General features: G+C 45.3%; 2 protein-coding genes across 2 annotated transcripts in view; one reads left to right on the plus strand and one right to left on the minus strand.

Annotated features, from left to right (window-relative positions):
• The first annotated feature begins 9782 nt into the window (after positions 1-9782).
• On the plus strand, positions 9783-26296 carry LOC121545600 (fibroblast growth factor 5-like). Its single transcript, XM_041856268.2, has 3 exons — positions 9783-10032; positions 16558-16661; positions 25925-26296. Exons 1-3 carry the CDS (start codon positions 9783-9785, stop codon positions 26294-26296), a joined length of 726 nt encoding a protein of 241 aa, XP_041712202.2.
• Positions 26297-55856: 29560 nt separating this feature from the next.
• Positions 55857-72089, minus strand: part of LOC121584279 (extracellular matrix organizing protein FRAS1-like) — a 272736-nt gene continuing 256503 nt past the window's right edge. Inside the window, exons 57-66 of the mRNA XM_045225959.1 lie at positions 71732-71892; positions 70455-70669; positions 68400-68550; positions 67244-67414; positions 66935-67094; positions 66438-66554; positions 61756-61982; positions 58637-58842; positions 57146-57292; positions 55857-56537 (exon numbers count right to left, since the gene is read on the minus strand). Of these exons, the coding sequence (XP_045081894.1) occupies positions 55857-56537; positions 57146-57292; positions 58637-58842; positions 61756-61982; positions 66438-66554; positions 66935-67094; positions 67244-67414; positions 68400-68550; positions 70455-70669; positions 71732-71892 (2236 nt within the window). The remainder of the gene's footprint in view (positions 56538-57145; positions 57293-58636; positions 58843-61755; positions 61983-66437; positions 66555-66934; positions 67095-67243; positions 67415-68399; positions 68551-70454; positions 70670-71731; positions 71893-72089) is intronic.

The raw sequence follows: 72089 nt of genomic DNA on the forward strand, positions 1-72089 counted from the left end.
AAATCTAACCCTAACCGTAACCCTTATCCAAACCCCTAGCCCTAACCTAAATCCTTACCCAAACCCTTATTCTAAAATCTAACCCTAACCGTAACCCTTATCCAAACCCTAGCCCTAACCTAAATCCTTACCCAAACCCTTATTCTAAAATCTAACCCTAACCGTAACCCTTATCCTAACCCTAGCCCTAACCTAAATTCTTACCCAAACCCTTATTCTAAAATCTAACCCTAACCTTAGTAACCAGTTGCTTATCAACAGATAGTGTGTTGATAGCAATGTCAGACCATCTACAGGACTATTTGGACTATCCAAATAAAGTGTGACCACTTAGGCTACACATCTCCATGTACTGCATGTATAGATATGTAATGTCTGTGCACCGAACCTTGGCTACAGTTCACAGTGATTTAATGTCTATTCTATTCTATTCTCTTTTAATGATATCCTATTCCACCACAGACAAACCACTCATCTACATGTATAGTAGCCTATAGGCTGAATGTGGATGTTGTCATGAGCCCTCTCACTCCACCGGGTTACCACCTTAATTGGTTTCCACTATCTTCCACTCTGCTCACCTCCCTCTCTCTACTCAGCCTAACTAGCTCCACCTGTCCCTGCTCTGCTCGGCTCTAATTACTCTGCCAGCTGCGCTGCATTACCCACTAACCTCTCCCAGTATTTAAGGCCCTGTCTTTCAGCTCTCCGGTGTCAGATCGTCTGCAAAGCTCACACCCGGAACCTGTTTGCTCGCGCTTCTGGCTCACCCCTGGTTTTGTGACCCCGGACCTGCCTGTTTATTGGATACTCTTCTGCCTTAGGAGATCCAGACCTGCTTCTGCCATTACGACTCCTGACTACTCTTCAATCCCGGTAACTCTGACCAGCCTTCTGCCTTGCTACTACGTATTTTGGATTCCCTTGAACTGTACTGCTGCCTGGTTTCATTCCGCCCTGTTGTGTCTGTGTCTCCCCCCAGGACTTCTGGACCACCCACCACCGGCTTCATAGGACGCATCGCTGCCACTGGGGGGCACAGACCCAGCGCATTGGACGGGATCCCTGTTACCCCTGGAGCCTTCATTCACTCCCTACTTCCCTTTTCCCTTAAGTTTAATAAACTTTCTGGTGTGACGCAATTGTGGTCCTCTGGTCGTCTGTCTGAATCGTGACAGTACGATCTGACCATTATGGACTCAGCGCACACTTTCCCGACATGGAAACCGATGAGCATGAGCAGCAGTTCCAGCAGCAGCAACAACAACTCGCCATGCTCATTCAACTCCTCACCAACCTTACCCCAGCCAGTCTGCCCACCAGCCCAGCCCCCGAGTTACCTGCCCCCGGTCATTGCAGCCGCTGCTCCGAACCCAAGATTGGAAACCCCGAGCGGTTCAACGGCGATTCAACCCAGGTCCGGCCATTCCTGACTAGCTGCCGACTTCAGTTCTCCTTGCAGCCAAGGACCTTCGCCACGGAGGGGGCTAAAGTTGGGTATGCCATCACTCACCTGACGGGCCGAGCTCGACTCTGGGGAACAGCAGAGTTCGAACGTCAAACCCCCGCATGTGCAACCTTCGACCTGTTTGCTGAGGAGATGCTGAAGGTGTTTGACCTGGATTCACCCACCGCAGAGGCGTCTCGTGAACTGTTCAGTATTCGACAAGGCAGACGTACAGTCGCAGACCATTCCATCGACTTCGAACCCTGGCTAGACGAAGTTCTTGGAACACACCACCGTTGGTGGACGCGTTCTTCCATAGTTTGGCTGACTATATCAAGGACGAGTTGGTCTCCCATGAACTGCCTTCCACTCTTGATGAAGCCATCGCACTGACTGTCAGGATCGACAGAAGGATACAGACCCGTCGTCGTGAGAGGGGGCGCCAAGGTCCACCTACTACCGGCATTCGGAGAGATCCGACTGGGCTCCTGTCATCTACTGCCACTCACCCAGGTCAGCTTGATCAGTCTGAGCCTATGGAGATTGGGCGAGCCTCCCCTCACTCCTGCAGAGCGCCAGCGCCGCTTCACCTCAAACCTCTGCCTCTATTGTGGAGGTGATGGACATCGTGTGGTAACCTGCCCTTTAAAGGGCCGAAGCTCACCGGGCGTAGGGGGAGTCCGGTCGAGTTCAATGACCATCCAGTCCTCCGACCGCAAACCCCTGCTGCAAGTTCACCTCCGCCTCTCTGACTCAACTCACACCCTGGCTGCTCTGGTGGATTCTGGCGCCGAAGCCAACATAATGGACGTCAAGCTGGCACGCCAACTGGGACTGGAGAACCTCCGTTTGACACCTCCTATTCCTGCCCGGGCACTGGACGGACACTTACTCGGATCGGTCACTCATGTCACGGCCCCGGTCTCGATGGGTCTGTCCGGAAACCATCAAGAAACTATCCAGTTTCACCTGCTCCCCTCTCCAGGCCAACCCCTCATCCTGGGTTACCCATGGCTCCGCCCGGCACAACCCTCAGCTCGACTGGGTGACCGGGGTGATCAGGGAGTGGGGAGAGGACTGCCACCGAACCTGCCTGCTTGCTGCCGCACTACCCCTCGGCCAGTACCTACTAACTCCGCTCCGGACCTCTCCAATGTCCCAGAATGCTACCATGGTCTCAGAGAGGTGTTTAACAAAGCAAGAGCCACATCTCTGCCCCCTCACCGACCGTACGACTGTGCCATCGACCTCCTCCCTGGAACAGCTCCTCCAAGGGGGTCGTCTTTATTCGTTGTCTGCTCCCGAAAGAAAGTCCATGGAGGACTACATCAATGGCTCTCTGTCCGCAGGATTAATCCGTTCATCTTCATCTCCTGCTGGTGCTGGCTTCTTCTTTGTGGGGAAGAAGGACGGATCTCTTCGCCCCTGCATCGACTACAGGGGACTCAACGACATCACAGTGAAAACCGTTACCCTCTGCCTCTGCTCACCTCTGCTTTTGAGTTGCTCCAGGGAGCCACTGTTTTTACCAAGTTGGATCTCAGAAACGCTTACCACCTAGTGCGGATCCGGGAGGGAGATGAATGGAAAACCGCATTCAATACACCAACAGGCCACTACGAGTATCTGGTTATGCCTTTTGGCCTCACCAATGCTCCTGCTGTGTTCCAGGCTCTAGTGAATGATGTACTGCGGGACATGTTAAACAAGTTTGTCTTCGTTTACCTGGATGACATCTTAATTTACTCCAGAAACCTGTCTGAACACACCCGCCATGTCCAGCAAGTCCTTCATCGTCTTCTGGAGAATTCCCTCTACGCCAAGGCAGAGAAATGTGAGTTTCACGTCAAGACAGTGGCCTTCCTGGGGTACATAGTGGCAGAAGGAAGTATCCAAATGGATCCTGCCAAAGTATCAGCAGTCACTTCGGTGGCCAGTTCCGGAGAACAGAAAGAAGCTGCAACAGTTTCTGGGGTTTGCTAACTTCTATAGGAAGTTTATCCGGAACTACAGTACCGTTGCTGCCCCTCTCACTGCTCTAACCAGCACCAAGCAACCCTTCACCTGGACCCCAGCAGCCGACAAAGCCTTCAGTACCCTCAAGGTGAGGTTCACCTCCGCTCCCATCCTCCAGATGCCTGATGTGGACCGGCAATTCATTGTGGAGGTGGACGCCTCGGATGTGGGAGTTGGTGCTGTGATTTCTCAGTGGGCTGCGGAGGATAGGAAGCTCCATCCCTGTGCCTTTTTCTCACGTCGGTTGTCCCCCTCTGAGTGCAATTACGACATAGGGAACCGTGAGCTGCTGGCTGTGAAGCTTGCCTTGGAGGAGTGGCGTCACTGGCTGGAGGGGTCCACCATTCCATTTCTCGTTTGGACCGATCATAAGAACTTGGAGTACATCCGCACGGCCAAACGGTTGAACTCCAGGCAGTCCCGCTGGGCCCTGTTCTTCACCAGGTTTAATTTCACTCTGTCATACCGGCCTGGATCACGCAACACCAAGCCAGACGCCCTCTCCCGTCAATTCCAGAAGGATGACACCCCCTCCAAGGACCCTGTGTCGATTCTGCCAAGTCCCTGCATCGTTGCAGCTCTGACCTGGGCTGTTGAGGAACAGGTGCTGGAGGCTCTCCGTAACCAGCCAGGTCCCAGCACTTGCCCAGCTGACCGCCTTTTTGTCCCCGAAGACCTGAGGTCCCAGGTCATTCAGTGGGGACATGACTCCCGCCTAGCTTGTCACCCTGGCTCCACCCGCACTTACAACCTGCTCGCCCAGAGGTTCTGGTGGCCCTCTCTGAGGAAGGATGTACGGGAATTCGTCCAAGCCTGCCCCATCTGCAACCAACACAAGTCGTCCTGCCAGCCCCCAGCCGGATTGCTGCAGCCCCTGCCTGTGCCCAGACGTCCCTGGTCTCACATCGCCCTTGACTTTGTCACGGGGCTGCCCCCTTCAGGTGGCATGACCGTCATTCTCACCATCGTTGACCGTTTCAGCAAGATGGCACACTTCATTCCCCTCCCCAAGCTCCCAACCGCCAAGGAGACCGCCCAGGTGGTCCTGGAACACGTCTTCCGGATCCACGGACTGCCAAGGGATGTTGTTTCTGACCGTGGTCCACAATTCTCCTCCGCTTTTTGGAAGGAGTTCTGTCACCTGCTGGGAGCCACAGTCAGTCTGACTTCCGGATTCCATCCCCAATCCAATGGGCAGTCAGAGCGGGCTAATCAGGAGCTCGAGAAGGCACTGCGATGCATGACTTCACGCAACCCCCACTCCTGGTCACAGCAATTGACATGGGTGGAGTACGCACACAATTCTCTGACCTGCTCTGCCATCGGTATGTCCCCTTTCCAATGTGTTTATGGATACCAGCCTCCTCTTTTGCCAGCCAGGAGGAGGAGGTTACTTGCCCATCTGCACTTGCTTTTGCCCGTCGATGTCGCCGCACCTGGTCACAAGCCCGAGCCACACTCCTCAGGTCCGTTGCCAGCTACACTACCGGGGCCAACCGTCGGAGAATTCCTGCTCCCACCTACCATGTTGGTCAAAGGGTGTGGTTGTCATCGAAGAACCTGCCACTCAGGGTGGAGTCGCAGAAGCTGGCACCTCGGTTCATTGGCCCATTCCCTATCATAAGAGTGATTAGCCCAACTGCTGTCCGGCTCCAACTGCCTAATTCCCTGAGGGTGCACCCCACTTTCCATGTGTCTAAGATTAAGCCCATCCATGAGAGTCCGCTGGTCCCTGCTGCGCCTGGTCCTCCTCCTCCACGGCTCGTCGATGGTGGTCTGGTTTACACCGTCCGCCGCCTGCTTCGGTCCAGACGGAGGGGTAGGGGTCTCCCAGTACCTCATTGACTGGGAGGGCTATGGACCTGAGGAAAGGACCTGGGTGCCAGCTAGTCGGATTGTGGATAGGACTCTCATCACCGCTTTCCACCAACGGCATCCTGATCAACCTGCAATCCGTAGGGGCCGCCCCAGAGGGGTCCCTAACCGTCCGGCCCGCTCGGCTTCCTGTCCTGTGCCTGATCCTGTCTCGGGACCTGTCCCATCTCCCGACCACGGCCCTCCGGCTTCCTCCGAGGATGAGGACGTTCACTCGGACCGTTCGGAGGAGTTCTAGCCCTCCTCCGGCTCCCCTCCTCCCGCCCGGCGTGGTGTTGCTCTTGGGACTTCTGGGGCCGTCCCTTGGGGGGGTTCTGTCATGAGCCCTCTCACTCCACCGGGTTACCACCTTAATTGGTTTCCACTATCTTCCACTCTGCTCACCTCCTCTCTCTACTCAGCCTAACTAGCTCCACCTGTCCCTGCTCTGCTCGGCTCTAATTACTCTGCCAGCTGCGCTGCATTACCCACTAACCTCTCCCAGTATTTAAGGCCCTGTCTTTCAGCTCTCCGGTGTCAGATCGTCTGCAAAGCTCACACCCGGAACCTGTTTGCTCGCGCTTCTGGCTCACCCTGGTTTTGTGACCCCGGACCTGCCTGTTTATTGGATACTCTTCTGCCTTAGGAGATCCAGACCTGCTTCTGCCATTACGACTCCTGACTACTCTTCAATCCCGGTAACTCTGACCAGCCTTCTGCCTTGCTACTACGTATTTTGGATTCCCTTGAACTGTACTGCTGCCTGGTTTCATTCCGCCCTGTTGTGTCTGTGTCTCCCCCCAGGACTTCTGGACCACCCACCACCGGCTTCATAGGACGATCGCTGCCACTGGGGGGGCACAGACCCAGCGCATTGGACGGGATCCCTGTTACCCCTGGAGCCTTCATTCACTCCCTACTTCCCTTTTCCCTTAAGTTTAATAAACTTTCTGGTGTGACGCAATTGTGGTCCTCTGGTCGTCTGTCTGAATCGTGACAGATGTATTTACATCTATAGTAGTGTTCACTCCCCTGGACTTTGTCCACATGTTGTTGTGTTACAGCCTGAATTTCAAATGGATTACATTGAGAATTTTTGTCACTGGCCTACACACAATACCCCATCGTGTAAAAGTGGAATTATGTTTTGCTAAATGTTTACAAATTAAAAGCTGAAATGTCTTGAGTCAGAAAGTATTCAATCCCTTTGTTATGAAAATACTAAATACATTAAGGAGTACAAATGTGCTTAAAAAGTCACATGAATAAGTTGCATGGACTCATTATTTGTGCAATAATAGAGTTTAACATGTTTTTGTTATGACTACCTCATCTCTGTACCCCACACATACAATTATCTGTAAGGTCCCTCAGTCGAGCAGTGAATTTCAAACGCAGATTCAACCACAAAGACCAGGGAGGTCTTCAATGCCTCACAAAGAAGGACACCTATTGGTAGATGGCTAAAAAATAAAAAAAGCAGACATTGAATATCCCTTTGAGTATGGTGAAGTTATTCATTACACTTTGGATGGTGTATCAATACAGCCAGTCACTACAAAGATGTGTCCTTCCTAACTCAGTTGCCGGAGAGGAAGGAAACGTCTCAGGGATTTCACTATGAGGCCAATGGTGACTTTAAAACAGTTACAACATGTAATGGCTGTGATAGGAGAAAACTGAGGATGGATTAACAACATTGTAGTTACTCCACAATACTAACCTAATTGACAGAGTGAAAAGAAGGAAGCCTGTACAGAATTAAAATATTCCAAAACATGCATCATTTATGTCCTGAATACAAAGTGTTATCATTGGGGCAAATCCAATACAACACATTACTGAGTACCATTCTCCATATTTTCAAGCATAGTGGTGGCTGCATCATGTTATGGGTATGCTTGTAATCGTTAAGGACTGGGGAGTTTTCAGGATAAAAAATAAATGGAATGGAGCTAAGCACAGGCAAAATCCTAGAGGAAAACCTTGTTCAGTCTGCTTTCCAACAGACACTGGGAGACAAATCCACTTTTCAGCAGGACAATAACCTAAAACACAAGGCCAAATCTACACTGGAGTTTCTTATCAAGAAGACAGTGAATGTTCCTGAGTGGCCGAGTTACAGTTTTAACTTAAACCTACTTGAAAATCTCTGGAAAGACCTGAAAATTGATGTCTAGCAATGATCAACAACCAATTTGACAGAGATTGAAGAATTCTGAAAAGAACAATGAGCAAATGTTTTATAATCCAGGTGTGGAAAGCTCTGAGAGATTTACCCAGAAACACTCACTGCTGTAATCACTGCCAAAGGTGATTCTATAAAGTATTGATTCAGGGGTGTGAATACTTATGTAAATTATTTATTTTTTTACTTTGTCATTATGGGGTATTGTGTGTAGATGGGTGAGAAAAAACAAATATTTAATCCATTTTGAATTCAGGCTGTAACACAACATGTGGAATAAGTCAAGGGGTTTGAATACTTTCTGAAAGCACTGTATTTTTTTCTGTGCCCTGACTGAGCCTTGACTGCAGTTCCTAGTGATTCACTACATGCAGTTCCTAGTGATTCACTACATGCAGTTCCTAGTGAGTCTTTTCCCATGTGATGCAGACACCATAACAAAGCAGGAGTGGATTCCCACTGAGACAGGAGCACATGGATGCAGCATGGAATATCATCCTCCTCTGGAGAGGAGGCAACTGGTTTGGACAACAACAATGTCTGCTTGTAGGAGACCATGACTGAGAATTAGGCTAATCAAATCACACTAAAACAATAGCAGGTTGGGGCTACTTTCTTAAGAGTATTGTAAAATAGGACTGTTATTTTTATGAATACATTAACCCTTACCTACACATTTACTTATTTACTTTCAAAAATCTCTCATAATATGCTCCTAGCAGTATTTCTAGAGAAAAACAATTGGCATTAGAATTAATAGTTCATTATCAATATCTCACCAAAATGTACCTTGGATTCAGAAGCTCTACTCTATTGTATTTCCTCATAACCACATGGACAGAACAACACTCATGTCGGTAAATAGACTACATAAGGTAAATAAATAAGCTATGTTGGGCTAAGCAGTGCGTGAGGCTGCCTGCGCTGCATGTGCGATGTTAAAACTGTGAAACGTCACCTGAGGAACTGTAGGGCTGTAGGCCTATCTATTTTAAACCCCAATGTCCCTCACATACACACGCAGTTCTTCAGGTCTCACCACAAAGTTTTCCCACAGCAACTCTCAGATTTCGACAGAAGACTGTCAAGGGATCTCTCTCTCTCTCTCTCGCTCTCGCTCTCGCTCTCTAGTTCAGTTATTCATTATTGGTCTGCTGTGCTGCAGATCTATTAAAACATGCCTCCTCGTGCGTAAAATGCTGAGTCCTGGCACTGAGGAAAATGTGCACTGTCAATTTCATCCTCTTTTATTTGCCTAATCGTTGCTGTTGGCAGAGCAGATCGATATTGAGCAGGACTGGTGTTTGAGAGAGAAAATCCGGATGAGAGAAAGAGCGTCCTTCAGAAGTCAGGCATGCATTGAGCAGTGAGATCATTGTGTTGGTTATAAATATCTCGGTGTGTGCCAGGCCAGCAGAAACAATCCAGCACTCCAGCAAGCAGCTACAACACCAACCTGGTCTCAGAGCATTTGGTATTATTCTGTATGTAAATCCGGGAGACTCCATTTAGTACATGTTGAGTTTCATATGGTATGTATTAATTTGTGGATGTCCATCATGTGTTACAAATTACAATTCGTACAATATGTTACGAATTTTCAGAATGTACAATATCTTACGAATTTGCTAAACATGTGGTATGTTACAATTTCCAATTTCTTGTGGCTAATGTTAGCTAGGTTGCTAACGCTAATGTTAGCTAGCTCTAGGGTTTAGGGTTATGGGTTAAGGTTAGGGTTAAGGTTAAGAGTTAGGTTAAAGGGTTAAGGTTAGGGATAGGGGAAGGGTTATCTAAAAGGGTTAAATGTAGTGTTATGGGAAGGGTTAGCTAACATGCTAAGTAGTTGCAAAGTAGCTAAAAAGTAGTAAGTAGTTGCAACGTTGCTAATTAGCTAAAATGCTAAAGTTGTCCCTGACTTCACATAACACTCCGATTCACCCGACCAACCACCCTCCATTCGTTTTTGCCTCAAGCTAACTTCTGTCTTATGTAACCATACCAAACATAACATATCATACTCATTTGATTGTCACGGATTTACCTTTACTAGGTTACATCTAGTCTATGAGACCAGTCTGACAACAAACACTGCTTCGCTGCACCTCCGAACAAGCGCTGCTGGAACTGGATGTGTTGTGTGCGGCGTGCGCACGGTTCCTCGTGCACTGGCATGGTACACTAGAGAGCTCAAGAACCACAACAACAAAATGATAGAAGGAGAAGAAGTGGCCTAGCAGAGCCAGAGGACAGACAGAGTTTCCTTTTTTTGGAAGAATGAATGTTCCTCTCTCCCATTTTGCCTTCGCTCTGCAGTTGATTTGCGCCGCTGTGGTTGCCGTCTCTGCCGCTGTAGTCACTGGATCCGTTGGATACGTCTCCTTGGAGGACCAACTTCTGGAAGAAGGTACTATCAGTGGTTCAGGACGCAGGACTTGCAGGCTTTACTGTCGGGTTGGCATTGGTTTCCATCTCCAGATCCACACTGACGGAAGAGTCAACGGCAGTCATGAACCTAATCAGTTGAGTAAGTTATTAAACCATTCTGCTATGGCCAGGCCTCTCAAGTGGGATTATGTTAATTATCCATAAAGTGCGAGTGGATAGAGAGAAGGTAATGCTGAAATGGAAGACTATTGCTTACTGATTCAATTGATGTGTTTCCAACATGAATGTGTGATACATTATTGCATGAAGTTGCCTATGAACTATAATGTTTATTACTATGTATCCTGAAAAAGGTGTTCATTCATATTTTGATTAGCCACTTCAACCTTAATTGTGGTATATTTAAGCAATAATGCAGGAGGAGGTGTGGTATATGGCCAATATACCACGGCTAAGGGCTGTTCTTATGCAGGACGCAACACGGAGTGCCTGGATACAGCCCTTAGCCGTGGTATATTGGCCAAATATCACAAACCCCCGAGGTGCCTTATTGCTATTATAAACTGGTTACCAACGTAATTAGAGCAGTAAAAATAAATGTTTTGTTATACCCGTGGTATACGGTCTGATACACCACGGCTGTCAGCCAATCAGCATTCAGGGCTCGACCCACCCAGTTTTTAATTACATACTGTATGTTTAACCATTACATGTTTTAGGAATAACAAATCACCACACAGCTGTGGAAGGATTGTGTCATGTCAAGCTTAAATAAATATGCTAAATAATACATACATAATTTATGAATAGGGTTCAGATTCGTAGCATATCTAGCTACCCCTGCCATTCCTACACCTATCCTTAGCCTCAGGTTACTGGTTTCCCGGAGAAGCTGTTGACTGGAGCACGGACTGGGCCTGTATTCATAAAGCGTCTCACAGAAGGAGAGCTGATCTAGGATCCGTTTGCCTTTCAGATCACAATGAATGCAATTATATGAACGGGGTGGACCTCATCCTAGATCAGCACTCCGACTGCGAAACGCTTTGTGAATACGGGCTCTGGCCATCGGTCAGAAATGGCTTGTTTGTGACTCTTTGGGACATTGCCCAGGTCTGTCTGTGTAACAGGTGCAGCAGAAGAGACCAGGATGTTTTGGATTGGACATCAGTATGATTGTCATCACAACAACGGAATGTGCAACATGGTTGGATGGTTGTCATTGGCTCTGTGTATTACGAAGTTGGGACATGCTAGTTTCCTAATTCCTCCTTCTGTTTCCTCAGTCTAAAAGTGTTTTGGATTCATAAAAAACGAAATTAAATTAAATATTTTTTGTTATTGCCAAAAAATGTAGCTAGTCAAATAATCTTACTCTGGATGATTATGTAATTGATGGAAAGAGTCTTGTAATCTCAAAATGCAATTTTGTATCCAGATCTAATATTAAGAAGAAGAAGAAGAAGAAGAAGATCTTATAGGCTAAGTATTATATACTATTTTGACAAGACACATTTCAAAGTCGCCTAGAGTAATTCTAGAGTACTACTTATTTAAGATCAAAACAGCAACTCTATTAATGCAGTAACAGGAATCTGAAAAGTGTCTATGTGTCTCCAGCCAACAGATACAGTACATATAAATCAGGATCTGACCTTTGGGAGATTCCACCACCCCAGATATCTACTAACTCTCATTTACTTAGTAAGCAGTTTAAAGCTGACCATGAACATATTGTAATGCACTTTCTCTCTTTCATTTCATGATCTGCTTTAGAAGACATGTCATATTACAGTACATGGAAACATAGCCGTTCTTAAAGCTACAGTCTGCCATCTGGGAATCTGTTCAGTGGTCATTGAAAGTCTTAAATTCTCTCCATTAAAAACGTAAATAATATAACGTATAAATGCCTCATGAGCTTAGCACAACTATCTTACCCTATCATAACCCACAATATAAGGTTAAATATTTCTGGCCCCATCCTTCAGCTCTACCAAAACAAGTGGCGGGTGAATACCAGAACAGAGTGAATACCAGAATGTAGCATTATGTGTCTACTGTTCTAACAGAGAGATGGGGTGTCCGTGACTGAGCACTTGACAATCGAGTCTCATATTATCATAATTAATTGGATTTCATATTGATTTCACAAAGATATCAACTTTTTAGTTTTGTAATGTGGTCTACGCCATTAACATCAATGCATGATTAACAAGTTCTTGAGTTTTGTGTTTGTCTCAAGTTTGATACTGAAACAGGCAAGCAGGTGTTCTTATTTCTGTTTGTCCAAGAAAATACTCAGTAACACATACAATGGTAATACATTGTTATTACTATAGTGTATTACTGTTACCAAACAGGTATAAGATCAACTTAATGGAAAGTGTTACTGAGATTTGAGTTATGATTATTAAGAACATTAGGTTGCTGGTTACATCAGTGTAGTAACATGGCTGTAGTTACTGAGGTAACGTCAGTGTAGTAACGTGGCTGTGGTTACCGAGGTAACATCAGTGTAGTAACGTGGCTGTAGTTACTGAGGTAACATCAGTGTAGTAACGTGGCTGTAGTTACCGAGGTAACGTCAGTGTAGTAACGTGGCTGTAGTTACCGAGGTAACGTCAGTGTAGTAACGTGGCTGTAGTTACCGAGGTAACGTCAGTGTAGTAACGTGGCTGTAGTTACCGAGGTAACATCAGTGTAGTAACGTGGCTGTAGTTACTGAGGTAACGTCAGTGTAGTAACGTGGCTGTAGTTACCGAGGTAACATCAGTGTAGTAACGTGGCTGTAATTACTGAGGTAACATCAGTGTAGTAACGTGGCTGTAATTACTGAGGTAACATCAGTGTAGTAACGTGGCTGTAGTTACTGAGGTAACGTCAGTGTAGTAACGTGGCTGTAATTACTGAGGTAACATCAGTGTAGTAACGTGGCTGTAGAGTTGAGTATTTTTTTGTTATTACACAAGTTGAATGAGTAATAGTCCCTATAAATAACTAGATCATAACTAAAATCTAAATCCTTTTAGAGGGACCAAGGTGTAAACTTTAAATATCAACGAATTGGCGAGGGCACTGGAACAGTCTGCAGCACCCGGCCTCACCCTAATAGAATCTGAAGTCAAATGTCTACTGTTTGCTGATGATCTGGTGCTACTGTCACCAACCAAGGAGGGCCTACAGCAGCACCTAGATCTTCTGCACAGATTCTGTCAGACCTGGGCCCTGACAGTAAATCTCAGGAAGACAAAAATAATGGTGTTCCAAAAAAGGTCCAGTTGCCAGGACCACAAATACAAATTCCATCTAGACACCGTTGCCCTAGAGCACACAAAAAACTATACATACCTCAGCCTAAACATCAGCGCCACAGGTAACTTCCACAAAGCTGTGAACGATCTGAGAGACAAGGCAAGAAGGGCCTTCTAAGCCATCAAAAGGAACATAACATTTGACATACCAATTAGGATCTGGCTAAAAATACTTGAATCAGTTATAGAACCCATTGCCCTTTATTGTTGTGAGGTCTGGGGTCCGCTCACCAACCAAGAATTCACAAAATGGGACAAACACCAAATTGAGACTCTGCATGCAGAATTCTGCAAAAATATCTTCAGTGTACAATGAAAAACACCAAATAATGCATGCAGACAGAATTAGGCCGATACCCGCTAATTATCAAAATCCAGAAAATACCTGTTAAATTCTATAACCACTTAAAAGGAAGCGATTCCCAAACCTTCCATAACAAAAAAAATTAGCAGTACGAAGCCTGAACAATATATTTGACCTATCAGCTAACATATCAAATCAAAATAATTCTAGCAGAAAACCTAACAATGAGAAATGGTTTGATGAAGAATGCAAAAACCCAAGAAAGAAATTGAGAAACCTGTCCAACCAAAAACACAGAGAGACCCAGAAAACGAGAACCTACGTCTTCACTATGGTGAAACACTAAAACAGTACAGAAATACACTAAGAAAAAAGAAGGAACAGCGTGTCAGAAAACAGCTCAATGTGATCGAAGAATCCATAGAATCAAATCACTTCTGGGAAAATGTTTGTTACAGTATTTTACTGTATTGCCTTTTTTCTTACTTTAGTTAATTTTTTATTAAAAAAAAAATCTGGTTAAAGGCTTATAAGTATTTCACAGTAAGGTCTACACCTGTTGTATTCGGTGCATGTGACACATACAATTTGATTTGATTTGAAATTGGAACACGCTAAACAAACAACACGAAGAGCTATCAACAATCAGCTATTAAACAACACAAAGAGCTATCAACAATCAGCTATTAAACAACACAAAGAGCTATCAACAATCAGCTATTAAACAACACAAAGAGCTATCAACAATCAGCTATTAAACAACACAAAGAGCTATCAACAATCAGCTATTAAACAACACAAAGAGCTATCAACAATCAGCTATTAAACAACACAAAGAGCTATCAACAATCAGCTATTAAACAACACAAAGAGCTATCAACAATCAGCTATTAAACAACACACAGAGCTATCAACAATCAGCTATTAAACAACACAAAGAGCTATCAACAATCAGCTATTAAACAACACAAAGAGCTATCAACAATCAGCTATTAAACAACACAAAGAGCTATCAACAATCAGCTATTAAACAACACAAAGAGCTATCAACAATCAGCTATTAAACAACACAAAGAGCTATCAACAATCAGCTATTAAACAACACAAAGAGCTATCAACAATCAGCTATTAAACAACACAAAGAGCTATCAACAATCAGCTATTAAACAACACAAAGAGCTATCAACAATCAGCTATTAAACAACACAAAGAGCTATCAACATGGAGATGTATGGATTAACCACTTCTCCAACCTTTTCGGCCATATAACAAAGAACCAAGAGCAAACACATATGCATGATCAATTGCAAAACTTATAATCAGCTATTAAAGACTACCAGAACCCACTGGATTCTCCAATTATATTGGATGAGCAGAAAATAAAAAATAAACTCCAACCCCAAAAAAGCCTGTGGTGTTGATGGTGTTGATGGTATAACTAAATTAAATGATAAAATATACAGACCACAAATTCAAATGTCTCTTCAACATCATCCTTAGCTCTTCTTCGCATCTTCACCAATATTTGGAACCAAGGTTTGATCACCCCAATCCACAAAAGTGAAGACAAATTTGTCCCCAATAATTACAGTGGACAGTAACCTCAGAAAAATCCTCTGCTGTATCATCAAAAGAAGACTCCAACATTTCCACAGTGAAAACAATGTCCTGTGCAAATGTCAAATTTGCTTCTTACAAAAATACCGTACGACAGACCACGTATAAACCCTCTTATTGACAAACAAATAAAACAACACAAAAGCAAAGTCTTCTCATACGTTGTTAGCTTTTGACTCAATTTGGCATGAGGATCTGCTATACAAATTGATGGAAAGCGATGTTGGGGGGGTTAAAATTGGCAATATAAACACAGATTTCTTTCTTCATGGCCGTGGGGTGAAACAGGGATGCAGCTTAAGCCCCACCCTCTTCAACATACACTGAGTGTACAAAACCTCAGGAACTCTTTCCATGACAGACTGACCAGGTGAAAGCTATGATCCCTTAATGATGTCACTTGTTAAATCCACTTCAATCAGTGTAGACGAAGGGGAGGAGACAGGTTACAGAATGATTTTTAAGCCTTGAGACAATTGAGACATGGATTGTGTATGTGTGCCATTCAGAGGGTGAATGGGCAAGACAAAAATATTTAAGTGCCTTTGAATGGGGTATGGTAGTAGGTGCCATGCACACTAGTTTGAGTGTCAATAACTGCAAAGCTGCTGGGTTTTTCATGGTCAACAATTTCCTGTGTGTATCAAGAATGGTCCACCATCCAAAGGACATCCAGCCAACTTGACACAACTGTGGGAAGCATTGGAGACAAAATGGGCCAGCATCCCTGTGGAATCCAAGTCCATGCCCTGACGAATTGAGACTGTTCTGAGGGCAAAAGGGGGTGCAACTCAATATTAGGAAGGTGTTCCTAATGTTTTGTACACTCAGTGTATATATCAAGGAATTGGTGAGGGCACTAGAACAGTCTGCACCTTTATGATGCAATGTTTACTGTACATTTTTTTAAATGTTTTTTTGTTGATGATGTTTTTTGTTTCTTCTCACATTTGTTTATTGTTTATTTCACTTGCTTTGGCAATGTAAACATATGTTCCCCATGCCAATAAAGCCCCTTGAATTGAATTGAGAACGAGAGAGAGAGGGATAGAGGCGAGAGAGAGAGAGAGAGAGAGAGAGAGAGAGAAAGAGAGAGAGAGAGACAGAGAGAGAGAGGCAGAGAGAGAGAGAGAGAGAGAGAGAGAGAGAGAGCGAGAGAGAGAGAAAGAGAGAGATAGAGGCAGAGAGAGAGACAGAGAGAGAGGCAGAGAGAGAGAGAGAGAGAGAGAGAGAAAGAGAGAGAGAGAGAGAGAGAGGCAGAGAGAGAGACAGAGAGAGAGAGAGAGAGGGGGGGGGGAGAGAGACAGAGAGAGACAGAGAGTGACATAGAGAGACACAGAAAGAACGAAACAAAGAGAGGAACCCTAGAAAATCCAAGAAATAGCATATTGATGTATTGTTGTGATGATGATTCTGTTTCTATTCTCAGGTGTCCTTGAGCTCTTTGCGGTTTCTCAGGGGGTCATCGGTATCCGAGGAGTCTACAGCAACAGATTTCTAGCCATGAACAAGAGAGGAAGGCTGCATGCCGTCGTAAGTATCCCAATAAGTACCCTATTTATTATATAGTGCACTACTTTTGCCCAGGGCCCATAGGGTGCCATTTATGGTGTCATTTTGCAGAAACTACATTGTTTCTTTTCATGAAATGAATTTGTCCTGAACACTAAAAGAGATGAAAGCCATGGTACGACCCCAGATCTGTTTGTGCTGTGTTGCCAATGGGACCAGGCTAGAAAGTCATGGCACAGACAACAAATGTGAACCATCTTGAGAATTGCTGATTTACTTTCCTTTTTTTTTTACCATGAATTGCTTCAAATGACTTTAAATCTGCACCCAGCAGTCAGTCAGCTAGCCAGCCAGCCAACCAGCCAGGCGGGCAGCCAGGCGGGCAGCTACACTGCTGTTTGTAAGCTGGCCAGCCAGTCATCTAGCTCTGCTGACAGTCATCCGTAGGGAGCCTGGGCTTGGCCTGGCTGGGTAGATAGATACAAGCCTCTTCCTGTTAGCATGTGTTAACGGGCAGTCCAGATTAGTCCAATCTGGGAAGGCCGATAATATATCTAGAGAGAGAAAGAGAGAGAAAGATACAGCGACAGAGAGACAGACAGGCAGACAGAGCGAGCGAGTGAACGAGACAGAGAGGGAGAGAAAGAGTGAGTGAACTGGACAGAGAGAGAGGGAAAGAGTGAGTGAACTGGACAGAGAGAGAGGGAAAGAGTGAGTGAACGAGACAGAGAGGGAGAGAAAGAGTGAGTGAACTAGACAGAGAGAGAGGGAAAGAGTGAGTGAACTGGACAGAGAGAGAGGGAAAGAGTGAGTGAACGAGACAGAGAGAGAGGGAAAGAGTGAGTGAACTGGACAGAGAGAGGGAAAGAGTGAGTGAACGAGACAGAGAGAGAGGGAAAGAGTGAGTGAACTAGACAGAGAGAGAGGGAAAGAGTGAGTGAACTAGACAGAGAGGGAGAGAAAGAGTGAGTGAACTGGACAGAGAGAGGGAAAGAGTGAGTGAACGAGACAGAGAGAGAGGGAAAGAGTGAGTGAACTGGACAGAGAGAGAGGGAAAGAGTGAGTGAACTGGACAGAGAGAGGGAAAGAGTGAGTGAATGAGACAGAGAGGGAGAGAAAGAGTGAGTGAACTAGACAGAGAGAGAGGGAAAGAGTGAGTGAACTGGACAGAGAGAGGGAAAGAGTGAGTGAACGAGACAGAGAGGGAGAGAAAGAGTGAGTGAACTAGACAGAGAGAGAGGGAAAGAGTGAGTGAACTGGACAGAGAGAGGGAAAGAGTGAGTGAACGAGACAGAGAGGGAGAGAAAGAGTGAGTGAACTAGACAGAGAGAGAGGGAAAGAGTGAGTGAACTGGACAGAGAGAGAGGGAAAGAGTGAGTGAACTGGACAGAGAGAGAGGGAAAGAGTGAGTGAACGAGACAGAGAGGGAGAGAAAGAGTGAGTGAACTAGACAGAGAGAGAGGGAAAGAGTGAGTGAACTGGACAGAGAGAGAGGGAAAGAGTGAGTGAACGAGACAGAGAGGGAGAGAAAGAGTGAGTGAACTAGACAGAGAGAGGGAAAGAGTGAGTGAACGAGACAGAGAGAGAGGGAAAGAGTGAGTGAACTGGACAGAGAGAGGGAAAGAGTGAGTGAACTAGACAGAGAGGGAGAGAAAGAGTGAGTGAACTAGACAGAGAGAGAGGGAAAGAGTGAGTGAACTGGACAGAGAGAGAGGGAAAGAGTGAGTGAACTGGACAGAGAGAGGGAAAGAGTGAGTGAACGAGACAGAGAGGGAGAGAAAGAGTGAGTGAACTAGACAGAGAGAGAGAGAAAGAGTGAGTGAACTGGACAGAGAGAGGGAAAGAGTGAGTGAACGAGACAGAGAGAGCGAGAGCGAGAGCGAGAGCGAGAGCGAGAGCGAGAAACAAAGGGATAAATGTGAAGAAGTCCTGTAAGCCGCTGCAGACACAGTGGACAATTAGAGTTTGTCCAGCTGAATAGGATCCATCAGTGGTGAATTAGTCTGGATTCTCCTCGCTCGCTGCGCACACACACACACACACACACACACACACACACACACACACACACACACACACACACACACACACACACACACACACACACACACACACACACACACACACACACACACACACACACACACACACACACACACACACCTGAGACGCCCAGCCCTGTGTGTGTGTGTGTGTGTGTGTGTGTGTGTGTGTGTGTGTGTGTGTGTGTGTGTGTGTGTGTGTGTGTGTGTGTGCAGCGAGCGAGGAGAATCCAGACTAATTCACCACTGATGGATCCTATTCAGCTGGACTAGCTCTAATTGTCCACTGTGTCTGCAGCGGCTTATAGGACTCTTCTTCACAACAGAAAGACGAGCCCCCAGACCACAGAAAGACGAGCCCCTCGACCACAGAAAGACGAGTCCCCCGACCACAGACAGACGAGCCCCCCCACGATATGCCCAGCCCTGTGTGTCTCGTCTGTCTGTGGTCGGGGGGCTCGTCTGTCTGTGGTCGGGGGGCTCGTCTGTCTGTGGTTGGGGGAGCTCGTCTGTCTGTGGTCGGGGGCTCGTCTGTCTGTGGTCGGGGGCTCGTCTGTCTGTGGTCGGGGGGCTCGTCTGTCTGTGGTTGGGGGGCTCGTCTGTCTGTGGTCGGGGGGCTCGTCTGTCTGTGGTCGGGGGGCTCGTCTGTCTGTGGTTGGGGGGCTCGTCTGTCTGTGGTCGGGGGGCTCGTCTGTCTGTGGTTGGGGGGCTCGTCTGTCTGTGGTCGGGGGGCTCGGGTTCCACACACTGTCTTTATCCGTCTGTCATATTTAGTGGCAATTGATTGTCTGTAATAATGGGCAAGTAGACAGATGTGTTTTATCTACCAAGCCAGCGATTACAAACAACATCTCTTCTAAGGTCAAAGGGTCACCTGGATTTATTGAACAAACGTTGGGGGGAGGGAGGGAGGGAGGGAGAGCATGAGAGAAAGAGAGAATAAAAGGAACCATACCATACAGGTTATTAGATCTGGTGGGAGCTCTGCCGAACCATACCATACAGGTTATTAGATCTGGTGGGAGCTCTGCCGAACCATACCATACAGGTTATTAGATCTGGTGGGAGCTCTGCCGAACCATACCAAACAGGTTATTAGATCTGGTGGGAGCTCTGCCGAACCATACCATACAGGTTATTAGATCTGGTGGGAGCTCTGCCGAACCATACCATACAGGTTATTAGATCTGGTGGGAGCTCTGCCGAACCATACCATACAGGTTATTAGATCTGGTGGGAGCTCTGCCGAACCATACCATACAGATTATTAGTTCTGGTGGGAGCTCTGCCTATAAACAAATGAACAATAAAATACGGAAGACCCAGTATTAAGTAAAACAAAGAGATGTTCTTGGTTGACACTCCCACAGTAGTATAGGCCCGTAGTGCAGATTTACAGTAGTGTACTTGAGGAATAGGCCCGTAGTGCAGATTTACAGTAGTGTACTTGAGGCATAGGCCCGTAGTGCAGATTTACAGTAGTGTACTTGAGGAATAGGCCCGTAGTGCAGATTTACAGTAGTGGACTTGAGGAATAGGCCTGTAGTGCAGATTTACAGTAGTGTACTTGAGGCAAAGGCCCGTAGTGCAGATTTACAGTAGTGTACTTGAGGAATAGGCCCGTAGTGCAGATTTACAGTAGTGGACTTGAGGAATGGGCCCGTAGTGCAGATTTGTAGTAGTGGACTTGAGGCATAGGCCCGTAGTGCAGATTTACAGTAATGGACTTGAGGAATGGGCACGTAGTGCAGATTTACAGTAGTGGACTTGAGGAATGGGCCCGTAGTGCAGATTTACAGTAGTGTACTTGAGGAATGGGCCCGTAGTGCAGATTTGCAGTAGTGGACTTGAGGAATAGGCCCGTAGTGCAGATTTACAATAGTGGACTTGAGGAATGGGCCCGTAGTGCAGATTTACAGTAGTGGACTTGAGGAATGGGCCCATAGTGCAGATTTGCAGTAGTGCACTTGAGGAATGGGCCCGTAGTGCAGATTTACAGTAGTGGACTTGAGGAATAGGCCCGTAGTGCAAATTTACAGTAGTGGACATGAGGAATAGGCCAGTAGTGCAGATTTACAGTAGTGGACTTGAGGAATAGGCCCGTAGTGCAGGTTTACAGTAGTGTACTTGAGGAATAGGCCCGTAGTGCAGATTTACAGTAGTGTACTTGAGGAATAGGCCCGTAGTGCAGATTTACAGTAGTGGACTTGAGGAATAGGCCCGTAGTGCAGATTTACAGTAGTGGACTTGAGGAATAGGCCCGTAGTGCAGATTTACAGTAGTGTACTTGAGGCAAAGGCCCATAGTGCAGATTTACAGTAGTGTACTTGAGGAATAGGCCCTTAGTGCAGATATACAGTAGTGGACTTGAGGAATGGGCGCGTAGTGCAGATTTGCAGTAGTGGACTTGAGGCATAGGCCCGTAGTGCAGATTTACAGTAGTGTACTTGAGGCAATGGCCCGTAGTGCAGATTTACAGTAGTGTACTTGAGGAATAGGCCCGTAATGCAGATTTGCAGTAGTGGACTTGAGGAATAGGCCCGTAGTGCAGATTTACAATAGTGGACTTGAGGAATGGGCCCGTAGTGCAGATTTACAGTAGTGGACTTGAGGAATGGGCCCATAGTGCAGATTTGCAGTAGTGCACTTGAGGAATGGGCCCGTAGTGCAGATTTACAGTAGTGGACTTGAGGAATAGGCCCATAGTGCAGGTTTACAGTAGTGGACTTGAGGAATAGGCCCGTAGTGCAAATTTACAGTAGTGGACATGAGGAATAGGCCAGTAGTGCATATTTACAGTAGTGGACTTGAGGAATAGGCCCGTAGTGCAGGTTTACAGTAGTGGACTTGAGGAATAGGCCCGTAGTGCAAATTTACAGTAGTGGACATGAGGAATAGGCCAGTAGTGCATATTTACAGTAGTGGACTTGAGGAATAGGCCCGTAGTGCAGGTTTACAGTAGTGGACTTGAGGAATAGGCCCGTAGTGCACATTTACAGTAGTGGACTTGAGGAATAGGCCCGTAGTGCAGATTTACATTAGTGGACATGAGGAATAGGCCCGTAGTGCAGATTTACAGTAGTGGACATAAGGAATAGGCCCGTAGTGCAGATTTACAGTAGTGTACTTGAGGAATAGGCCCGTAGTGCAGATTTACTTTAGTGCACTTGAGGTATAGGCCCGTAGTGCAGATTTACAGTAGTGTACTTGAGGAATAGGCCCGTAGTGCAGATTTACAGTAGTGGACTTGAGGAATGGGCCCGTAGTGCAGATTTACAGTAGTGGACTTGAGGAATGGGCCCGTAGTGCAGATTTACAGTAGTGGACTTGAGGAATAGGCCCGTAGTGCAGGTTTACAGTAGTGGACTTGAGGAATGGGCACGTAGTGCAGGTTTACAGTAGTGGACTTGAGGAATGGGCCTTGGCTATCGCTAAGAGTCCTAGAGGAGTCGCGTCAAGGCCAACCATAACCACCCATAACAAGACAGAATACTGGGATGATGTCTGAATCCTGAATAATTTATGTCTATGTTAAACCGTCAGGAACAAAAACACTATGCCTAAGGACTAACCCAAAACCAAATAATATGGGTGCCACAAAGTAAATCATTCAAGTAATATCTAAATCCTACTAGCTCCAGTGCTCACTCCCTCCGCTAGTCAAAGAACACACACAGACAAAACACACACACAACACACACACACACACACAACACAACAAACACACACACACACACAACACAACACACACCCACCAGTCATTCTCCCACCAGCTACAAGCTACGACAGCAATTCTTGGCCTCGTCTTCTTAAATTACGCTCGCCTCCACACTTCAACACACATTCAAGGTTTGGACAAGCTAATCCGATGCCCAGGTGTCAACGGGCCTGTCAAATTCCCAGTGACGTGGTGTTGCTCCTTCCATCCGTCTGCTTCTATTCGTCTGCTTCCATCCGTCTGCTTCCATCCGTCTGCTTCCATCCGTCTGCTTCCATCCGTCTGCTTCTATCCATCTGCTTCTCATCCGTCTGCTTCTATCCGTCTGCTTCTCATCCGTCTGCTTCTATCCGTCTGCTTCTCATCCGTCTGCTTCTATCCGTCTGCTTCTATCCGTCTGCTTCTCATCCATGCTTGCTTCGTCGCTGGTTCTGTTAGATTGGTAGCTAGCAGGCTGTGGCTGTTGTAGTAATGTGTGGTGTCGGAGTGTGGAGCTGGAGCTGGTAGCAAGTGCAGGAGGAGTGAGAGAAAAAGGTGCGTCCATCCCTCGTTATAAAGGGACCCAAGCAGGTGGGCCCGTTCAGGTAGTCCGAGGCAACCTAACATGAGTTGGGCTCACCCACAAAAAGGGGCGGGTTAATAGCATGAGATTGACACATCATATACAAATCACAGTAACCCCCTTTTGCCACATATGAACATTTCGTCAACTCTTTGATCAATGCTTAAGTGATAACTAAACAGACTAAAAGGCTCAGATGAGCTGTTCAACCTGAGTATGTACAGCCTCACATAGTACTGCACAAGTGCTGTAGGATCATGGGAGACGGCTGTTTTAAAGAGTGTAACCAATCGTTCAGGCCGCTCGCAGGTTGGACAGCTGTCCAAGCATTATGATTTTACACAATAAAACCTCCATCTGCTTCCAGTCATTAAACTGAACTCAAACCAGAAACAGAGACAGGATAGAAGGATAGAACCATGGAATCCTTTAAACCATAAACAGAGACAGGACAGAAAGAAGTCGACCAAAACAATGTAATTGCCATGGAAACGCGTGGGGGAAAGTTCCCTATTCTCCTTAATGCCCGCATTTAGGCAATGGTTTAAATCTGTATATCACACTATGTTGAGGTGTCACGTTCGTTGAATGACGGGTCAGACCAAGGCGCAGCGTGATATACGTACATGTTTATTTTAACTATTAAACACACGACAAAACAACAAAGGAAACGAAACGTGAAGTCCAAGGTAGAACACACACACACACACACACACACACACACACACACACACACACACACACACACACACACACACACACACACACACACACACACACACACACACACACACACACACACACACACACACACACACACACACACACACACACACACACACACACACACACACACACACAACAAGGAACAATATCCCACAACCACCTAGTGCCAATAGGCTGCCTAAGTATGATCCCCAATCAGAGACAACGAGCTACAGCTGCCTCTGGTTGGGAACCACACCGGCCAACATAGATCTATACATAATAGATCGAAACCTAGAAAACACACAACAAAGAATATACACACCCTGACTCAACATTTAAGCGTCCCCTGAGTCAGGGCGTGACATGAGGTAAACATCGGAGTATAATGCTTGTATGGATGTCAACCCCAACACATGTTCATGTCATCATTACCAATCAACAACATTACAGTTAAAAAACGACTTTAACTACCACCACCGATTTCTGTGTGCTAGCTATGCTAACCAGCTTATTTGAATGGGAGTTAGCATTTTGCAGTTACTTCTTCTAAATCTGAAAACTTCTACATGTCGGACTGAAGTAGCCACATTGTGGGCCTGTTCCAATGCATAAATCATGACAGATTTGACAAATATACACTTTGTTCGATCAGATTTGTTAAATGTGCGCCAATCTGGTCAATGGAACGTCTGCGTTTCATTGACTCCTTTACCGCATCTATAGAAGGATAGAACTATGGAATCCTTTTGGTGCTACTCATAATATCTCAACATTCTACAAGCACTAAATATTCTAAGAATGTAATAATATATGGCATTTAGTAGACACTTTTATCCAAAGCTTTTTAAGCATTTAGTAGACACTTTTATCCAAAGCTTTTTAAGCATTTAGTAGACACTTTTATCCAAAGCTTTTTAAGCATTTAGTAGACACTTTTATCCAAAGCTTTTTAAGCATTTAGTAGACACTTTTATCCAAAGCTATTTAAACAGTGATTGCATAAATTTTTTTGTGTGAATGTGACCCCAGCGGAATTAAAATCTACAAACCTGGAATCACAAGTGCCACACTCTTAACAACTGAGCCACACAGGACCATTTTGAAAGAGGAATTAAGTCCTTGTTGTAAGGCTTGTGGTACTGTGGAGCTACATTATCTGTCAACTAGCTGTGCACAACTGCTACAGTGTCGCCTTTCAGTGTGTTGGGAGAATTTACTGTACTGTCAGGCTAAAACTGTTGAAGTCACCTACCCACAACCATCGAGGGCTTTCCCATACAATTGTCTAATTATTACTCACAACAACAATACCCGGAGGATGCTGGGGAATATAGAACAACTTATAAAGTTGATGGTCTTCATCTGTTGTTATGGTGGATCATCTTGTGAGTGACATGTTTACAGAGTGGCTGTAATGGCACCGTGTTCTGCAGTGTTGTTGTTTCAGAACCAACAGAACAGGGTAAGGGCTGTAAAAGGCATTGTAGCATACATGTTCTACTGCACCTGTGGGCATCCTGGGGTAGTACATGTTGTAGTTTCCCACCAAAGGTATTTTTAGGGTTAGTTAGGAAGCCACAAGACAGACATCTTGTGTTGTGAATTTTTTGGATTTTAGTTGAGGAATGGGTTTAGTCTCAATCCTGAATGAGCAAAGTCATTCATTCAGATCACATTTACTCGGGGCGGCAGGTGGCTCAGTGGTTAAGAGCGCTGTGCCAGTAACCGAAAGGTCGCTGGTTCTAATCCCCGAGCCGACTAGGTGAAAAATCTGTCGATGTGCCCTTGAGCAACGCACTTAACCCTAATTGCTCATGTAAGTCGCTCTGGGTAAGAGCGTCTGCTAAATGATTAAAATGTAATGTAATGCATGTATCATGATGATTTTCTGGAATCTTAGAAGTCGCTGTTCCTTTTTTAACAAATATCTTGTGTGTTCTGCATGCACGTTGAGGAATGGGTTGGGTCTCTATACTGAAGGAGTGTAGTCATTAAATCAGTTTACATGTTGGTTCTATAATGAGTATTGGGGCAGTACAAAGAAGTCCGTCCCCCCCGTTGTGCCAATACTCATTATAGAACCAAACAGGCTTCTTTGCTTGCTGAATAGGTTTACAGAGATAATCAAGAAAGTTTCTATGTCAGGTCATTAATGACACTTCTTTCTCTTCCTGCTCTGTAACATTATGTTGAGTAACATACTTAACAGTACCATTTTGCTCTCTGTAACATCGTTTTATTTTACGTTCTCGAGGAGCGGTTCACGGACGACTGTAGGTTCCGGGAGCGTTTCCAGGAGAACAGTTACAACACGTACGCCTCGGTGTTGCACCGGAACCACCGGACGGGACGGGACTGGTACGTGGCCCTGAACAAGAGAGGCAAATCCAAGATGGGCTCCAGCCCCAGGGTCAAATCACAGCACGTTTCCACGCACTTCCTCCCCAGGCTCAATGTGCACCACCTGCAGAGCGTTCGAGGCTTCGCCATCACCAACAGGAGCAAAGAGAGGAGGAACAGCCTTCCACCACAACCGGCACTCGCCAAACCGCCCTCACAGCCAAATGCAGGGACAAGGAAGAGGGTGCAGACTGTCAAGTACTGGCCCAAGTTTCGGTTTGGATAGACTGCGGAGTAATGGGGGAGGAAGTAGTGCAAACTGTATGTGCATTGATTGGGTGGCCACATAAACATGGACATGACATCTGTTGCCCTCGAATAATTGCTGAACTTTTACTTTTCTGTTATTTCGAAAGCATTCCAGTTGTCATAAAGTAGCGAGTTCAAAACCAAAGGGCTATAAAATGCAATCGATAAGCTTTGTGATTGTAAAGCTATGATGGTTACAATGGTTGGGGTTGGAAATGCTTCCGAAGGGGGTCCCTTCGGCCAACTAAAAACACAATGTGAGATAACTAGTTCATATATGGTTTGAAACACAACATGAGCTACATTACATGACCAAAAGTATGTGGACACCTGCTCGTCGAACATCTCAATCCAAAATCATAGAGTCGCCGTTCCAATTCATCCTAAAGGTGTTCGATGGGGTTGAGGTCAGGGCTCTGTGCAGGCCAATCAAGTTCTTCCACACCGATCTCGACAAACCATTTCTGTATGGACCTGGCTTTGTGCATGGGGGCATTGTCATGCTGAAACAGGAAAGGGCCTTCCCCAAACTGTTGCCAGAAAGTTGGAAGCACAGAATCGTCTAGAATGTCATTTTATGCTGTGGCGTTATGATTTACCGTCACTGGAACTAAAGGGCCTAGCCCGAACCATGAAAAACAGCCCCAGACCATTATTCCTCCTCCACCAAACTTTACAGTTGGCACTATGTATTCGGGCAGGTAGCGTTCTCCTGGCATCCGCCAAACATGATTCATCACTCCAGAAAAAGCGTTTCCACTGCTCCAGAGTCCAATGGCGGCAAGCTTTACACCACTTCAGCCGACGCTTGGCATTGCGCATGGTGATCTTAGGCTTGTGAGTGGCTGCTTGGCCATGGAAACCCATTACATGAAGCTCCCGACGAACAGTTATTGTGCTGACATTGCTTCCAGAGGCAGTTTGGAACTCGGTAGTGAGTGTTGCAACCGAGGACAGAGAATCTTTATGTGCTTCAGCACTCGGCGGTCCGTTCTGTGAGCTTGTGTGGCCTACCACTTTGCGGCTGAGCTGTTGTTGCTCCTAGACGTTTCCACATTACAATAACAGCACTTACAGTTGACCGGGGCAGCTCTAGCAGGGCAGAAACTTGACAAACTGACTTGTTGGAAAGGTGGCATCCTATGACGGTGCCACGTTGAAAGTCACTGAGCTCTTCATTAAGGCCATTCTATTGCCAATGTTTGTCTGTGGAGATTGCATGGCTTTGTGCTCTATTTTACACACCTGTCAGCAACGGATGTGGCTGAAATAGCCAAATCCACTAATTTGAAGGGGTGTCCACATACTTTTGTATATATCATGTAACTAGTTCACATGGTTAGAAACACAACGTGACAACTAACTAGTTGATCTCTAACAGCTGGGGGGGTCAAGGAGTAAACTGTCCATCACAACTATCGTAGATTATAGTAGCCGTCTGTCACTAGAGAACAATCCCCAGCCGTGACCCTGTGGCCTGGAATGTGTTCCCAGGAGGACAGTTCTATGGGGTAAAGATGCCTGGATGGACCGACAGGCCGTGTTTCGGAGAAGGCTCAAGCCATAGGTGTATCAGATGGCACGAAGGCAGACAGCCGCAGTCTGTGTGGCCTAGAAGGAAAACACTGCCGAGAAGGAGGGATGCTAGTTGATGATTGGCTGGGTTCAAATCTGGGTCACCTGTGTGCCACCAAAATTGTGTTTTCTTTCTTTAGCCTGAGCTAAAGCCTAGGCATTGAATGAATGAAACAATATTCTTCTACATCACATTTCATGAAGCGTTTTAATTTATTTTCATGTGAATTCATAATAAATAATTACCGGCACTTTAGGCATTATGACCTCAGAGAGGGGCGGTCTCCCTGTGTTTTGTTCTTAACTTCTCTTTTTAAAATTATTTTACATTTTGTCTTTACTGGTGTACGAGAGGACATTGTCAATCTTCTTCAGATAAGTCCCAAAGGGAGATTTTTCTGTCATTTTTTATCCATGAAATATAAACAAATAATATGTAATGTGACAAAAGGTAAATCTATTGTTTGCTATGCAATGTGACTAAAGGTAAATCTATTGGTTGCTATGCAATGTGACTAAAGGTACATCTATTGGTTGCTATGTAATGTGACTAAAGGTCAATCTATTGGTTGCTATGAAATGTGACTAAAGGTCAATCTATTGGTTGCTATGCAATGTGACTAAAGGTAAATCTATTGGTTGCTATGTAATGTGACTAAAGGTAAATCTATTGGTTGCTATGTAATGTGACTAAAGGTCAATCTATTGGTTGCTATGTAATGTGACTAAAGGTCAATCTATTGGTTGCTATGCAATGTGACTAAAGGTAAATCTATTGGTTGCTATGTAATGTGACTAAAGGTCAATCTATTGGTTGCTATGTAATGTGACTAAAGGTCAATCTATTGGTTGCTATGAAATGTGACTAAAGGTCAATCTATTGGTTGCTATGTGTATTTACATAGCTAAATTTTACTAGCAGTATTTATGAAACAAGGGATATACATTGAGAGTCGATCATGTTCATTAAGGGGGCCAATTCTGACTTAGGAAATCTCTGCCTTTCCTACCCGCTTCTCAGTAGTTGGTATTTAGACTTACCTTATGCAGGTGCGTAACTGGCTTTGCAGGCTTGGTTCCCTTGCCTGCGCTGAATACATTTAATTAAACCACTGAAAACCCTCCCACTTGCTGGCCAACAGATTTTCTTGTGGAGTTTTCATTCAATAGGGTTTTCAGTACATTTATCTTAAGCCATCCCTTTAAATACGGTACACCTTTAATTAGAATTTTGTCGGCAGACTCACTAGAATACATAGATAGAACGGGCTCAGAATATAAGGATCAATGGTAGATTTAAAAATACTCTGATCTTGCAGATTATTTAGGCACATTTTAGGGTTGAAAGTCTTCATATTCAAGTTCATTCCATGAAATATTGAAAGGTGGGAAAAAAAAAGTGTACAATATGGGTTGAACAATAGTCCTATAAATCTGTCCTAATCCTCACTAATCATAGAACAACCAGTCGTTGTGAACCGTGCGCCAGGCTCCAGGTTTAACCTGCTGGTCTGAGTTCCACAATGATTCAAAATAGGCTTCATGTCCCAAATGACTGCACAATGTCAGCCTAGTGTGACCCACCGACGCCAGAGACCCCCCCAGGAACAACGACACGGAGGAAAGAAAGGTCAACGGAATAAATACCAAATGTAAACTACATATTGAAGAAAACTAACGCTAAAGTGACAATTACAAATGGATGTGGGTATTACCTGATGGTGGCTCATGATAGTGGCCAATGTTTAACATGATACAAGTGTTTTAAGTAAAACGGAGAAAAGCCCGGGCATATAACTACAACATTCTAAAGCGCATAGCTTGAGTCTCCAAATTTCATCCACGCAAATTATGAGGGCACACAATTACGATTCTGAATAACGGTACAGCTCTTTATAGGCTACTTCACTGTGGAAAAAGGGGCCACAATACAGGATATGTCATGTTGATGTGAATTTTCAGTTTGCTTCCATATGACTGGTTTCACATTCGTCTCCAGGGATCATAAGAAAAAAAAAGATCTAAAAACAATTGCTATGTGTATTTACAATCCCCTTCTCCAAACAGATTATTCACTTCCCTAGCGCTTATCAATAGCTCTCATTCATTTATAAATTACATTGCATGGGGAATGCTGTTATTTCTATCAACAACAAAAAAAAGGAGATGCTTTTCCCACTTGGAACCAGTTGGTTCGCTCGACCTTATTCATGGTTTCCTCGCGCGTAAAAGCGGTAGAATGAGAGAATTAAGTCAAGGTCAGATTACGGCATATCTGTAGACACACCTCCACCACACCATAATTTATTTGAACTCCGCCCCAAACTAAATAGCGGGGCGAATAGCATGCTCAAGGTCAAAAAAAGGGAATTACGTTAACTCCCTATGCAAATATATTTGTACATGACATGTTTTATATATATGATGTATGGTACCGTATTGAAGAGTATTGAAGTGTATTGAACTGTATTGTACTGTATTTAAGTGTATTGTACTCTATTGTACTGTATTGTATTGAACTGTATTAAAGTGTGTGTGAGTGTATTGAAGTGTACTGTTTTGAAGTGTGTGTGTGTGTGAGTGTATTGTACTGTATTGAAGTGTGTGTGTGTGTGTGTGTGGAAATATGGCATACATATTAGGAAGACGTCAGATTTGAGACAAAACTTCATATGAGTTGAATGTGTTGTTCTGAATGATGATCAAAATAAATATAGTAAAATCCTTTACAAATCAATGCCTCAGTACTATGTAGGTAATGATTGGCTACCTAACAGAAGCCAGGTGTGGCTGGCAGCACAGTACGGTATCATACAGTACTGCCAATGTTCTCCAGCTGGAGTATATAGTCAAATCTCTGCTTTGAGTGATGCTCAGCTTCTTGCAGAATTGGATTAGCATCCCCAGTGCAACTCACCATCATGGTTCTAGCCCCCTTTGTTCCTCATTGTGAGACAGGAAACAGTTTGTCCAACACTAACGAGGAGGTCCAATCAACGCAGAAACCACAGCTGGCCTCGGCCATTCTCCTGCATCCTCTTCAGGGTGGGCCAATTAGCATCTGAACAGACAGGTGTAATCAGATCATTGAAAACATGCGTTAGTATCTAATCACAAACATCAAAACTGGGTTTTCAGGTTGGAATCCCAAGTCCGACTGAGTGTGTGTTTTTTCTCGGGGAAGGCTTAGCTTGTCTCTCCCTACTGACCACTGACCTAATAGTTTATAGCCCGGTCTCCCTACTGACCACTGACCTAATAGTTTATAGCCCGGGAAATGTGAACTGATACAGTCATCAAGTCACAAGACACGCAGAGTATTGACTATGGAAGACACAGAGTATTGACTATGGAAGACACAGAGTATTGACTATGGAAGACACAGAGTATTGACTATGGAAGACACAGAGTATTGACTATGGAAGACACAGAGTATTGACTATGGAAGACACAGAGTATTGACTATGGAAGACACAGAGTATTGACTATGGAAGACACAGAGTATTGACTATGGAAGACACAGAGTATTGACTATGGAAGACACAGGGTATTGACTATGGAAGACACAGAATATTGACTATGGAAGACACAGAGTATTGACTATAAAATACACAAAGTATTGACTATAAAAGATAGTATGAATGTATCCTTTCCTCAATGTAAATTCTGCGGCATTCTCAAGCACCCTGCCAGCATATACAGTATAAATATATCAAACTATATACCCATTCCTACATCTCTCCATCTGAGCTGGGACTTTCCGCAGAAGATGAGTGCCATGTACGTGCCTTAATGTGTTTGGACCCCAGGAAGATAATAGCCAAGGCAGCAGCTAATGGGGATCCATAATATATACAAATTCAAATCACCAAGGATATATTCTTAGAATTTCTTCTTCTGAGAAGCCCCAATCGGTCTGTTCTCTCTCCCAGCTATCTCAATCAGTGAAGCAGTGCTAATCTATTCTAAGTGGTATGCATGTTCAATCATCTGCTTCCCCGTTCAAAAGAGGATTGCAATTATGTTTAACAACATAATGCCAAACACACACACACGCCAACATTCACAACAATAACAATATGGAGGCTTAACAAGATGATTTATGTCACATTTGCATGTATTACGAGACACATTAATTTGATGCATTTAAGTTCCTATTAAAGAATAAAAGACAGGGAAGTGATGTACCGATGGGAAGGCTTTATCAGTAGTTATACTCTAAAAAGTAAAGGTTCCTGGAGGATCCTTTTGGGGTTCTTCAAATTGAAACTGGGGGAACCCCTATAAGTTCTTCGAAGAACCCCTTTTAATGGATCCTCAAAAAACCCTTTGAAGAACCTTTTTGGGGTTAATTTTCAAACTACCCCCCCTCCCTATTATTATTAATAATATGCTTAACAATAACAACAATACCACAATATTTTAGTGGTCAGTGTTTATTATGATTTGAGTGGCAAAGCAGAATATAAAAAATCCAAATATGAGGTAAACTCCCAGCAGAGCCCCAAGTCCAATGGATATATCCTCTGGCATGTTGATGTTAATGTGTTGATGTTCTCCATATCCATAGTCAGAATGATTTTGCAGTGCATGGTGATCGAACAGGTTTCCTGTTATATTCATCAGAGGTGTAGGGAGGGTGAAGTCTGTGAATCCCAAAAATAGTAATTATACAGATGTTTAACAAAACATGCACATGACAGTATTCATACCTTGGTTTTTGTGGTAAATGTGAATTTAAAAAACATTTTTGATAATGGTTTTCATAAACATACCTTGTCCATAATGTAGAGGCCTATGGGATATTCATTGAAGAGGTAAGGGAGGAGGATGGTAAATCTGATCTGCATAACATACCAAGTCCCAATTGACATACCTTTGTATGCCAAACCAACAAGCTGTTCTGTTTTAAACAACAATTCAACTAAAGACAACTCTCACTCTTATAGAATTCACTGTGCAGAACAGCCACTGCGACCCAGCTGCATATTACGGGGTCGATTACATCATAATGAGCATACATTCTGGAATTGGTAAGACTTTGGAAGTGCAAAATGTAGTTTATGCATATGTTAAACTTGTTTCAGTTAGGGCAATGCCCAAGATAATAATTGTTCTGATTTCCACTAGCTGTGAATTGATTGTCATATTCCTAAAAGCAGGTTGGTAGTAACGCATTATTTTTTATACGTTTTTGTTTTTGTGAGGGTTTTACCCCCAACACCACCTTAAATCATCTGTCAACAGAAAAAAAGCTTACAAGAGGTATAGTGTTTTGTAAACAGCTTGAACAAGAACAACAGAAGTTACGCATTCACAATTCATGCTCTTAATAATGAAGGGTGGTGGAGGTTAAAAAACACATGAGGCTAACTCTAGATAGAAAAGGGGTTAGGTGTGCGTGACTGGCTAACAGCACAACCATTAAACACATTCAGAGGGGTTAGGTGACTGGCTAACAGCACAACCATTAAACACATTCAGAGTCATTCGTGGTCCTCTGTAGCTCAGCTGGTAGAGCACAGCGCTTGTAACGCCAAGGTAGTGGGTTCGATCCCCGGGACCACCCACATGCAAAAATGTATGCACGCATGACTATAAGTCGCTTAGGATAAAAGCGTCTGCTAAATGGCACATTATTATATAACATGTGGGAAAATTCAGCAAAATGACAAAGAGAGCCAAGAGTCACAGTGCTGTGTACCAATCTCATGAGAGCGGAAGAAAGATTCATTCTATTGAATTGTTTTTGGGTGAACGGTTTTGACATGTGGCAGCTTTTGGCTACAGTGTTTTCAGAAAGTATTCACACCACTTGACTTCTTCCACATTTTGTTTTTGTTACAGCCTGAATTTAAAATGGATTAAATTTGGATTTTGTGTCACTGATCTACACACAATACCCCATAATGTCAAAGTGGACTTATGTTTTTTCGTAATTGTACAAATTAATGAAAAGCGGAAATGTCTTGAGTCAATAAGTATTCAAACCCTTTATTATGGCAAGCCTAAATAACTTCAGGAGTAAAAATGTGCTTAACAAGTCACATAATAAGTTGCATGGACTCTGTGTGCAATAATAGTGTTTAACATGATTTTTGAATGAGTACCTCATCTCTGTACCCCACACATACAATTATCTGTAAGGTCCCTCAGTCGAGCAGTGAATTTCAAGCACAGATTCAACCACAAAGACCAGGGAGGTTTTTCAATGCTTCACAAAGAAGGGCACCTATTGGTAGATGGCTAAAAATAAAAAAAGCAGACATTGAGTATCCCTTTGAGCATGGTGAAGTTATTCATTACACTTTGGATGGTGTATCAATACACCCAGTCACTACAAAGATACAGGAGTCCTTCCTAACTCAGTTGACGGAGAGAAGGGAAACCATGAGGCCAATGGTGACTTTAAAACAGTTACAGAGTTTAGTGGCTGTGATGGGAGAAAACTGAGGATGAATCAGTTCCTCCACAATACTAACCTAATTAACAGAGTGGAAAGAAGGAAGCCTGTACAGAATACACAAATATTACAAAACATGCAATAAGGCTCTAAAGTAATACTGCAAAAAATGTGGCAAAGAAATGAACTTTTTGTCCTGAATACAGGCCATTATGTCTGGGGCAAATCCAATACAACACATCACTGAGTACCACTCTTCATATCTTTAGGCATGGTGATGGCTGCATCATGTTATGGGTATGCTTGTCATCGTTAAGGACTGGGGAGTTTTTTAGGATAAAAAATAAACGGCATGGAGCTAAGCACTGGCACAATCCTAGAGGAAAACCTGGTTCAGTCTGCTTTCCACCAGACACTGGGAGACAAATCCACAGCAGGACAATAACCTAAAATGCAAGGCCAATTATACACTGGAGTTACTTACCAAGACGACATTGAATGTCCCCGAGTGGCCTAGTTACAATTTTGACTTAAAATCGGCTTTAAAATCTATGGCAAGAAAATGTCTGTCTAGCAATGATCAACAATGAACTTGACAAAGCTTGAAGAATTTTGTAAATAATAAAATTGGCAAATATTGTACAATCCAGGTTTGCAAAGCTCTTAAAGACTTACCCAGAAAGACTCACAACTGTAATCGCCAATGGTGATTCTAACATGTATTGACTCAGGGGGTTAAATAATTATCAGAATATATGAGTATTTTATTTACCATTAATAAAATATATGTTAGAATTTGTATTTAATTTTGTGTAGATCGTTGACAAAATACAATTAAATCCATTTAAATCCCACTTTGTAAAACAAGAAAATGTGGAAAAAGTCAAGGGGTGTGAATACTTTCGGAAGGCACTGTATATGTTTCATGATATCCCCATGAATTCTTACATTAAGTTTGCTGATTCTGAGTTCTCTACTGTCCTGGTCACAGTTACCCTGTTAGTTGACTGACAGTTTTATCAGGGCCCTTTTATGAGGAGGCCTCTCCTGAGTGAATGAGGACCTCTAGTGGGGAATCTATAAAATTGTATGTGAAGAGTAAATTGAACAGTCTGCTTTACATTTTAGTCATTTAGCAGACGCTCTTATCCAGAGCGACTTACAGTTAGTGAATACATTTTTTTTTTTACACTGGCCCCCTGTGGGAATCGAACCCACAACCCTGGCATTGCAAACGCCATGCTCTATCAACTGAGCTACATCCCTGCCGGCCATTCCCTCCCCTACCCTGGACGACGCTGGGCCAATTGTGCGCCGCCCATGAGTCTCCCGGTCGCAGCCGGCTGCGACAGTTGAGGCTATGCAGTGTTTGATTACAATTACATGTTTTACAAACCATGGAGTAAAACAAGTTTATATTTTGGATTCTGACGGGGTCCGACAGCTGAACTAAGCTCAGGGGGCATTTCTAAGTTATATTCTTCAAGAATCAATGGGTATATAATTAATTGTCTAAAAGTTGTTGTAGAAATTACATGATTGCCCCTTCAACTGTAGCCTGCCAAAGATCTCTGTGCCTTTAAAATACACATTACAGAACATGTTGGAAATAGTCTTGTATTTACTACAGCATGGCATTCATAAATGTTTTGTTATTGATATAAAATTCTAATAATTTCATGAAAATACCACCACAGCACACATGGGTTACATCATTTGGTTTATCAAACACAAGGAAACAGAGAGTAGTGCTGTTTTTTTCTTCTTCATTCATTGTCTCCACAGAGGGTTTCAGAGCCTTCTCATAATCCCTGTGAGTATTAGGACTAGAGAGAATATTTAACACAGTTAAATCACACAAATTCCACCACACAGCACTGATTTCCAATGATTCACAATCACAACAGCTATTTTCTAAGCCCTTCACTTTGAAAAGTTACAAGATTAAGACCTTTGGTAGAAAACAGATTGTGGTTGTGTTCATTAGGGCACGCAAAGGAAAATGTTTTGCAACGGAAAATGGCAATAAGTGTTTCTTATTGGACAAGTCCAGGTAGTTTGGTGCCTAATGAACACGACCCAGTACTGTATATTGAAATGGTAGACAGAGGGAGCTAACCCAGTGAAAAGTTGTAGTGTGTAGTATTAGTAGGGTATACATATATACAGTGGGGAAAAAAGTATTTAGTCAGCCACCAATTGTGCAAGTTCTCCCACTTAAAAAGATGAGAGAGGCCTGTAATTTTCATCATAGGTACACGTCAACTCTGACAGACAAATTGAGAAAAAAGAATCCAGAAAATCACATTGTAGGATTTTTTATGAATTTATTAGCAAATTATGGTGGAAAATAAGTATTTGGTCACCTACAAACAAGCAAGATTTCTGGCTCTCACAGACCTGTAACTTCTTCTTTAAGAGGCTCCTCTTTCCTCCACTCGTTACCTGTATTAATGGCACCTGTTTGAACTTGTTATCAGTATAAAAGACACCTGTCCACAACCTCAAACAGTCACACTCCAAACTCCACTATGGCCAAGACCAAAGAGCTGTCAAAGGACACCAGAAACCAAATTGTAGACCTGCACCAGGCTGGGAAGACTGAATCTGCAATAGGTAAGCAGCTTGGTTTGAAGAAATCAACTGTGGGAACAATTATTAGGAAATGGAAGACATACAAAACCACTGATAATCTCCCTCGATCTGGGGCTCCATGCAAGATCTCACCCCGTGGGGTCAAAATGATCACAAGAACCACACAGGGGGACCTAGTGAATGACATGCAGAGAGCTGGGACCAAAGTAACAAAGCCTACCATCAGTAACACACTACACCGCCAGGGACTCAAATCCTGCAGTGACAGACGTGTCCCCCTGCTTAAGCCAGTACATGTCCAGGCCCGTCTGAAGTTTGCTAGAGTGCATTTGGATGATCCAGAAGAGGATTGGGAGAATGTCATATGGTCAGATGAAACCAAAATATAACTTTTTGGTAAAAACTCAACTCGTCATGTTTGGAGGACAAAGAATGCTGAGTTGCATCCAAAGAACACCATACCTACTGTGAAGCATGGGGGTGGAAACATCATGCTTTGGGGCTGTTTTTCTGCAAAGGGACCAGGACGACTGATCCGTGTAAAGGAAAGAATGAATGGGGCCATGTATCATGAGATTTTGAGTGAAAACCTCCTTCCATCAGCAAGGGCATTGAAGATGAAACGTGGCTGGGTCTTTCAGCATGACAATGATCCCAAACACACCGCCCGGGCAACGAAGGAGTGGCTTCGTAAGAAGCATTTCAAGGTCCTGGAGTGGCCTAGCCAGTCTCCAGATCTCAACCCCATAGAACATCTTTGGAGGGAGTTGAAAGTCCGTGTTGCCCAGCGACAGCCCCAAAACATCACTGCTCTAGAGGAGATCTGCATGGAGGAATGGGCCAAAATACCAGCAACAGTGTGTGAAAACCTGGTGAAGCCTTACAGAAAACGTTTGACCTGTGTCATTGCCAACAAAGGGTATATAACAAAGTATTGAGAAACTTTTGTAATTGACCAAATACTTATTTTCCACCATAATTTGCAAATAAATTCATAAAAAATCCTACAATGTGATTTTCTGGATTATTTTTTTCTCATTTTGTCTGTCATAGTTGACGTGTACCTATGATGAAAAATACAGGCCTCTCTCATCTTTTTAAGTGGGAGAACTTGCACAATTGGTGGCTGACTAAATACTTTTTTTCCCCACTGTATCTCTTCTGGCGTAACAGTCGTAATCGTCCCCATCCACAGATCTCCTTCAGACAGTCTCTGTGACTGTCACAGACGTATCTGAATGCAAGAAGAGCAACTCCACCTTTCTGTCAGGCTAAATAATGTTCAGGTATGGCTCCTTGGCTTTCCAGACCAGTGTGTAAAAGATCGAAGAGACAATGGCCACCTTTCTGTCACACACACCAGATAACACAACCACAAAAAACCCAGCTCCAAGTCATATACACGGCGAGAGGTTTTGACAGTGACCATAGGAGTTGGCAAGACAGCGGCAACATATTTGGGAGCGGGCTAGATAAACTGCATTCTGAGAGGAAAAGGCACCCCACGCACTTCTGACTGTAATGCAGTTCACCGTTGAAAACGTTATTAGAGTGTAGTCAGCTTTTCATTTAACTGAGTACAGTGCCTGCTCATGAGTAAGCATGTCAGGACTTAGACCTCACAGGATACATAACTGTTAGTTATGAGCAGTAGCAGAGTTGTAGCCAAGATCCATTTACGTTTTCTCTTATGATTATATTATTCAGACCAATCATGGGAAATAGCAGTAGAATATACACTGGTGTACAAACATTCACAAGGCCGCAGGGCCAGACGGATTACCAGGACGTGTACTCCGAGCATGTGCTGACCAACTGGCAAGGGTCTTCACTGACATTTTCAACATGTCCCTGACTGAGTCTGTAATACCAACATGTTTCAAGCAGACCACCATAGTCCCCGTGCCCAAGGACTCTAAGATAACCTGCCTAAATGACTACCGACCCGTAGCACTGACGTCTGTAGCCATGAAGTGCTTTGAAAGGCTGGTCATGGCTCACATCAACACCATTATCCCAGAAACCCTAGACCCACTCCAATTTGCATACCGCCCCAACAGATCCACAGATGATGCAATCTCTATTGCACTCCACACTGCCCTTTCCCACCTGGACAAGAGGAACACCTACGTGAGAATGCTATTCATTGACTACAGCTCAGCATTCAACACCATAGTGCCCTCAAAGCTCATCACTAAGATAAGGATCCTGGGACTAAACACCTCCCTCTGCAACTGGATCCTGGACTTCCTGACGGGCCGCCCCCAGGTGGTAAGGGTAGGTAACAACACATCTGCCACACTGATCCTCAACACGGGGGCCCCTCAGGGGTGCGTGCTCAGTCCCCTCCTGTACTCCCTGTTCACCCATGACTGCATGGCCAGGCACGACTCCAACACCATCATTAAGTTTGCCGACGACACAACAGTGGTAGGCCTGATCACCGACAACGATGAGACAGCCTATAGGGAGGAGGTCAGAGACCTGGCCGTGTGGTGCCAGGATAACAACCTCTCCCTCAACGTGACCAAGACAAAGGAGATGATTGTGGACTACAGGAACAAAAAAAAAGGACTGAGCACGCCCCCATTCTCATCGACGGGGCTGTAGTGGAACAGGTTGAGAGCTTCAAGTTCCTTGGTGTCAACATCACCAACGAACTATCATGGTCCAAACACACCAAGACAGTCGTGAAGAGGGTACGACAAAGCCTATTCCCCCTCAGGAAACTGAAAAGATTTGGCATGGGTCCTCAGATCCTCAAAATATTCTACAGCTGCACCATCGAGAGCATCCTGACTGGTTGCATCACCGCCTGGTATGGCAACTGCTTTGCCTCCGACCGCAAGGCACTACAGAGGGTAGTGCGTACGGCCCAGTATATCACTGGAGTCAAGCTTCCTGCCATCCAGGACCTCTATACCAGGCGGTGTCAGAGGAAGGCCCTCAAAATTGTCAAAGACTCCAGCCACCCTAGTCATAGACTGTTCTCTCTGCTACCGCACGGCAAGCGGTACCGGAGTGCCAAATCTAGGTCCAAAAGACTTCTCAACAGCTTCTACCCCCAAGCCATAAGTCTCCTGAACAGCTAATCATGGCTACCCGGACTATTTGCTCTTTTCACGCTGCTGCTACTCTGTTCATTATTGATGCATAGTCACTTTAACTTTACCCACATGTACATATTATCTCAACTACCTCAACTAGCCGGTACCCCGCACATTGACTCTGCACCGGTACCCCCCTGTATATATAGCCTCCCTACTGTTATTTTATTTTACTTCTGCTCTTTTTTTCTCAACACTTTTTTTGTTGTTGTTTTATTTTACTTTTTTATTAAAAAATAAATGCACTGTTGGTTAAGGGCTGTAAGTCAGCATTTCACTGTAATGTCTGCACCTGTTGTATTCGGCGCATGTGACCAATACAATTTGATTTGATTTGACTTGAAAACATTAGGAACATGACATGGACTGACAAGGTGAATCCAGATAAACTGCAACGCTGCTGGGTTTTTCACGCTCAACAGTTTCCCGTGTGTATCAAGAATGGTCCAACACCCAAAGGACATCCAGCCAACTTGACACAACTGTGAGAAGCGCTGGAGTCAACATTGGCCAGCATCCCTGTGGAAGCTTTCGACACCTTGTAGAGTCGAAATTGAGGCTGTTCCGAGCACAAAAAGGGGTACAACTCAATATTAGGAAGGTGTTCCTAATTTTTTGTGTACTCAATTTGGTACATTGAGGTTAGTTACAAATAGATCCATTTAATTTATTTTTGACGATCTTATATCAATTCTATGACTCCAAGTATCGATTCTCTAAAAAACACTTTTATTCCCATGACTGATCAAAACTAATGTTCTCATGTTCTCTTGTTTGGAACATAAAATCGCAAAAGAAAAATGTCAGTATCGAATCGCAATACATATTGTATCTAAGTAGCATGATAATATCGTATTGTCCCTGGCATTTCCCAGCCCTACACCTTTCATATCTGTAACAGGCAATTCATATCTGTCTCCCCTCCTTGTTTCACATCTCTGACTGAGAAACTGCAAAATACTAAAGGAAATTCAACAGTGGAACCATGGAATCATGACAATTTCCTAACATACAGCGATTTGTGTGCTCATTGTTGTCACGATCGTCGTATACAGAGGAGGACCAAGGCGCAGCGTTGCAGGCAAACATACTCTTTATTAGAGACACTAACAAAAAACAACAAAACGATAAATGCCAGTTCACGGTCTAACACAACAGACTAGAAACAAGATCCCACAACATTTGTGGGCAAATAGCCTTTATAAATATGGCTCCCAATCAGAGACAACCAGCCACAGCTGACACTCGTTGCCTCTGATTGGGAACCACTCTGGCCAACACAGAAATACAACCTATAGAATATCCACACCCTGGCTCAACATATAGAGTCCCAGAGCCAGGGTGTGACAATTGTATTCAACATAAAAAAGATGATACTGTCCATATCTTCACGCTTTGTTGCAGGTGTTCAATCTTCACACATTTCACTAGAGGAGAGAAACATTTTTATTGGTGGTGGTTATATATACACACGTGATGATAAAAAGTTGTAGGCCAATTTATGCAAATAGTCATTGTAGTTTTTTAGCTTGAAGCCCTGTGGGAGACAAATCAAGTATTTACCTGATTTGTTTAATATTAATAGTTAAAAATTAATATGCCTAACAATAGTAGAGACATTTCTTAACTACCAATGCTGTGCTTTTCGTAAGGATGGTTCCCTCCAGCTCCCTGCAGCTGGTCTGGGCGTGTAGTCAAGGACATGGGATAGAGATAAACTGGAGGAACAGACAGACCTGTTTCCATTTCTCTTTGCTTCTGAGTAACCTGGTATTTTTGGTATTTGGTATTTTATTAGGATCCCCATTAGCTGTTGCAAAAGCATCAGCTACTCTTCCTGGTGTCCACACAAAACGTGAAACATGACATAATACAGAACATGAGTAGACAAGAACAACTCAAGGACAGAACTGCTTAAAACCTTTTTAAAGGCACACGTAGCCTACATATCAATACTTACACACAAACTTTCTAGGTCAAATAGTGGAGAGGCGTTGTGCCATGAGGTGTTGCTTTATCTGTTTTTTGAAACCAGATTTGCTGTTTATTTGAGCAATATGAGATGGAACGGAGTTCCATGCAATAATGGCTCTATAGAATACTGTACGCTTTCTTGAATTTGTTCTGGATTTGGGGACCGTGACAAGACCCCTGGTGGCATGTCTGGTGGGGTAAGTGTGTGTGTCAGAGCTGTGTGTAAGTTGACTATGCAAACAATTTGGGATTTTCAACACATTAATGTTTCTTATAAAAAGAAGAAGTGATCACAGTCAGTCTCTACTCAACTCTTAGCCAAGAGAGACTGGCATGTATAGTATTTATATCAGCCCTCTGATTACAATGAAGAGCAAGACGTGCCGCTCTGTTTTGGGCCAGCTGCAGCTTAACTAGGTCTTTCCTTGCAGCACTCGACCACACGACTGGACAATAATCAAGATTAGACAAAACTAGAGCCTGCAGAACTTGCTTTTTGGAGTGTGGTGTCAAAAAAGCAGAGCATCTCTTTATTACGGACAGACCTCTCCCCATCTTTACAACCATTGAATCTATATGTTTTGACCATGATAGTTTACAATCTAAGGTAACGCCAAGTAATTGAGTCTCCTCAACTTGTTCAACAGCCACACCATTCATTACCAGATTCAGCTGAGGTCTAGAACTTAGGGAATTATTTGTACCAAATACGATGCTCTTAGTTCTAGAGATGTTCAGGACCAGTTATTACCGGCCACCCATTCCTAAACAGACTGCAACTCTTTGTTAAGGGTTTCAGTGACTTCATTAGCTGTGGTTGCTGATGCATATATGGTTGAATCATCAGCATACATGGACACACATGCTTTGTTAAATACCAGTGGCAGGTCATTGGTAAAAATGGAAAAGAGTAGAGTGTCACGGTTTCGGCCGAGGCTGCCTCTCTTCCTTGCTCGGGCAGGCTTCGGCGTTCGTCGTCTCCGGAATACTAGCTGCCACCGTTGAATGTTTCTATGTTCGTTTGCTTTTGTCTGATTGTTGTACACCTGTTTCTCGTTTAGTGTAATTAGTGTCCTATAAGTTCTCGTTGTGTTTTGTCTAGTGTTGTGTGTTATTGTTTTCACTGTCGTGGTTGTTGCTAGACGTATTTTGCATTTTGCTCGGTTGAGCTGTTCCTCCATAGTTTGGAGTGTTTTAGTCGCACCTGTTTGTGCGCGCGTATTTGTTTCGCCTGCGTGCGGAGTTTCGCCTTCGGGCTATTTAGTGTTTGCACTGTGAGTATTCACTAAAGTCTTTGGAATATACTTCTGCGTCCTGCGCCTGATTCCACCACCACACCCACCTACTACATCCCTGACAGAATAACACACCTTCAAGTATGGAATCAGCAGGAGCCGCAGCAGCTGGAGGAAAAGGTCCGGGAACAGAGTGACCAGATCCTGCAGATGGGGTCCGCCCTGCAGGAGGTGATCACCACCATCCGAGGCTGGGGGACGCCTCCACCGCCATCCTCTCTGCCAGCACCATCGGCCAGTCAGCCCGTTCCCGCTCCGGAACCCAGGGGAGTTCGACTCTCGCTCCCGAGAGCCTACGACGGGACCGCGGCCGGGTGTCAGGGATTCCTTCTCCAGGTGGAGCTGTACCTGGCCACCGTGCATCCGGCGCCCTCGGGACATGAGAGCGTGTCCGCCCTGATCTCCTGTCTTTCCGGGAAGGCGTTGGAATGGGCCAACGCGGAGTGGAGGAGGATCGACGCGGACACCATCACCTACGACGAGTTCTCCCGCCGCTTCAGGGCGGTGTTTGACCATCCTCCGGAGGGGAAAGCGGCGGGGGAGCGTCTGGTCTTCCTCCGGCAGGGGAGGAGGAGTGCCCAGGAGTTCGCCCTTGAATTCCGTACTCTAGCGGCGGATGCAGGGTGGAATGAGCGGGCTCTCATCGATCACTACCGATGTAGTCTTCGCGAGGGACGTCCGTCGGGAGCTGGCCTGTAGGGACACCAGCCTCTCGTTCGACCAGTTGGTCGACATGTCCATCAGGCTGGATAACCTACTAGCTACCCGCGGACGTTCCGAGGGGGTCCGTCCATTTCACCCTCCAGCGCCTCCGAGCCGTGCCCCATGGAGCTCGGGGCGCTGGCGCTAGAGAGAGGAGGGGTCGGCTTACGAGGGGGTCCATCTCCTGCACCAACTGTGGTCGGGGGAGGACACACCGCGGCTAGGTGCTGGGGATGGCCTCCTAGGGGGAGGACGACAGGTCCCGCACTGGGGATTCCTTCCAGGTGAGTAGGCGCCCCACTCACCCAGAGCTCTCTGTTGCACATTTCTGTATACCTGTGCGTTTTCCACAGGTAGCACCTCATTCCCAGCATAAGGCGCTGGTAGATTCAGGCGCAGCTGGGAACTTTATTGATAAGAAGTTTTGTTTAGCCTTAGGGATCCCCCGTCTCCCTGTTGATGTCCCTTTCCCCGTTCATGCCCTAGATAGCCGTCCGTTGGGTGCGGGCTTGATCAGGGAGGTCACTGCGCCACTTAGGATGTGTGCGCAGGGGGGTCATCAGGAGATGATTCAGTTATTTCTAATCGACTCGCCTGCGTATCCGGTGGTGCTGGGCATGCCCTGGTTAAGTACCCACAACCCATCTATTTCGTGGCGGGAGAGAGCTCTGATGGAATGGTCTGCCCAGTGTGTGGGTCGATGTTTGGGCGTTTCCGTAGGGGCTACCTCGGTGGAGAGTCCAAACCAGGTGCCCGCATTGCACGTTCCTCCTGAGTATGAGGATTTGGCTATTGCATTTAGTAAGTCGAGGGCGACGCGGTTGCCGCCCCATAGGCAGGGAGATTGTGCGATAGACCTCCAGGCAGGAGCTGCGCTCCCACGGAGCCATGTGTATCCTCTGTCTCAGGAGGAGAAGAAAGCTATGGAGACTTACATAGACGAATCTCTGAGACAAGGATACATACGGCCTTCCACTTCCCCTGCGTCCTCGAGTTTCTTTTTTGTGAAGAAAAAGGATGGTGGTTTACGCCCGTGCATCGATTATCGTGGTCTCAATCAGATTACGGTGAAGTACAGTTATCCACTCCCGCTGATTGCGACCATGACTGAGTCATTGCATGGGGCGCGTTTCTTCACTAAATTAGATCTCAGGAGCGCGTACAACTTGGTGCGCATCAGGGAGGGCGATGAATGGAAGACAGCCTTTAGTACCACCTCTGGCCATTACGAGTATCTGGTCATGCCATACGGGTTGATGAACGCTCCGTCAGTTTTCCAATCATTCGTGGATGAGATCTTCAGGGACATGCAGGGGCAGGGGGTGGTTGTGTACATAGATGACATTCTCGTGTACTCGCCTACCCGTGTCGAGCATGTGGCCCTGGTGCGCAGAGTGTTGCGGAGGCTGGTGGAGCACGACCTGTATGTTAAGGCAGAGAAGTGTCTGTTTTTCCAGGAGTCGGTCTCCTTTTTGGGGTATCAGTTGTCTGCGTCAGGGGTGAAGATGGAGGTAGACCGGGTGTCAGCCGTGCGTAATTGGCAAACACCAACCACTGTGAAGGAGGTGCAGCAGTTTTTGGGGTTTGTGAATTACTACCGGAGGTTTATCCGGGGTTTTGGACAGGTGGCAGCTCCCATCACGTCTCTGTTGAAGGGGGGTCCGGTGCGTCTGCAGTGGTCGGCCGAGGCGGACAGGGCGTTTGGGAGGCTGAAGGACCTGTTTACCTCGGCCCCGGTGCTGGCGCATCCGGATCCCTCTTTGCCGTTCCAGGTAGAGGTGGACGCGTCAGAGGCCGGTATAGGAGCCGTGCTTTCACAACGGTCTGGCGCGCCACCTAAACTCCGCCCCTGTGCCTTTTATTCTAAGAAGCTCAGTCCGGGCGGAGCGGAACTATGACGTAGGGGACAGGGAGCTGTTAGCCGTGGTACAGGCCCTAAAGGTGTGGAGGCACTGGCTTGAGGGGGCTCAACACCCTTTCCTCATTTTGACGGACCACCGTAACCTGGAGTATATCCGGGCAGCGAGGAGGCTGAACCCTCGCCAGGCAAGATGGAATATGTTCTTGACCCGGTTTACATTTAAGATCACGTACATCCCTGGGTCGCAGAACGGTAAGGCAGATGCACTGTCTCGGCGGTATGACATGGAGGAGAGGTCCGTGGAGCCCACTCCCATACTGCCGGAGTCGTGTCTGGTGGCACCGGTAGTGTGGGAGGTCGATGCTGAACTCGAGCGGGCGTTACGCACCGACCCTAGTCCACCGCAATGCCCTGAGGGTCGGGAAGTACGTTCCGCTCGAGGTTCGGGATCGATTGATCTATTGGGCTCACACGTCACCCTCCTCTGGACACCCTGGGATCGGCCGGACAGTGCACTGTCTTAGTGCCAAGTACTGGTGGCCCACGTTGGCGAGGGATGTGAGGGTTTATGTTTCCTCCTGCTCGGTGTGCGCCCAGTGTAAGGCGCCTAGACATCTGCCTAGGGGGTAAGTTACTACCCCTGCCCATTCCACAACGACCATGGTCTCACCTCTCGGTGGATTTCCTTACTGACCTTCCTCCTTCACAGGGGAACACCACTATACTGGTCGTTGTGGACCGGTTTTCTAAGGCCTGTCGTTTGCTCCCCATGCCGGGTCTTCCTACTGCCCTGCAAACCGCCGAGCACTATTCACCCATGTGTTCCGGCACTACGGGGTACCCGAGGATATTGTGTCTGATCGGGGTCCCCAATTTACCTCCAGGGTCTGGAGAGCCTTTATGGAGCGGTTGGGGGGTCTCGGTGAGCCTCACCTCGGGTTACCACCCCGGAGAGTAATGGGCAGGTGGAACGCGTGAACCAGGATGTGGGTAGGTTTCTTAGAACATACTGCCAGGACCGGCCGGAAGATTGGGCAAGGTACGTTCCCTGGGCCGAGATGGCCCAGAATTCCCTACGCCATTCCTCCACTAACCTAACCCCTTTTCAATGTGTGCTAGGTTACCAGCCGGTTCTGGCACCTTGGCAGCAGAGCCAGATCGAGGCTCCTGCGGTGGATTAGTGGGCGCAGCGCTCGGAGGAGACATGGAACGCTGCACACGTCCACCTGCAGCGGGCCCTCCGACGTCAGAAGGCGAGCGCCGATCTCCACCGCAGTGAGGGACCGGTGTACGCACCTGGTGATCGAGTCTGGCTCTCTACCAGAAACCTGCCCCTCCGCCTGCCCTGTCGGAAACTGGGTCGGCGGTTTGTAGGGCCATTTAAAGTCCTGAGAAGGTTGAACGAGGTGTGTTACAAATTACAACTACCCGTTGAATATAAAAGTATTAACCCCTCGTTCCATGTGTCTCTTCTCAGGCCGGTGGTAGCTGGCCCACTCCAGGAAAGTGAGATCAGGGATACTCCTCCGCCCCCATTGGACATCGAGGGGGCACCGGCGTACTCCGTGAAGTCCATCTTGGATTCGAGACGTCGGATGGGGGGTCTCCAATATCTAGTGGAGTGGGAGGGGTACGGTCCGGAGGAACGGTGCTGGGTGCCGAGGAGAGACGTTTTGGACCCGTCTCTCCTGACGGAATTCCATCGTGGGCACCCGACACGCCCTGCTCCGCGTCCTCCTGGTCGTCCCCGAGGCCGGAGTCGGCGCACGTCTGGAGCCGCGCGTCAAGGGGGGGGTACTGTCACGGTTTCGGCCGAGGCTGCCTCTCTTCCTTGCTCGGGCAGGCTTCGGCGTTCGTCGTCTCCGGAATACTAGCTGCCACCGTTGAATGTTTCTATGTTCGTTTGCTTTTGTCTGATTGTTGTACACCTGTTTCTCGTTTAGTGTAATTAGTGTCCTATAAGTTCTCGTTGTGTTTTGTCTAGTGTTGTGTGTTATTGTTTTCACTGTCGTGGTTGTTGCTAGACGTATTTTGCATTTTGCTCGGTTGAGCTGTTCCTCCATAGTTTGGAGTGTTTTAGTCGCACCTGTTTGTGCGCGCGTATTTGTTTCGCCTGCGTGCGGAGTTTCGCCTTCGGGCTATTTAGTGTTTGCACTGTGAGTATTCACTAAAGTCTTTGGAATATACTTCTGCGTCCTGCGCCTGATTCCACCACCACACCCACCTACTACATCCCTGACATAGAGGGCCTAGAGAGCTGCCCTGTGGTACACCACACTTTACATGTTTGACATTAGAGAAGCTTCCATTAAAGAAAACCCTTTGAGTTCTATTAGATAGATAGCTCTGAATCCACGATATGGCAGAGGTTGAAAAGCCATAACGCATACTTTTTTTCAACAATAGGTTATGGTCAATAATATCAAAGAACGCACTGAAATCTAACAGTACAGCTCCCACAATCTTCTTATTATCAATTTCTTTCAACCAATTATCAGTCATTTGTGTCAGTGCAGTACATGTTGAGTGTCCTTCCCTGTAAGCATGCTGAAAGTCTGTTGTTAAATGCTATTTCCCCTTTCACAAAAACACATGATCAGTACAAGCATGGCACAAGAAAACACACACGAATAGATGTATGAGTGAGTAGTATTTTTCCAATGGCCACCAGTAGAATACAGGTATGAGTGAGTAGTACTTTTCCAATGGCCACCAGTAGAATACAGGTATGAGTGAATAGTACTTTTCCAATGGCCACCAGTAGAATACAGGTATGAGTGAATAGTACTTTTCCAATGGCCACCAGTAGAATACAGGTATGAGTGAATAGTAGTTTTCCAATGGCCACCAGTAGAATACAGGTATGAGTGAGTAGTACTTTTCAAATGGCCACCAGTAGAATACAGGTATGAGTCAGTAGTACTTTTCCAATGGCCACGAGTAGAATACAGGTATGAGTGAATAGTACTTTTCCAATGGTCACCAGTAGAATACAGGTATGAGTGAATAGTACTTTTCCAATGGCCACCAGTAGCTCCTCCAGAACCTCAGACATCTCTCCCCCGATGCTCTCCCGAAGGCTCTTCCCACTGATGGTCTTATAATCCTGCAGAAGGACAGCTCTCCAGGTGGAGTGTTTTGGCCACCCTTGCTCCACAGTAATGTACTGTACGGCAGTAACCACAGTAGCCAGACGTGAATAAAGGCAGTCTTTACTTTGTCAGAGCCGAGGGATGTTAAAGCTTCTAGAAAATATACGTCATGGTGATGTATAAGCTACGTTACTTTGAGCTGAGGGATGCTTTTTCTGACACAGCGAGCCAATGAACTTTGACTCATCTGTTCCCCAGTTCTTCTCTGCGTCGTAAAGGGTGATGCGGGGAAAATAATATAAATATACATAAATATTACAGAAATGTGTTTCAATTTGTTTTGTTATATGTTGTTTATAAATGTTGTTACAAAATGCTGTCACATGTTATAAATGTTATGTTGTTCTAAATGTTATAAATGCACCCTAATGAACACCTGAGAAACATCAACTCACCCATCTTGGCATCCTTTTTACCTTGGCATCCTCTTTGGCCTTGGCTGCATCCACACATGTGTTCTCTCCATCTTGGCATCCTCTTTGGCCTTGGCTGCATCCACACATGTGTTCTCTCCATCTTGGCATCCTCTTTGGCCTTGGCTGCATCCAGACATGTGTTCTCTCCATCTTGGCATCCTCTTTGGCCTTGGCTGCATCCACACATGTGTTCTCATCCATCTTGGCATCCTCTTTGGCCTTGGCTGCATCCACACATGTGTTCTCTCCATCTTGGCATCCTCTTTGGCCTTGGCTGCATCCAGACAGTGTCTCATCCATCTTGGCATCCTCTTTGGCCTTGGCTGCATCCACACATGTGTTCTCTCCATCTTGGCATCCTCTTTGGCCTTGGCTGCATCCAGACATGTGTTCTCATCCATCTTGGCATCCTCTTTGGCCTTGGCTGCATCCACACATCTGTTCTCATCCATCTTGCCCTTAGATTAAAGACAAACCACACTGACAGCTATAACAGGCCCCATTCTATGGACGGAGACAAACTACAGATCCTGTGTGTTTCGATTGACCCACAGTACCTCGTCAAGAACGCGAATAGGGTCAGCAAAATCTCCTCCAGGGCCCGAGGTGAACTTCCTCTCGGTTTCTGTGAAAGAAAATCTGTTGCAATGTGTAAACGTGTCTCCAAGTCAACTATCAAACCATCTTAACTTCATCTGATGATGTCATCTCCATCAACTGGAGCTACTGATTGGTTGCATGCCATGGCTGTAAAATGGGGGCTGGGAGTCCATGAGACCTTCCAGGGAATCCATTAGTGCAGTAAGGGGGAAGAGGTGTCAACACTGACTGCCCAGGTTTGCTCTATAGATTGATAAAGGAGTGGTATGGCCATTAAAACGGAGGTGGCCTACCTTTCGACACTGTAGATAAAGAACATATTGTTTGTTTTATGTATAATTTTTTTACAAAGATATCTTAATAAGACTGATATGAGTGTATTTCCAATTAGAAGATATCGTATTATTTACATTTACATTTATTATCAATGCATACATCATGATACACCACTAGTAATCTCTTAACCGTAAAGCTGCCATTTCAACAGTGATGTGGACTGGTGATTTCCGTGTCTGGGGAGATCAAAACAACATTAAAAACGTCTTGACTCCCGTAGGACTTTAAAAAGTGATAGAACACAGTAGCCGAAAAGCAACCAGTGAATAAGATAGAATGCAATAGAATTGAATTTGTCAGAGCAACGTCAAAAGGATTGGAGATGGAGAAACTCTATTCAGCAGTCAAGGCGATCTCAGCAGTTGTGTCAAGTAAGCGAGATTAATCACATTACATTTTCATAAAACAGCTCGGAAAATAACTCCCCTAACGCATGTTAATACACAACGTTCGCCGATATATCCTATTGATAAAGAGAAAACAATATTGCAAAACAAATATATGCCAATGATTCTTAACTGAAGTTTAGCTACCACTTCACACAGTAGACAACAGGAGAAATGTTCCACGGTTCCATGTATTGCCGCACAGTTCCACGCCTTTTATGCAAGCTGAAGCGTAGCCTCCCTGTGCTTCACAATGAGGATGTGAGATCATCCCTTGGGAACAAGCGCTAATCTGTAGGCCTTGATGCCTGCAATATTATATGTTGCACTAGCCTGCTCTCCTTCTTTAACAAGTATGTGTCACAGGCTTGACAAATGCCCCCTTTGTTTTGCATGCTTCAGCCCATGTGCTCCTAATTGAGTTCTTGTGAACTCTGATTAATTGAGAAATGTGATTGGCTTCCTGTTTTCAGCTGCCTGTTTATAACCCCTGTTTATAACCCTTGTATGTTTGTGGTGTGGCTGTGGCAGAGCTCCTTTGAAGCCTGGGTTTAGAAGCACGATTTGATGAATGATGATCTGTGTTAGTTGTGTAATGCTTTCCCTCCACTGAAACCTGTTTTAGTTAGATGTAATTGTTGTCTGATTGTTTTGTTATATCCTCCCTCCATTTTGTTTGCTAAACTAAATCTAACTTGTCCTTTCTACTCAAGCCCATTCTCAAAGAAGCTGTGCGGAGCTCCCCACGCTCTCGGTGTAGTCGTATCTATGATACTCGGACAGGTTGTGACATATGACTTTGCTGATTCACTTTTGTTTGAATCCTCAAAATGGGGAACAATAGAATAACAATTAAACAGCATTGCCATTTCAGAAGTGTAATTTCATAACACTGTTACACTATAATTAATCTTGTAGCCCTACATCAGAAACACTATTCATCATACAGCACACAATACCCTCCTAGAAATATACACTGAACAAAAATATAAACGCAACATGTAAAGTGTTGGTCCCGTGTTTCATGAGCTGAAATAAAAGTTTGCAGAGATTTTCCATATGCACAAAAAAGCTTATTTCTCTCAAATTCTGTGCACAAACTTGTTTACGTCACTGTTAGTGAGCATTTCTGCTTTGGCAAGATAATCCATCCACCTGACAGGTGTGGCATATCAAGCAGCTGATTAAACAGCATGATCATTACACAGGTGCACCTTGTGTTGGGGACAATAAAAGGCCACTCTAAAATGTGCAGTTTTGTCACACAACACAATGCCACAGATGTCTCAAGTTTTGATGGAGCATGCAATTGGCATGCTGACTGTAGGAATGTCCACCAGAGCTGTTGTCAGATAATTTAATATTAATTTCTCTACCATAAGCCACCTCCAACTTCATTTTTGAGAATTTGGCAGTACGTCTAACTGGCCTCACAACCGCAGACCACGTGTATGGCATCGTGTGGCTGAGCGGTTTGTTGATGTCAACGTTGTGAACAGAGTGCCCCATGGTGGCGGTGGGGTTATGGTATGGCCAGGCATAATCTACGGACAACGAACACAATTGCATTTTATCTATGGCAATTTGAATGCACAGAGATACCGTGACGAGATCCTGAGGCCCATTGTGAGGCCCTTTTTTTTAAAGGTATCTGTCTCCAACAGGTGCATATCTGTATTCCCAGTCATGTGAAATCCATAGATTAGGTCCTAATGAATTGATTTCAATTGACTGATTTCCTTATATGAACTGTAACTCGGTAAAATCTTTGAAATTGTTGCATGTTGCGTTTATATTTTTGTTCAGTGTACATATTTTTGGCAATGCTCATATTTCATATTGGTTTTTAATAAAGCTTGCATAGATGCAGACAGGTGGTACATGGACATTTGAGAATGACTGTTTACTTAGCAAACATTACAAACCATATATATATTTTTAAAAAGATTTCTCAAAGAACAAAATAATGTTTAAACATAAGCCGTGTATAGACTTTGCCAACGCCGCTGAAAGCAATGGACTAGTGGTAGTAAAGATGGAAGTCTAACTACCTTCAACTATTAGGTTTCACTGGAATTCTTACAAAACTAGAGAGCAAATGAAAATCAATCAACTGGCAAGGAATAAACAAGTGTCTGTGTGTGTTTCAATATTTAATCACTAAAATGGCACCAAAAATACAGGCATCATATTAGTAGCATTGGAATCATTTCCACAAATGATAGCACCAAAAAAAACGTAATGCCGTCTCCCCAACTTCCCACTGTTTTACTGATAGGCACACAGTTCTATGAGAGACAGAGAGAGTGCTATTGACAAATCAATGCGCAACAAATGGTTTTCTGCAGAAACATACTGCATTTACACAGGCAGCCCAATACTGATATTTATTTCCACTAACTTGTCAATCACATCAGATTCTTTTCACATCAGATATTTTTCAGAGCTGAACTAATTGTTCAAAAGACCAATTAGTGGGGGAAAAAAAATAAAGATCAGAATTGGGCTGGCTGTGTAAACGGCAGCCTATGTGCTTTGGGCGTTGTGCTGAAGTAGTCATCTGTCACAATCAACCAATCAATTGGTCGTGTCATAACACTTCCATATACACACAAATGTTACACATCATTCTTACAGACAATGGCAAATTCAGTAGGTTGGCCATATATACAGTAATACAGGACAAGAGCTAATAATATGGAAAAAATACATACTGCAATATAATCATCATCAGGAAAATAATTCAGTGACTGAATATAGTCCCTAATGGGATCCTATTCCCTATATAATGAATGCACTATATAGGAAATATGCTGCTATTTGGGATGCATCCACAGTGCTGAGGTGAAATTGAACTTGTATGTACATTAAAGAAAATAACTGAAGCATTTTGGGTCATTTGGCAGAATGAAGGCAAGGCATAAAACACTAGACAGTATGAAACATTTTTTTAAATAATTATGTATGCACTCACTAACTGTAAGTTGCTCTGGATAAGAGTGTCTGCTAAATGACTAAAATGTCAAACGTAAAATGTAGACACACACGTTGTATAAAATACTACAAGTTAGCATGTTGCAATTAAAAGACAACAAATCCAATTCTGTTACACAGTAGCAGTGATTATAAGGCTACGGTAGCATCTAAGGGGAGTGAGTGGGGTAGACACCAACACACGACTAGAATGAATAGAACAGACCTCCGCATTCAAGTCAATGATGCCATAATGGTTCGCGATTCTATTTCCATGGGCAACAACCTATCTAGACTACGTCATCTACAGTAGTAGTATTCAAAGTGCAAACAGTCGATCAAAACACTTGTTTTCTCGTCATCTGAATCTGATGGATATTGAAATCATTCACAGATGGAATTCCACTTTCTACCCTTGCTGAAAACACTTTGGACTATTCGTATGGATTTGGAAATGCGTGAGACAGTACCGCATGTAATGGTACCAATGGAAAGCTGTTGAGCTATTGTCTAAAATATGAAAACACACTAGACTATTAGTAGGCTGAATCTTAGTTCTACAGGCAGAGAACTAGGTTTGAGGACAATGTGTGTTATTGCACTTGAATATACACTGAGTGTACAAAACATTAGGAACACCTGCTCTTTCCATGACATAGACTGACCAGGTGAAAGCTATGATCCCTTATTGATGTCACCCGTTAAATTCAGTTCAATCAGTGTAGATGAAGGGGAGGAGACAGGTTAAATAATTATTTTTTAAGCCTAGAGACAGTTGAGACATGGATTGTGTATGTGTGCCATTCAGAGGGTGAATGTGCAAGACAAAAAATGTAAGTGCCTTTGAACGGGGTATGGTAGTAGGTGCCAGGCGAACCGGTTTGTGTCAATAACTGCAACGCTGCTGGGTTTTTCATGCTCAACAGTTTCCCGTGTGTATGAAGAATGGTCCACCACCCAAAGGACATCCAGCCAACTTGACACAACTGTGGGAAGCATTGGAGTCAACATGGGCCAGCATCCCTGTGGAACGCTTTCGACACCTTGTAGAGTCCATGCCCCCGACAAACTGAGGATGTTCTGATGGCAAAAGGAGGGGGGGGGGGTCGAGCAACTCAATATTAGGAAGTTCTTAATTTGTTATACACTCAATGTACATCATTAACAAACAACGCTTTCAGTTGTGGACAATAGATCATAACACAATATAGGCCGGAATCCTAACAATCTTTCATTGAAATGAATGCATGATGAACGAAAAGCGGAGTTAGGATTGGGGTCGTCAGTGTGTTTAATACTTTCATAGTGGTCATATTGTGGCAATGGAATTATGCAGCAGAGATATAACTGAACTATTTAAACTATTCAAGACAAGCTCCCGAGTGGCGCAGTGGTCTAAGGCACTGCATCGCAGTGCTAGCTGTGCCACTAGAGATCCTGGTTCGAATCCAGGCTCTGTCGTAGACGGCCGCGACCGGGAGACCCATGGGGCGGCGCACAATTGGCCCAGCGTCGTCCAGGGTAGGGGAGGGAATGGCTGGCAGGGATGTAGCGTTTGCAACGCCAGGATTGTGGGTTCGTTTCCCATGGGGGGCCAGTATGAAAAAAATATTAAAATAATGTATGCACTCTGGATAAGAGCAAAGTACCTGAGCTACCTACCGTACATTGATCATTTTGGTGTTGTTGTTGTTATGGAAACGTAAAGCGAAAACAAGGCAGCAGATTTCACCTGACTGGTCATCGTTCAACGATAATGATGAATTACTAATTTCTCTATTCCTGAGGTAGCCCAGTTGTGAAATGATTTGAATAAATGCTGCATAGCTGGCCGTCAAAAACACGCTTCGCTTTTGACTTTTTATCTCACATCACAGTTGTATAAAAATACATTAGCGAACAATATCTTATTCCATAACTACAAACAAACGCTTTTTAGAAAATATGATTTATTTTAGATTTGTCATAAAATATTCCTTCACTTCAGGAGATTTTCACAAGGGCAATGTTTCCCCTTGAGTGGGAGGGGTGTAGAACTACTTGTACTGGTTTAAACTGACATGTTGAGGAGGAGGACCTGGAGCTTACTTTTGGGGGCCTTTGGCACCCCGTCTAGAAAATAATCTAGTTTAGGGGAAACACTGGAGGGAGGCGGGAGATCCTCAGACCTCAGTGCCGTCGTTGTGGAGGTTGTTGTGGAGCTTGACCTTCAGGTTGACCTGCCTGACCTTCGCCGCTCCGTTGACCTTTGCCCCTCTGTTGACCTTAGAGTTGACGTTGTCGTGATTCCGGTTGATGTTGAGGTTGATGTTCCTAACTGTGCAGTGTTTGGAGCTGAAGTTCTTCTCCAGGGTCTTCTCTAGATACACCTCTACCTTGGTGTTCAGAGGGTACTCCTCCGCCATCTTGGATGGCTTCTTCCCAGCCGACCGTCGGCACTTCCTGAAGAGTAAACAGGAACCCAGCAGGACGAGGACCAGCAGGGTCAGCACAGCCACGCCCCCGCCCATAGACCCGCCCATCTGGGGGTTAAAGGTGGAGGCGGCGGGGACCTCGAGTCGGAGAGTCTTCATGTTGGTTCCATTCTTCGTCTGGTCGCCCTCGTTATCGTAGATCAGAGACTCGTCGAGGGTGAGATGCCCGCTTCGGTCCACCAGGTCCCGGCGAGCATGGCTGTGGCCGATGCTTTGGCTCAGCTGATTGGTCAGGTCCCTGCGAGCCCGCCCCCTACCGCTGCTGTGGGCAAGCTGATGGGTCAGAGAGCGCTGGATCCTGGGGCCGGAGATGGACTCTGGACCAATCACATAGATCACCTGCAGGTACCACTGATGCCCCGTCTCCACCTGACAATCAAGAGAGAAAGCGTTAAAGAGATTCTCCAGTACATTTGGATACTTTTTAGCCAGTAGTTCTGAAAGTAGCGCTCATGAGCCAAAAGTGGTCCCCGAAAATTGCGTAGTACGTCACATATGTGCAGATATGTACACCACTTCATTGCTCTCTCTCTCTCTTGCTCTCTCTCTCGCAAATGGCGAGGGGCTGAAGCTCATTGGCTAGACCTCAAGTTGCTAGGAGGCTGGCCCACGTGGAGGAAAATGTAGTGAGAATGGCGCTGTGCCAGAAAAACAGTCGCTTTCAAACTAGGGATTTCATGGCTAATTGAGGTAAGACAGTAATTATGCTAATAGATTATGCATGTATGATCTACACATTGACACATCCAGCCCAAAGCGGGAGGTTTAAAAAATACTTAGTAGTCGGCAGAGTTCCGGCGCATATCTTTAAATAAATCAGATCAATTCATGGTTTTATTTCTATGAAAGTTACCCTCAAGTCTGACAAATACCTTTTTTTACACATTTATAACTCATACATAATGCATTCATAAGCGGTACATTATAATTTAATAAATGATGACGGTTCAGTGGATAAGTTGTTGATCGTCACTGACCTTGTACAGGGCATCAACCTTCATGGTAAACCCATCAACACCAGGCATGGCTGTCACGGTCTGTAGTCCGGTTATATCTGATGCAAAGTTGGCCTCGAAGGGAACGTCATGGAAGCACCTATCACAGACATCTGGCTGCTTCCGATCCTGTAGGAGAAACGTTACCACAACGCTGCCATTACCGATCCGCACCGTATGTCAAACATTACATTTTAGTCATTCAGCAGATGTTCTTATCCAGAGCAACTTACAGTAGCAATTAGGGTTAAGTGCCTTGCTCAAGGGCACATCGACAGATTTTTCACCTAGTCGGCTCAGGGATTAGAACCAGCGACCTTTCGGTTACTGGCACAACGCTCTTAACCACTAAGCTACCTGCCGGGTAGCATACTGTGATGAGTGTGATAGAAGGAGTCAGGCGCAGGAGGGTAATCACTGAATGCAGAGTTCATTCCGTCGTACACAAATAGCGCTGGATAGCGACAAGCGAAACAGGCACAGGGGAAAATCTACCCTGGCAATACAAGGTAACGGTAGCTCCAACAATAACAGGCACAGGGGAAAATCTACCCCGGCAATAACAAGGTACGAGCTACACTACTCTCACAAATAAACATTCACCCACAAGGACAAGGGGGGCAGAGGGAACACTTATACACGGACTAATGAGGGGATAAGAACAAGGTGTGTATAATTGACAAGACAAGACAAATGGAATGATGAGATATGGAGCGGCAGTAGCTAGTAAGCCGGTGACGACGAACGCCGAAGCCTGCCCGAACAAGGAGGGGAGGCAGCCTCGGCGGAAGTCATGACACATACATGCTAACAGTATCTACATCTATACCGCATCAAACACTAGCATGTTAACAGGGTCATCTAACTGCTGGATAAAAGCAGTTATATCGGCTATGGTGTGGAATATACATTTGTTGTTTAAATCTCAAAAGTAGTTTCAGTAAACTTGTAGTTTCCAGCATTTGTGACAGAAGCCTACTCCCATTATTGTAAACATTAGCGTAAACAATCCAACACTACGATACCAGTGCCCTGACTTGCACAACAATAAGATTCCTCCTATTTGAATAGCTCACAGTCTTTGAATATCTCTTAAAACTATGACTACATACTGAGACAGGTGAACAGGTCACATAGGCGACGTACCACAGACAAATCAAAAGCCTTGCCTAGCAACGCCTCAGTCGTGGGTTCAAGTTCGAGAGAGATCACGTACTAAAAAATGTATGCACTCCGTAATACAAGTCGATTTGGATAAAAGTGTCTGCTAAACGGGATATATGGAATCTACAAGCAGCGGCACTCCAGGTTGCATTCCAGGTTGTCTTCATTGCAGTGCATTTTAGTAATGACAAAAATATGATATAACAATTTTCTGATATACGATGAGCGAGTGCAAAATAGACAACATAGAACAATATTACACCAATATTAGAGGACAATGGAAGTTTAAATAACCAGAGCCACCCATACCAGGATCAGGAACCTGTGTTTGAGGTGTTTGTTGGGCTGGATGCAGCCGTACTGAGGGCCCTCGTTGTACAGAGTCCCTGTGGGGTCGAAGAAAGGCACGTGTCCATCCCGTCCCGTACACAGGTACACTTTCTCCAGCTGCAGCTTGTAGGCTGCATTCAGGTTCTGCTCTGGGTTCCACAGCACCCTGCCGTACAGTGTCTGGCCTGTAGGGGCAGCAGAGAGATGAAAGGTTAGGTGATCAAATCAAATCAAATTGTATTTGTCACACGCGCCGAATACAACAGGTGTAGACCTTACAGTGAAATGCTTACTTACAAGCCCATAACCAACAATGCAGTTAAGAAAAATAAGTGTTAAGTAAAAAATAGATAATTAAAGAGCAGCAGTAAAATAACAGTAGCACGGCTGTATACAGGGGGTACCGGTACAGAGTCAATGTGCGGGGGAACAGGTTAGTCGAGGTAATTGAGGTAATATGTACATGTAGGTAGAGTTAAAGTGATTATGCATAGATAATAAACAGAGAGTCACAGCAGCGTAAAAGAGGGGATGAGTGAGGGTGGGGGGGGCAATGCGAATAGTTTGTGCGCCATTTGATTAGCTGTTCAGGAGTCTTATGGCTTGGGGATAGAAGCTGTTAAGAAGCCTCTTGGACCTAGACTTGGCGCTCCGGTACCGCTTGCCGTGCAGCAGCAGAGAGAACAGTCTATGACTAGGGTGGCTGGAGTCTTTGACAATTTTTAGGGCCTTCCTCTGACACCGCCTGGTATAGAGGTCCTGGATGGCAGGAAGCTTGGCCCCAGTACTGGGCCATACGCACTACCCTCTGTAGTGCCTTGAGGTCGGAAGCCGAGCAGTTGCCATACCAGGCGGTGATGCAACCAGTCAGGACGCTCTCGATGGTGCAGCTGTAGAACTTTTTGAGAATCTGAGGACTCATGCCAAATCTTTTCAGTCTCCTGATACATAAGGTTTATTATATAATATGATACAGAGTGGCAAAAATGCATTACATGCAACAGGCAATATATCTACAGAAATGTATTCTATACATACAATACACTTACTGAAATATATATTAAATATTAGGCAGGTAGCATAGTGATTAGAGTGTTGGGCCAGTAACCGAACTGAAATACAGTGCCTATGGAAAGTATTCAGACCCCTTGACTTTATCCACATTGTGTTACGTTACAGCCTTATTCTGAAACGGATTTAAAAATAAAAAATCCTCAGCAATTGACACACAATACCCCATAATGACAAAGCAAAAACCGGTTTTTAGAAATGTTTGCAAATGTATTAAAAATAAAACAGAAATACCTTAATTACATAAGTATTCAGACCCTTTGCTATGAGACTCGAAATTGAGCTCAGGTGCATCCTGTTTCCATTGACCATCCTTGCGATGTTTCTACAACTTGATTGGAGTCCACCTGTGGTAAATTTAATTGATTGGACATGATTTGGAAAGGCACACACCTGTCTATGTAAGGTCCCACAGTTGACAGTGCATATCAGAGCAAAAACCAAGCCATGAAGTTGAAGGAATTGTCTATAGAGCTCAGAGAAAGCATTGTGTCGAGGCACGGATCCAGGAAGGGTACCAAAAAATGTCTGCAGCATTGAAGGTCCCCAAGAACACAGTGGTGTCCATCATTCTTAAATGGAAGATGTTTGGAACCACCAAGACTCTTCCTAGAGCTGGCCACCCGGCCAAACTGAGCAATCGGGGGAGAAGGACCTTGGTCAGGAAGGTGACCAAGCACCCGATGGTCACTCTGACAGAGCTCTAGAGTTCCTCTGTGGAGATGGGAGAACCTTTCAGAAGGACAACCATCACTGCAGCACTCCACCAATCAGGCCTTTATGGTAGAGTGGCCAGACGGAAGCCACTCCTCAGTAAAAGGGACATGACAGCCCGATTGGAGTTTGCCAAAAGGCACCTAAAGACTCTCAGACCATGAGGAACAAGATGCTCTGGTCTGATGAAACCAAGATTGAACTCATTGGCCTGAATGCCAAGCGTCACGACTGGAGGAAACCTGGCACCATCCCTACGGTGAAGCATGGTGGTGGCAGTATCATGCTGTGGGCATGTATTTCAGCGGCAAGGACTTGGAGACTAGTCAGGATCGAGGCAAATATTAACAGAGCAAAGTACAGAGAGATCCTTGATGAAAACCTGCTCCAGAGCGCTCGGGACCTCAGACTGGGGCAAACGTTCACCTTCGAACAGGACAACAACCTTAAGCACACATCCAAGACAACGCAGGAGTGGCTTCAGGACAAGTCTCTGAATGTCCATGAGTGGCCCAGCCAGAGCCCGGACTTGAACCTGATTGAACATCTCTGGAGAGACCTGAAAATTGCTGTGCAGCGACACTCCCCAACCAACCTGACAGAGCTTGAGAGGATCTGCAGAGAAGAATGGGAGAAACTCCCCAAATACAGATGAGCCAAGCTTGTAGCGTCATACTCAAGAAGACTCAATGCTGTAATCGCTGCCAAAGTTGCTTCAACAAAGTACTGAGTAAAGGGTCTGAATACTTATGTAAATGTGATATCCATTTTTTATTTTTAATAAATTAGCTAAAATTTCTAAAAAACTGTTTTTGCTTTGTCATTATGGGGTATTGTGTGTAGATTGATGAGGGGAAAAAAACGATTTCATCAATTTTAGAATAAAGTTGTAATGTAACAAAATGTGGAAAAAGTCAAGGGGTCTGAATACTTTCCGATGGCACTGTATATATATTAAATATTAGGCAGTTAGCCTGGCGGTTAGAGTGTTGGGCCAGTGACCGAAAGTTCACTGGTTCGAATTCCCGAGCCAACAAGGTGAAAAATCTGTCAATGAGTCCTTGAGCACTTAACCCTAACTTGCTCCAGGGGTGCCGTACTACTACAGAATGGAAAAAAACACATTTCACTGCACCTATCCGGTGTACGTGACAATAAAACATCTATTATATATTAAAGCTGAAAAAGGTCAAGCTAAACTTGAAGCCACATATGACATTCACATAAATCACTTTGTGTTTCAAGAGTAACTTTTCTCAGTCTTAAGATGCCACTTTGAGTTTGTCCAGTGATGTGTGGAACAGTGATTGTACCCATTGAGAAGGCTCCCTTGTAGTCCATCTCAGCCATGGACATGTCAGAGATGGCTGGGTCCATCATGAACACCTTCTCATTGTTGCACAGCTGAAATTCAGTGTTGAGGGAGTATACCACAGGGACTGGCCGGTTGGTCTGCTGGAAGGCTATAGGTAACTGGAACCTGAGGGAGGGAGGGAGGGAGGGCAGGTTGGTCTGCAGGAAGGCTATAGGTAACTGGAACCTGAGGGGAGGGAGAGAGGGAGGGAGGGAGGGAGGGAGGGAGGGAGGGAGGGAGGGAGGGAGGGAGGGAGGGAGGGAGGGAGGGAGGAGGCGGGGTTGGTCTGCTGGAAGGCTATCGGCAACTGGAACCTGAGTGGAGGGAGGGAGGGAGGGCAGGTTGGTCTGCAGGAAGGCTATAGGTAACTGGAACCTGAGGGAGGGAGGGAGGGAGGGCAGTTGGTCTGCAGGAAGGCTATAGGTAACTGGAACCTGAGGGAGGGAGGGAGGGAGGGCAGGTTGGTCTGCAGGAAGGCTATAGGTAACTGGAACCTGAGGGAGGGAGGGAGGGAGGGAGGGCAGGTTGGTCTGCAGGAAGCCTATAGGTAACTGGAACCTGAGGGGAGGGAGGGAGGGAGGGCAGGTTGGTCTGCAGGAAGCCTATAGGTAACTGGAACCTGAGGGAGGGAGGGAGGGAGGGCAGGTTGGTCTGCAGGAAGGCTATAGGTAACTGGAACCTGAGGGAGGGAGGGAGGGAGGGAGGGAGGGAGGGAGGGAGGGAGGGCAGGTTGGTCTGCTGGAAGGCTATCGGCAACTGGAACCTGAGTGGAGGGAGAGAGGGAGGGAGGGAGGGAGGGAGGGAGGGAGGGAGGGAGGGAGGGAGGGAGGGAGGGAGGGAGGGAGGGAGGGAGGGACGGTTGATCTGCTGGAAGGTTATAGGTAACTGGAACCTAGGGGAGGGGGGCACACCAGTCAGGTATGTAGAGCACCATAAGCGTTCCTAGAACTCTGGTTTAAACACTCTAGTTTCAACGTATTATAGACAGAGAGCAAGCAAGGTTATTCATTAGCAAATAACAAAGGTCCAAGTTGAGAAACACCAAAATAATTTTCTTTTTTAATGATTTTTGGGGGGTTGGATCAGCTTTAATATTGCAAATAGATTGTGGCTTCTATCAATGTAATTGTCTGCATAATTTCCAATCCCCCATATATTGTTTTGTTATTAATATATTATTTGAAATATATACAGTACGAGTCAAAAGTTTGGACACACCTACTCATTCAAGGGTTTTTCTTCATTTTTACTATATTTTACATTGTAGAATAAGAGTGAAGACATCAAAACTATGAAATAACACATATGGAATCATGTAGTAACCAAAAAAGTGTTAAACAAATCAAAATATATGTTATATTTCAGATTCTTCAAATAGCCACCCTTTGTCTTGATGACAGATTTGCACACTCTTGGCATTCTCTCAACCAGCTTCATGAGGTAGTCACCTGGAATGCATTTCAATTAACAGGTGTGCCTTGTTAAAAGTTAATTTGTGGAATTTCTTTCCTTCTTAATGCGTTTGAGCCAATCAGTTGTGTTGTGACAAGGTAGGGGGGGGTATACAGAAGATAGCCCTATTTGGTAAAAGACCAAGTCCATATTATGGCAAGAACAGCTCAAATAAGCAAAGAGAAACAACAGTCCATCATTACTTTAAGACATGAAGGTCAGTCAGTACGGAACATTTCAAGAACTTTGAAAGTTTCTTCAAGTGCAGTCGCAAAAACCATCAAGCGCTCTGATGAAACTGGCTCTCATGAGGACCGCCACAGGAATGGAAGACCCAGTGTTACCTCTGCTGCAGAGGATAAGTTCATTAGAGTTACCAGCCTCAGAAATTGCAGCCCAAATAAATGCTTCACAGAGTTCAATTCACAGACACATCTCAACATCAACTGTTCAGAGGGGACTGTGTGAATCAGGCCTTCATGGTGGAATTGCTGCAAAGAAACCACTACTAAAGGACACCAATAAGAAGAAGAGACCCGCTTGTGCCAAGAAACACAAGCAATGGACATTAGACTGGTGGAAATGTGTACTTTGGCCTGGAGTCCAAATTGGAAATTTTTGTTTGGTCTGATGAGTCTAAATTTGAGATTTCAAGTTCAAACCGCCGTGTCTTTGTGAGACGCAGAGTAGGTGAACGGATGATCTCCGCATGTGTGTTTCCCACCGTAAAGCATGGAGGAGGAGGTGTTATGGTGTGGGGGTTCTTTGCTGGTGACACTGTCTGTGATTTATTTAGAATTCAAGGCACACTTAACCAGCATGGCTACCACAGCATTCTGCAGCGATACGCCATCCCATCTGGTTTGGGCTTAGTGGGAATTTCATTTGTTTTTCAACAGGACAATGACCCAACATACCTCCAGGCTGTGTAAGGGCTATTTGACCAAGAAGGAGAGTGATGGAGTCCTGCATCAGATGACCTGGCCTCCACAATCCCCCGACCTCAGCCCAATTGAGATGGTTTGGGATGAGTTGGACCGCAGAGTGAAGGAAAAGCAGCCAACAAGTGCTCAGCATATGTGGGAACTCCTTCAACACTGTTGGAAAAGCATTCCAGGTGAAGCTGGTTGAGAGAATGCCAAGAGTGTGCAAAGCTGTCATCAAGGCAAAGGGTGGCTATTTGAAGAATCTCAAATATAAAATATAGTTTGATTTCTTTAACAATTTTTTGGTTACTACATAATTCCATATGTGTTATTTCATACTTTTGATGTCTTCACTATTATTCTACAATGAAGAAAATAGTAAAAATAAAGAAAAACCCTTGAATGAGTAGGTGTTCTAAAACTTTTAACTGGTACTGTATGTATAAATATTTGTTCCTGTATTATTTTCCCCTAACCCTATCATCCCTCCTCTAATTGGAGTAAACTAATGGACAACAATACTTTGACTTCTACATCCAGCTTATACAGTGGGGAAAAAAAGTATTTAGTCAGCCACCAATTGTGCAAGTTCTCCCACTTAAAAAGATGAGAGAGGCCTGTAATTTTCATCATAGGTACACGTCAACTATGACAGACAAATTGAGAAAAAAAATCCAGAAAATCACATTGTAGGATTTTTAATGAATTTATTTGCAAATTATGGTGGAAAATAAGTATTTGGTCACCTACAAACAAGCAAGATTTCTGGCTCTCACAGACATGTAACTTCTTCTTTAAGAGGCTCCTCTGTCCTCCACTCGTTACCTGTATTAATGGCACCTGTTTGAACTTGTTATCAGTATAAAAGACACCTGTCCACAACCTCAAACAGTCACACTCCAAACTCCACTATGGCCAAGACCAAAGAGCTGTCAAAGGACACCAGAAACAAAATTGTAGACCCGCACCAGGCTGGGAAGACTGAATCTGCAATAGGTAAGCAGCTTGGTTTGAAGAAATCAACTGTGGGAGCAATTATTAGGAAATGGAAGACATACAAGACCACTGATAATCTCCCTCGATCTGGGGCTCAACGCAAGATCTCACCCCGTGGGGTCAAAATGATCACAAGAACGGTGAGCAAAAATCCCAGAACCACACGAGGGGACCTAGTGAATGACCTGCAGAGAGCTGAGACCAAAGTAACAAAGCCTACCATCAGTAACACACTACGCCGCCAGGGACTCAAATCCTGCAGTGCCAGACGTGTCCCCCTGCTTAAGCCAGTACATGTCCAGGCCCGTCTGAAGTTTGCTAGAGTGCATTTGGATGATCCAGAAGAGGATTGGGAGAATGTCATATGGTCAGATGAAACCAAAATAGAACTTTTTGGTAAAAACTCAACTCGTCGTGTTTGGAGGACAAAGAATGCTGAGTTGCATCCAAAGAACACCATACCTACTGTGAAGCATGGGGGTGGAAACATCATGCTTTGGGGCTGTTTTTCTGCAAAGGGACCAGGACGACTGAACCGTGTAAAGGAAAGAATGAATGGGGCCATATATCGTGAGATTTTGAGTGAAAACCTCCCATCAGCAAGGTATTTGAAGATGAAACGTGGCTGGGTCTTTCAGCATGACAATGATCCCAAACACACCGCCCGGGCAACGAAGGAGTGGCTTCGTAAAAAGCATTTCAAGGTCCTGGAGTGGCTTAGCCAGTCTCCAGATCTCAACCCCATAGAAAATCTTTGGAGGGAGTTGAAAGTCCGTGTTGCCCAGCGACAGCCCCAAAGCATCACTGCTCTAGAGGAGATCTGAATGGAGGAATGGGCCAAAATACCAGCAACAGTGTGTGAAACCCTTGTGAAGACTTACAGAAAACGTTTGACCTGTGTCATTGCCAACAAAGGGTATATAACAAAGTATTGAGAAACTTTTGTTATTGACCAAATACTTATTTTCCACCATAATTTGCTAATAAATTCATTAAAAATCCTACAATGTGATTTTCTGGATTTTTTTCTAATTTTGTCTGTCATAGTTGACGTGTACATATGATGAAAATTACAGGCCTCTCTCATCTTTTTAAGTGGGAGAACTTGCACAATTGGTGGCTGACTAAATACTTTTTTTCCCCACTGTACTTACTATATACATTTTCCGGACACAGTATATTTCACATTCGTTATCTTTTGTTTGTTTTTAGTCCCATACTTCAGCTACCCTCAATCCATCCCATAATACCTTTTTTAGTGACATACTTCTCTGGGGCGTGAGCTGTGCAGGACAGAGGCTTGTCTCCAGGGTCGGTCCAGGGCTGGGTGGGCTGCACGGTACAGGGGATCAGAAACACTGTGTACTCCCCGGAGTAGTCCTTCCTGGAACACAAGAGGGCAAAACATTTGGTAAGCCCTTGTAACAGAGATCATTAATAAACCTTGCCTGAGACCTGAGGACTTGCATTGGGTCCCCCGGCTAATGCCTAGGCTTTAGCTGAGCTCAGCAGGCTAACACATTTTTGTGATGACCAGGAGTTCTGCGTTTCGAACTCCAGTTGGTCACACCCTCTGACACTAATTCTCCAGAACTTAGAGAAAGCAGTCATGGGCTGGAACAAAAGCCTGCCCACCAACTAACCCTTAAATGACCTGCTGTAAGAGCAGATGGCCTTCCAGAGCTGGTAGGGAGAGTCAAAGGACTTGGTATATCTATTCATCTATTTCTATAACTGTATATAACAGTATGTCTGTGTACTGACCTGCTGTAAGAGGAGGTGGTCCTCCAGAGCTGGTAGGGAGAATCAAAGGACTGGGCGCTCCAAATGAGCTGCATGTCAAACTCTATCCCCCCCAGGTGGTCCGGGGCCATCAGGTAGGACTTTTGGCCAGGCAGGGTGTGGTGTTCTGGGACAAACTGGCCTGGAGGAGGAAGTGGCAGAAAACTAGAGGTTAGTCATCGTGTTACAGACCACTATTGACCTGGTCTCACAGGAGTAGGGACCAGACCTCAAAACAGTAGTCTCCTTCAAAAAGCTGGAGTCGAGTATCGACTCAGTATGAGGACTGACCCCTGAACTTTGAGGACTGACCCCTGAACTTTGAGGACTGACCCCTGAACTTTGAGGACTGACCCCTGAACTTGGCATGTGTTTTGAACTCGATGACCAGACGACCGTCATCTCTTATGTAGATCCGGATGATCTGGAGTCTGGCTGACAGAACGCTGTCTGTCTGGATGCCTAGTGGACACAGAAACACAACAGTTAAATGGAGTTACACAGAAACACAACCGTTAAATTGAGTTAAACAGAAACACAACCGTTAAATTGAGTTACAGAGAAACACAACAGTTAAATGGAGTTATACGTAAACATAACAATTCCAAGGAGAGTCACATAGATGTATGATATTCCCTTTAACACACACACACACAGCCCCCCATACACCCACCTCCCCACCCACCCACACACACAGCCCCCCATACACCCACCTCCCCACCCACACACACACACAGCCCCCCATACACCCACCTCCCCACCCACACACACAGCCCCCCATACACCCACCTCCCCACCCACCTCCCCACCCACCCACACAGCCCCCCATACACCCACCTCCCCACCCCCACACACAGCCCCCCCATACACCCACCTCCCCACCCACACACACAGCCCCCATACACCCACCTCCCCACCCACCCACACAGCCCCCCATACACCCACCTCCCCAACACACACACACAGCCCCCCCATACACCCACCTCCCCACCCACACACACAGCCCCCCATACACCCACCTCCCCACCCACACACACAGCCCCCCATACACCCACCTCCCCACCCACACACACAGCCCCCCCCATACACCCACCTCCCCACCCACACACACAGCCCCCCATACACCCACCTCCCCACCCACACACACAGCCCCCCCCATACACACCCACCTCCCCACCCACACACACAGCCCCCCATACACCCACCCACCTCCCCACCCACACACAGCCCCCCATACACCCACCTCCCCCACCCACACACACAGCCCCCCCCATACACCCACCTCCCCACCCACACACACAGCCCCCCATACACCCACCTCCCCCACCCACACACACACACAGCCCCCCATACACCCACTTCCCCACCCACACAGCCCCCCCCATACACCCACCTCCCCACCCACCCACACAGCCCCCCATACACCCACCTCCCCACCCACACCCACCTGTCCTCCAGAGCACGGTATCATAGAAGAAAGAGAACTGCATTTCAGTGTGGTGTTCCAGAGAGGCCCAGCCCCTGGGAGCTGTAACGTAGATATAGGACACATAGAGAGGAACCTGCACCGTCAGGAACGACTGGGCCGAGTCACGCACCTGGGGGGCAAGACATGACATGAGATCAGATTACATAAGGTGACAATGACACAAGGTGACATGACATGACATAATGTTACACAACATGGCATGATCAAAGGTGACATGACATAATGTTACACAACATGGCATGATAAAGGTGACATGACATGACATAATGTTACACAACATGGCATGATAAAGGTGACATGACATGACATAATGTTACACAACATGGCATGATAAAGGTGACATGACATGACATAATGTTACACAACATGGCATGATAAAGGTGACATGACATGACATAATGTTACACAACATGGCATGATAAAGGTGACATGACATGACATAATGTTACACAACATGGCATGATAAAGGTGACATGACATGACATAATGTTACACAACATGGCATGATCAAAGGTGACATGACATGACATAATGTTACACAACATGGCATGATAAAGGTGACATGACATGACATAATGTTACACAACATGGCATGATAAAGGTGACATGACATGACATAATGTTACACAACATGGCATGATAAAGGTGACATGACATGACATAATGTTAAACAACATGGCATGATAAAGGTGACATGACATGACATAATGTTACACAACATGGCATGATAAAGGTGACATGACATGACATAATGTTAAACAACATGGCATGATCAAAGGTGACATGACATGACATAATGTTACACAACATGGCATGATAAAGGTGACATGACATGACATAATGTTACACAACATGGCATGATAAAGGTGACATGACATAATGTTACAAAACATGGCATGATCAAAGGTGACACGGTAGCAACAGTTGTAGTCAGTCCTAGACTGTTTTGCATACTGTGGTTGGGATGGAAGGATGAGTCACAGGAAAACTATAAGAGCAGCCATGGCTACAGTACACAGGCTGTGATCACATGACTGAATGTGGACCTGATAACACTGTGGACCTGATGACACTGTGGACCTGATAACACTGTGGACCTGATGACACTGTGGACCTGATGACACTGTGGACCTGATGACACTGTGAACCTGATGACACTGTGGACCTGATGACACTGTGGACCTGATGACACTGTGGACCTGATGACACTGTGGACCTGATGACACTGTGGACCTGATGACACTGTGGACCTGATAACACTGTGGACCTGATGACACTGTGGACCTGATGACACTGTGGACCTGCTAACACTGTGGACCTGATGACACTGTGGACCTGATGACACTGTGGACCTGATAACACTGTGGACCTGATGACACTGTGGACCTGATGACACTGTGGACCTGATGACACTGTGGACCTGATAACACTGTGGACCTGATAACACTGTGGACCTGATGACACTGTGGACCTGATGACACTGTGGACCTGCTAACACTGTGGACCTGATGACACTGTGGACCTGATGACACTGTGGACCTGATGACACTGTGGACCTGATAACACTGTGGACCTGATAACACTGTGGACCTGCTAACACTGTGGACCTGATGACACTGTGGACCTGGTGACACTGTGGACCTGATAACACTGTGGACCTGATAACACTGTGGACCTGATGACACTGTGGACCTGATGACACTGTGGACCTGATAACACTGTGGACCTGATGACACTGTGGACCTGATGACACTGTGGACCTGATGACACTGTGGACCTGATGACACTGTGGACCTGATGATAGTGTGGACCTGATGACACTGTGGACTCAGATTGTGTTTGGGTAAAGGGATATCTGTGAGAAGATTATGTTTACTAGTAATGGTAGATTCTATGCAAGCCTTCAATAATCAAAAGAAACTGGAGTAAAATCAGTGTATAGCAAACAAAATGCAGTGACATTGATAACCCACTAGAGAGGGTATGGTACCTGAACTAGAGGGGGTCTCATACCTGGAAGTCAGCTGTGACGGAGCCTCCACAGACATCTATGAGTTCTGTCATGTCGTAGTAAGCATCAAAGGTCCAGATACAGCTCTTCAGGTTGAGGTGTTTGTACAGCTGGATGCTCTTAGCCTCTCTGACACTGGGGTTGAACTGGTAGGGTCTGTCATAACCCGGACCAAGAGAGATACTGTCATACTGGACATCATCCAGGAAACCTGTCTCTGAAACACACACATGGAGGACAGACACACAGAGTGAGGACAGACACACAGAGTGAGGACAGAGACACAAAGAGAGGACAGAGACACACAGAGAGGACAGAGACACACAGAGTGAGGACAGAGACACAAAGAGAGGACAGATACACACAGAGAGGACAGATACACACAGAGAGAGGACAGACACACAGAGAGGACAGAGACACACAGAGAGGACAGACACAGGGAGGACAGACACACACAGGGAGGACAGACACACACAGAGAGGACAGATACACACAGAGAGGACAGACACACACAGAGAGGACAGACACACAGAGAGAGGACAGAGACACACAGAGAGGACAGACACACAGAGGGAAGACAGATATACACAGAAAGGACAGACACACACAGAGAGGACAGACACACACAGAAAGAACAGACACATACAGAGAGGACAGAGACACACAGAGAGGACAGACACACACAGGGAGGACAGACACATACAGAGAGGACAGACACACACAGAGAGGACAGACACACACAGGGAGGACAGACACAGAGAGGACAGACACACGCAGAGAGGACAGACACACACAGAAAGGACAGACACATACAGAGAGGACAGAGACACACAGACAGGACAGACACACACAGGGAGGACAGACACACAGAGAGGACAGACACACACAGAGAGGACAGACACATACAGAGAGGACAGACACACACAGAGAGGACAGACACACACAGGGAGGACAGACACACACAGAGAGGACAGAAACATACAGAGAGGACAGAGACACACAGAGAGGACATACACACACAGAGAGGACAGAAACATACAGAGAGGACAGAGACACACAGAGAGGACAGACACACAGAGAGGACAGAGACACACAGAGAGGACAGACACACACAGAGAGGACACGTCAAACACTTTGTTAGACGAAGGGTGTTTACAATTTGTTGTATGAGTGTGTTTGTGAGTTCAAATGTATGTGCATGTTCAAGGATGAGTGTCTGTATGTGTGTGTGTGTCATGTGTCTCCGTGCACACCTTAAAGCGTTTGCGTGTGTCCTTACCGGAGACCCCCTGCAGGTCTTTGAGAGTGACCAGGTTAGAACAGATGTGCTGCTGTCTGTAGATGGACTCTGACAGCAGGAAGTGCAGGTTGTGGAGGGGCATGCTGGACACTAGGGGCAGCATACCATCCTGGTGGGGGATCTGCACCGAGATGTGGATTCTACAGAAGAAGAAGACAACAAACTCAACTACTATTATAGACCATATGTAGGAGTTATAAAACTATTATAGACCATATGGAGGTGTTCTACTACTACTATAGAACATATGGAGGTGTTCTACTACTATTATAGACCATATGGAGGTGTTCTACTATTATAGACCATATGGAGGTGTTCTACTACTATTATAGACCAT

This window comes from Coregonus clupeaformis, chromosome 16 (assembly GCF_020615455.1).
Source record: "Coregonus clupeaformis isolate EN_2021a chromosome 16, ASM2061545v1, whole genome shotgun sequence".
Lineage (NCBI taxonomy): Eukaryota > Metazoa > Chordata > Actinopteri > Salmoniformes > Salmonidae > Coregonus > Coregonus clupeaformis.

Coding starts and splice junctions, on each gene's coding strand:
- LOC121545600 (XM_041856268.2), top strand. CDS start 9,783: ATGAATGTTCCTCTCTCCCATTTTGCCTTCGCTCTGCAGTTGATTTGC. Junction 10,033..16,557: donor TCATGAACCTAATCAGTTGA/GTAAGTTATTAA, acceptor TTCTATTCTCAG/GTGTCCTTGAGCTCTTTGCG. Junction 16,662..25,924: donor GAGGAAGGCTGCATGCCGTC/GTAAGTATCCCA, acceptor TACGTTCTCGAG/GAGCGGTTCACGGACGACTG.